Genomic DNA, 72,089 nt, shown 5'->3' on the forward strand with positions numbered 1-72,089 from the left:
TCATTCCCAGTCTAAGATCGGACAGGAACGAGGGTTGCGGCAGCACATGCTGGGCTCGGGCATATGCTGGTGCTGCATTTTTCTCCGTCGAGGCACCATCGCCGGAGCATCACCGGAGAACCTGACCGGCGGCATTGGGGTTCCGACGATTAGGGTGTGTGCGCATGATGTGCGATGGGTGCTGGTACTTGGCCCTTATATTGGCCGCTTATTCCTCATCAAACCTCAAGAACTCACACCCCCTTAAAGAGCATTTGAGATTTTACAGGTTTGCTACCAGTAGCCATTAAAATGTCTGAAATAGGGACACTTTTTTCAAATGGTCGCAAAATCTTGTACACTTCGAGTTTTTAGCTGAATTTATTTGTGCATGCCAACAAAAATACAAGGATCACGTCAACCAAGTTTGGGGCCAAAACTCCTTCCGAAAAAATTTTAAAATATCCCTAACCGTAAAAAGTTTCGTAAATCATGAAAAATAAAAAATGAGTCGTCTTGCCATGAAACTTCACGTGAAGGCTTAAGGGGCCATTGTATGAATTTACAAGCCATAAAAATGGCATTGGCACACAGAAATATGAAGATGTGCCTAAACCCACCTACCACCCTATTGATGCACGGCTTGTGCATCCCGTCTCTCTGCCCGACGTAGTGGCCGCCCACCCGCCAACACGTTTCGTCGGTTGGCTTAGGCATACGGAGCTCATTACCAGTCTAAGATCAGCTCGGACTGAGGGTTGCGGTAGCAGGATCGGCAGCACACAGAGGCGGACCCGGTCGATCCCTAGCTTGCGCATCCCGCCCCTCTGGCCAGCTGAGCGCCCGCACGCTCGTTTCGTGGGTTGACTTAGGCATACGGAGTTCATTCCCAGTCTAAGCATACGGAGTTCTTTCCCAGTCTAAGATCGGACCAGACCGAGGGTTGTGCCAGCACATGCTGGGCTCGGGCAAGTGCTGGTGCTGCATTTTTCTTTGCAGGGGCACCATCGCCGGAGCATCGCTAAAAAACCTGACCGGCGGCATTGGGGTCCGGCGATCGGGGGGACCGGGGGGGTGTGCGCACATGATGTTAGATGGGTGCTGGTACTTGGCCCTTATATTGGCCCCCTATCCCTCATCAAACCTCGAGAACTCACACCCCCTTAAAGAGCATTTGAGATTTTACAGGTTTGCTGCCAGTACCCATTAAAGTGTCTGAAATGGGGACACTTTTTTCAAATGGTCACAAAATCTTGTACACTTCAAGTTTTTTGCTGAATTTTTTTGTGCATGCCAAAAAAAATAGAAGGATCATGTCTGCCAAGTTTGGGGCCAAAACTCCTTCGGAGAAAATTTTAAAAAATCCCAAACCGTAAAAAGTTTCAAAAATCCTAAAAAATAGAAAACGAGTCGTCTTGCCTTGAAACTTCACGTGAAGGCTTAAAGGACCATTGTAAGAATTTATAAGCCATAAAAATGGCATTGGCACGCAAAAATATGAAGATGTGCCTAAACCCACCTACCACCCTATCGATCCACGGCTTGCGCATCCCGTCTCTCTGGCCGGCGTAGTGCCCGCCCGCCCGTTCGCTCGTTTCATCGGTTGGCTTAGGCATACAGAGTTCATTCCCAGTCTAAGATCAGACCAGACTGAGGGCTGCAGTAGCAAGATCGGCAGCACGTAGAGGCAGACCCGATCGATCCCTGGCTTGCGCATCCTACCCCTTTGGCCGGCTGAGCTCCCGCACGCTCGTTTCATTGGTTGACTTAGGCATACAGAGTACATTCCCAGTCTAAGCATACGGAGTTCATTCCTAGTCTAAGATCGGATCGGACCGAGGGTTGTGGCAGCACATGCTGGGCTCGGGCATGTGCTGGTGCTGCATTATTCTTTATCGGGGCACCATCGTCGGAGCATCGTCGGAGAACCTGACCAGCGGCATTGGGGTTCCGACGATCGGAGGGGCCGGGGGGGTGTGCGCACATGATGTGGGATGGGTGCTGGTACTTGGCCCTTATATTGGCCCCCTATCCCTCATCAAACCTCAAGAACTCACACCCCCTTAAAGAGCATTTGAGATTTTACAGGTTTGCTACCAGTAGCCACTAAAGTTTCTGAAATGGGGACACTTTTTTCAAATGGTCACAAAATCTTGTACACTTTGAGTTTTTAGCTGAATTTTTTTGGTGCATGCCAACAAAAATACAGGGATCCCATCTAGCAAGTTTGGGGCCAAAACTCCTTCCAAAAAAATTAAAAAAAAATCTCGAACCGCAAAAAGTTTCAAAAATCGTGAAAAATAAAAAATGAGTCGTCTTGACATGAAACTTCACGTGAAGGCTTAAGGGGCCATTGTATGAATTTACAAGCCATAAAAATGGCATTGGCATGCAGAAATGTGAAGATGTGCCTAAACCCACCTACCACCCTATCGATCCACGACTTGCGCATCCCGTCTCTCGGGTCGGTATAGTGCCCGCCCGTCCGCCTGCCCGCCCGCCCGCTCGTTAGTTGGCTTAGGCATACGGAGTTCATTCCCAGTCTAAGATCAGACCAGACCGAGGGTTGCAGAAGGCTCGGCAGCACGTAGAGGGGGACCCGACCGATCCCCAGCTTTCTCATCTCGCCCCTTTGGCCGACGGAGCACTCGCACGCTCATTTCGTGGGTTGACCTAGGCATACGGAGTTCATTCCTAGTCTAGGCATACAGAGTTCATTCCCAGTCTAAGATCTGGTCGGAGCATCACCGGAGAACCTGACCGGCGACATTGGGGTTCCAGCGATCGGGGGGCCGGGAGGGGTGTGCGCACATGATGTGCAATGGGTGCTGGTACTTGGCCCTTATATTGGCCCCCTATCCCTCATCAAACCTCAAGAACTCACACCCCCTTAAAGAGCATTTGAGATTTTACAGGTTTGCTGCCAGTAGCCATTAAAGTGTCTAAAATGGGGACACTTTTTTCAAATGGTCACAAAATCTTGTACACTTCAAGTTTTTAGCTGAATTTTTTTATGCATGCCAACAAAAATACGAGGATCATGTCTACCAAGTTTGGGACCAAAACTCCTTTCGAAAAAATTTTAAAAAATCCCAAACCGTAAAATGTTTGGAAAATGGTGAAAAATAGAAGACGAGTCGTCTTGCCATGAAACTTCACGTGAAGGCTTAAGGGACCATTGTATGAATTTACATGCCATAAAAAAGGCATTGGCACATAGAAATATGAAGATGTGCCTAACCTACCACCCTATCGATCCACGGCTTGCGTATCCCGTCTCTCTGGCCAGCGTAGTGCCCGCCCGCCTGCCCGCCTGCTTGTTTCGTAGGTTGGCTTAGGCATACGGAGTTCATACCCAGTCTAAGATTGGACCGGACCGAGGGTTGCGATAGCAAGATTGGCAGCACATAGTAGGGGACCCGGTCAATCTCTGAGTTGCACATCCCGCCCCTCTAGCCGGTTGAGTGCCCACACGCTCGTTTCGTGCACTGACTTAGGCATACAGAGTTCATTCCCAGTCTAAGCATACAGAGTTCATTCCCAGTCTAAGCATATGAAGTTCATTCCTAGTCTAAGATCGAACCGGACCGAGGGTTGCGACAACACATGCTGGGCTTGGGCATGTGCTGGTGCAGCATTTTTCTTCGTCGGGGCAACATCGCCGGAGCATCGCAGGAGAACCTGACCGACGGCATTGGGGTTCCGACGATCGGGGGGTTGGGGGTGTGTGCACATGATGTGCTATGGGTGCTGGTACTTGGCCCTTATATTGGCCCCCTATCTCTCATCAAACCTCGAGAACTCACACCCCCTTAAAGAGTATTTTAGATTTTACAGGTATGCTGCCAGTAGCCATTAAAGTTTCTGAAATGGGGACATTTTTTTCAAATGGCCACAAAATCTTGTACACTTCGAGTTTTTAGCTGACTTTTTTTGTGCATGCCAACAAAAATAGAAGGATCACGTCTACCAAGTTTGGGGCCAAAACTCCTTCCGAAAAAAATTTAAAAAATCTCGAACCCCAAAAAGTTTGGAAAATTATGAAAAATAGAAAACGAGTCGTCTTGCCTTGAAACTTCACGTGAAGGCTTAGGGGAACATTGTATGAATTTATAAGCCATAAAAATGGCATTGGCACGCAGAAATATAAAGATGTGCCTAAACCCACCAACCACCCTATCAATCCATGGCCTACGCATCCCGTCTCTCTGGCCGACGAAAAGCCCGCCCGCCCGCTCGTTTCGTCGATTGGCTTAGACATACGGAGTTCATTCCCAGTCTCAGATCAGACCGAATCGAGGGTTACGGTAGTAGGATCGACAGCACATAGAGGGGGACCTGGTCGATCCCCGGCTTGCGCATCCCACCCCTCTGGCCGGCTGAGCGCCTGCACGCTCATTTCGTGGTTTGACTTAGGCATACGAAGTTCGTTCCCAGTCTAAGCATACAAAGTTCATTCCCAGTCTAAGATCAGACCAGACCGAGGGTTGCGGTAGCACATGCTGGGCTCGGGCATGTGCTAGTGCTGCATTTTTCTTCGTCGGGGCACCATCGTCGGAGCATCGCCGGAGCATCGTCGGAGAACCTAACCGACAGCATTGGGGTTTCGGTGATCGAGGGGGCCGGGGGGGTTGTGCACACGATGTGTGATGGGTGCTGGTAGTTGGCCCTTATATTGGTGCTCTATCCCTCATCAAACCTCAAGAACTCACACCCCCTTAAAGAGCATTTGAGATTTTATAGGTTTGCTGCCAGTAGCCATTAAAGTGTCTGAAATGGGGACACTTTTTTCAAATGGTCACAAAATCTTTTACACTTTGAGTTTTTAGCTGAATTTTTTTATGCATGCCAACAAAAATACAAGGATCACGTCTACCAAGTTTGGGGCCAAAAATCTTTCCAAAAAAATGTTAAAAAATTCCGAACCGTAAAAAGTTTTGAAAATCGTGAAAAATAGAAAATGAGTCGTCTTGCCATGAAACTTCACGTGAAGCCTTAAGGGACCATTGTATGAATTTACAAGCCATAAAAATGGCATTGGCATGTAGAAATATGAAGATGTGCCTAAACCCACCTACCACCCTATCGATCCACGACTTGCGCATCCTGTCTGTCTGGCCGGCGTAGTGCACGCGCGCCCGCCTGCCAGCTCGTTTCGTCGGTTGGCTTAGGCATACTGAGTCCATTCCCAATCTAACACTAGATCAGACCGAGGGTTGCGGCAGCAAGATCGGCAGCATGCAGAGAGGGACCCGACCGATCCCCGGCTTGCACATCCCGCCTCTCTGGCCGGCTGAGCGCCCGTACGCTTCTTTCGTGGGTTGACTTAGGCATACGGAGTTCATTCCCAGTCAAACCATAAGGAGTTCATTCCCAGTCTAAGATCGGACCAGATCAAGGGTTGCGGCAGCACATGCTGGGCTCGGGCATGTGCTGGTGCTGCATTTTTCTTCATCGGGGCACCATCGCCGGAGCATCGTCGGAGAACCTGGTCGATGGCATTGGGGTTTCGGCGATCGGGGGGGCCAGGGGGGGTTGTCCACATGATGTGCGATTGGTGCTGGTACTTGGCCCTTATATTGACCGCCTATCCCTCATCAAACCTCAAGAACTTACACCCCCTTAAAGAGCACTTGATATTTTACAGGTTTGCTGCCAGTAGCCATTAAATTGTCTGAAATGGGGACACTTTTTCCAAATGGTCACAAAATCTTGTACACATTGAGTTTTTAGCTGAATTTTTTTATGGATGCGAAAAAAAATACAAGGATCACGTCTACCAAGTTTGGGGCCAAAACTCCTTCCAAAAAAATTTTAAAAAATCCTGAATTGCAAAAAGTTTTGAAAATCATGAAAAATAGAAAACGAGTCATCTTGCCATGAAACTTCACGTGAAGGCTTAAGGGACCATTGTATGAATCTACAAGCCATAAAAATGGCATTGGCACATAGAAATATGAAGATGTGCCTAAACCCACCTACCACCCTATCGATCCACGGCTTGCGCATCCTGTCTCTCTGGCCGACGTAGTGCATGCGCGCCCGCCCGCCCTCTCGTTTCGTCGATTGGCTTAGGCATACGGAGTTCATTCCCAATCTAAGACTAGACCGGGCCGAGGGTTGCGGCAGGAAGATCGACAGCACGCAGAGGGGGACTCGACCGATCCCCGGCTTGCACATCCCACCCCTCTGGTCGGCTGAATGCCCGTACGCTCGTTTCTTGGGTTGACTTAGGCATACGGAGTTCATTCCTAGTCTAAGCATAGGGAGTTCATTCCCAATCTAAGATCGGACCAGACCGAGGGTTGCGGCAGCACATGCTAGGCTCGGGCATGTGCTGGTGCTGCATTTTTCTTCGTCGGGGCACCATCACCGGAGCATCGTCGGAGAACCTGACCGACGGCATTGGGGTTTTGGCGATCGGGGGTGCCGGGGGGGTTGTGCACATGATGTGCGATGGGTGCTGGTAGTTGGCCCTTATATTGGCGCTCTATCCCTCATCAAACCTCGAGAACTCACACCCCCTTAAAGAGCATTTGAGATTTTATAGGTTTGCTGCCAGTAGCCATTAAAGTGTCTGAAATGGGGACACTTTTTTTAAATGGTCACAAAATCTTGTACACTTTGAGTTTTTAGCTGAATTTTTTTGTGCATGCCAACAAAAATACAAGGATCACGTCTGCCAAGTTTGGGGTAAAAATCCTTCCGAAAAAATTTTAAAGAATCTCAAACCGTAAAAGGTTTTAAAAATTGTGAAAAATAGAAAACGAGTCTTTGCCATGAAACTTCACGTGAAGCCTTAAAGGATCATTGTATGAATTTACAAGCCATAAAAATGGCATTGGCACGTAGAAATATGAAGATGCGCCTAAAACCACCTACCACCCTATCAATCCATGCCTTGCGCATCCCGTGTCTCTGGCCGACGTAGTTCCCGCCCGTCCGCTCGTTTTATCAGTCGGCTTAGGCATACGAAGTTCATTCCCAGTCTAAGATCTGACCGGACTAAGGGTTGTGGCAGCAGGATCGGCAGCACGCAGAGGGGGACCCGACCAATCCCCCGCTTGCGCATCCCGCCCCTCTGGCCTACTGAGCGCCCGCACGCTTATTTCGTGTGTTGACCTAGGCATACGGTGTTCATTCCCAGTCCAAGCATATAGAGTTCATTCCCAGTCTAAGATCAGACTAGACCGAGGGTTGTGGTGGCACATGCTGGGTTCGGGCATGTGCTGGGGTCGCATTTTTCTTCGTCGGGGCACCATCGCCGGAGAACCTGACAGGCGGCATTAGGGTTTCGATGATCGGGGGGGTGTGCGCACATGATGTGTGATGGGTGCTAGTACTTGGCCCTTATATTGGCCCCCTATCCCTCATCAAACCTCAAGAACTTACACCCCCATAAAGAGCATTTGAGATTTTACAGGTTTGCTGCTAGTAGCCATTAAAGGGTCAGAAATGGGGACACTTTTTTCAAATGGTCGCAAAATCTTGCACACTTCGAGTTTTTAGCTGAATTTTTTTGTGCATGCCTACAAAAGTAAAAGTATCACATCTACAAAGTTTAGGGCCAAAACACCTTCCAAAAAAATTTTAAAAAATCCCGAACCACAAAAAATTTTGAAAATCGTGAAAAATAGAAAATGAGTCGTCTTGCCATGAAACTTCACGTGAAGGCTTAAGGGACCATTGTATGAATTTACAAGCCATAAAAATGGCATTCACATGTAGAAATATGAAGATGTGCCTAAACCCACCTACCACCCTATCGATCCACGGCTTGCGCATCCCATCTCTTTGGCCGACGTAGTGCCTGCCCGCCCGCCCGCCTGCTTGTTTCGTCAGTTAGCTTAGGCATACGGAGTTCATTCAATGTCTAAGATTGGACCGGATCAGCAGCATGTAGAGTTGGACCGGGCCGATCCCCGGCTTGCTCATCCAGCCCCACTGGCCGGCTGAGCGCCCGCACGCTCGTTTCGTGGGTTGACTTAGGCATACGGAGTTCATTCCCAGTGTAAGCACAAGGAGTCCATTCCCAGTCTAAGATCAGACCGGACCGAGGGTTATGGCAGCACATGCTGGGCTCGGGCATGTGCTGGTGTCGTATTTTTCTTCATCGGGGCACCATCGCCGGAGCATCGTCAGATAACCTGACCGGCGAAATTGGGGTTCCGACGATCGGGGGGGCTAAGGGGGTGTGCGCACATGATGTGCGATGGGAGCTGGTACTTTGCCCTTATATTGGCCCCCTATCCCTCACCAAACCTCGAGAACTCACGCCCCCTTAAAGAGCATTTGAGATTTTACAGGTTTGCTGCTAGTAGCCATTAAAGTGTTTGAAATGGGGACACTTTTTTCAAATGGTCACAAAATCTTGTACACTTCGAGTTTTTAGCTAAATTTTTTTGTGCATGCCAACAAAAACACAAGGATCACGTCTACCAAGTTTGGGGCCAAAAAAGGATTTTTGAAAAAATTTAAAAAAATCTCGAACCGTAAAAAGTTTCAAAAATCATGAAAAATAGAAAACGAGTCGTCTTGCCATGAAACTTCACGTGAAGGCTTAAGGGACCATTGTATGAATTTACAAGCAATAAAAATGGCATTGGCACGTAGAAATATGAAGATGTGCCTAAACTCACCTACCACCCTATCGATCCACGGCTTGCGCATCCTATCTCTCTGGCCGGCGTAGTGCCCACGCGCCCGCCCGCCCGCCCGCTCATTTCGTCGGTTGGCTTAGGCATATGGAGTTCATTCCCAGTCTAAGATCAAACCTGACCAAGGGTTGCGGCAGCAGGATCGACAGCAAGCAGAGGGGGACCCGATCTATCCTCGGCTTGCGTATCCCACCCCTATGTCCGGCTAAGCGCCCGCACGCTTGTTTCGTGGGTTGACTTAGGCATACGGAGTTCATTCGTAGTCTAAGCATAGGAGTTCATTCCCAGTCTAAGATCAGACCGAACTGAGGGTTGCGAAAGTAGATGCTGGGCTCGAGCATGTGCTGGGGCTGCATTTTTCTTCGTCGGGGCACCATCGTCAGAGAACCTGACCGACGGCATTGGGGTTTCGACAATCGGGTGGGTCGGGGGGTGTGCGCACATGATGTGCGATGGGTGCTGGTACTTGGCCCTTAGATTGGCCCTCTATCCCTCATCAAACCTCGAGAACTCACACCCCCTTAAAGAGCATTTGAGATTTTATAGGTTTGCTGCCAGTAGCCATTAAAGTGTCTGAAATGGGGACACTTTTTTCAAATGGTCATAAAATCTTGTACACTTCGAGTTTTTAGCTGAATTGTTTTGTGCATGCCAAGAAAAATACAAGGATCACGTCTACCAAGTTTGGGGCAAAAAATGCTTTCAAAAAAATTTAAAAAAATCCCGAACCATAAAAAGTCTCAAAAAACATGAAAAATAGAAAACGAGCTGTCTTGCCATGAAACTTCACGTGAAGGCTTAAGGGACCATTGTATGAATTTACAAGCCATAAAAATGGCTTTGGCATGCAAAAATATGAAGATGTGCCTAAACCCACCTACCACCCTATCGATCCACGGCTTGCGCATCCCGTCTCTCTAGCCGACGTAGTGCCCGCCCGCCCGTCCGCCCGTTCATTTCATCAGTTGGCTTAGGCATACGGAGTTCATTCCCAGTCTAAGATCGGACTGGATTGACGGTTGTGGCAGCAGGATCGGTAGCACGTAGAGGGGGACCCGGTCGATCCTCGGCTTGTGCATCCCACCCCTCTGGCCGGCTGAGCGCCCGCACGCTCGTTTAGTGGGATGACTTAGGCATACGGAGTTCATTCCAGTCTAAGATCAAACCGGACTGAGGGTTGCGGCAGCGCATGCTAGGTCGGGCATGCGCTGGTGCCGCATTTTTCTTCGTCGGGGCACCATCACTGGACCATCGTCGGAGAACCTGACTGGCGGCATTGGGGTTCCGATGATCGGGGCGACCGGGGGGGGTGTGCGCACATGATGTGCGATGGGTGCTGGTACTTGGCCCTTATATTGGCCCCCTGGCCCTCATCAAGCCTCGAGAAGTCACACCCCCTTAGAGGGCATTTGAGATTTTATAAGTTTGCTGCCAGTAGCAATTATAGTGTCTAAAATGGGGACACTTTTTTCAAATGGTCACAAAATCTTGTACACTTCGAGTTTTTAGCTGAATTTTTTATGCATGCCAACAAAAATACAAGGATCACGGCTACCAAGTTTGGGGCCAAAACTCCTTCCGAAAAAATTTTAAAAAATCTCGAACTGTAAAAAGTTTCAAAAATCGTAAAAAATAGAAAACGAGTCGTCTTGCCATTAAACTTCACATGAAGTCTTAAGGGACCATTGTATGAATTTACAAGCCATAAAAATGGCATTGGCATGCAGAAATATGAAGATGCTCCTAAATGCACCTACCACCCTATCGATCCACGGCTTGCGCATCCTATCTCTCTGGCCGGCGTAGTGCCCGCCCGCCCGCCCGCCCGCTCGTTTCATCGGTTGAATTAGGCATACAGAGTTCATTCCTAGTCTAAGATCAGACCAGACCGAGGGTTACGGCAGCAAGATCGACAGCACGTAGAGGGGGACTCGGCCGATCTCCGGCTTGCGCATCCCTCTGGCCGGTTGAGCGCCCGCATGCTCGTTTCATGGGTTGACCTCGGCATACGAGTTCATTCCCAGTCTAAGCTACAGAGTTCATTCCCAGTCTAAGATCAGACTAGACCGAGGGTTGCGAAAGCACATGCTGGGCTCAGGCATGTGCTGGTGCTGCATTTTTCTTCACCGGGGCATCATTGTCAGAGAACCTAACCGGTGGCATTGGGGTTTCGGCGATCGGGGGGGCCTGGGGGTGTACGCACATGATGTGCGATGGGTGCTGGTACTTGGCCCATATATTGGCCCCCTATTCCTCATCAAACCTTGAGAACTCAAACCTCCTGAAAGAGCATTTGAGATTTTACAGGTTTGCTTCCAGTAGCCATTAAAGTGTCTGAAATGGGGACACTTTTTTCAAATGGTCACAAAATCGTGTACACTTCGAGTTTTTAGCTGAATTTTTTTGTGCATGCCAAAAAAAAATACAAGGATCACGTCTGCCAAGTTTGGGGCCAAAACTCCTTTCAAAAAAATTTTGAAAAATCTCGAACCTCAAAAAGTTTCAAAAATCACGTAAAATAAAAAATGAGTCGTCTTGCCATGAAACTTCACGTGAAGGCTTAAAGGACCATTGTATGAATTTACAAGCCATGTAAATGGCATTGGCATGCAGAAATATGAAGATGTGCCTAAACCCACCTACCACCCTATCGATGCACGATTTGCGCATCCCGTCTCTCTGGCTAGAGTAGTGCCCGCCCGCCCGCTCGTTTTGTCGGTTGGCTTAGGCATACGGAGTTCATTCCAGTCTAAGATGGGATCAGACTGAGGGTTGCGGTAGCAGGATCAGTAGCACGTAGAGGGGGACCCGATCGATCCTCGGCTTGCGCATCCTGCCCCTCTGGCCGGCTGAGCGCCCGCACTCTCATTTCATGGGTTGACTTAGGCATACGGAGTTCATTCCCAGGCTAAGCATACGGAGTTCATTCCCAGTCTAAGATCAGATCAGACCGAGGGTTGTAGCAGCACTTGCTAGGTTTGGGCATGTGCTGGTGCTGCATTTTTCTTCGTCGGGGCACCATCGCCGGAGCATCGTCGGAGAACCTGACCTGCGACATTGGGGTTCCGACGATCAAGGGGCCGAGGGGGGTGTGCGCACTGATGTGCGATGGGTGCTGGTACTTAGCCCGTATAATATCCCCCTATCCCTCATCAAACCTCGAGAACTCACGCCTCCTTAAAGAGCATTTGAGATTTTACAGGTTTGCTGCCAATAGCCATTAAAGTGTCTAAATTGAAGACAATTTTTTCAAATGGTCCCAAAATCTTGTACACTTCGAGTTTTAAGCTGAATGTTTTTGTGCATGCCAAAAAAAATACAGGAATCACATCTACCAAGTTTGGGGCTGAAACTCCTTCCGAAAAAATTTTAAAAAATCCAGAATCGTAAAAAGTTTCAAAAATCATGAAAAATAGAAAACGAGTCGTCTTGCCATGAAACTTCACGTGAAGGCTTAAAGGACCATTGTATGAATTTATAAGCCATAAAAATGGATTGGCACGTAGAAATATGAAGATGTGCCTAAACGCACCTACCACTCTACCGATCCACGGCTTGTGCATCCGTCTCTCTGGCCGACGTAGTGCCCGCCCGCCCGCTCGTTTCATCTATTGGCTTAGGCGTACGGAGTTCATTCCCAGTCTAAGATCAGATCAGACCAAGGGTTGCGGCAACAGGATCGGCAACACGCAAAGGGCGACCCGGTCGATCCTCGGCTTGTGCATCCCGTCCCTCTGGCCGGCTGAGCGCCTGCATGCTCGTTTCTTGAGTTGACTTAGGCATACGAGTTCATTCCTAGTTGAAGCATACGGATTTCATTCCCAGTCTAAGATCAGAATGAACCAAGGGTTGCGGCCGCACATGCTGGGCTCGGGGTTGGGGCACCATCGTCGGAGAACATAACCGGCGGGATTCGGGTTCCGGTGATCGGGGCGGCCGGAGGGGTGTGCGCAAATGATGTGCAATGGGTGGTGGTACTTGGCCCTTATACTGGCCCCCTGGCCCTCATCAAGCCTCGAGAAGTCACACCCCCTTAAAGAGCATTTGTGATTTTACAGGTTTGCTGCCAGTAGCCATTAAAGTGTCTGAAATGGGGACACTTTTTTCAAATGGTCCCAAAATCTTGTACACTTGGAGTTTTTAGCTGAATTTTTTTATGCATGCAAAAAAAAAATAAGGATCACGTCTACCAAGTTTGGGGCCAAAATTCCTTCCGAAAAAATTTTAAAAAATCTCGAACCTCAAAAAGTTTTGAAAATCATGAAAAATAGAAAACGAGTCAACTTGCCATGAAACTTCACGTGAAGGCTTAAGGGACCATTGTATGAATTTAGAAGCCAAAAAAATGGCATCGGCATGCAGAAATATGAAGATGTGCCCAAACCCACCTACCACCCTATCGATCCACGGCTTGCGCATCCTATCTCTCTGGCCGTTATAGTGCCCGCATGCTCGTTTCGTTGGTTGGCTTAGGCGTACGGAGTTCATTCCAGTCTAAGATCAGACCGGACCGAGGGTTGTGGTAGTAGGATCGGCAGCACGCAGAGGGGGACCCGGTCGATCCCCAGCTTGCGCATCCGGCCCTTCTTCCTGGCTGAGCGTCCGCACGCTCATTTCGTGTGTTGACTTAGTAATATGGAGTTCATTCCCAGTCTAGGCATACGGAGTTCATTCCCAGTCTAAGATCGGACTGGACCAAGGGTTGCAGCAGCACATTCTGGGCTCAGGCATGTGTTGCTGCCGTATTTTTCTTCACTGGGGCACCATCGCCGGAGCATCGCCGGAGAACCTGACCGGCGGCATTGGGGTTCCGGCGATCGGGGGGGCCGGTGGGGTGTGCGCACATGATGTGCAATGGGTTCTGGTACTTAACCTTTATATTGGCCCCCTATCCCTCATCAAACCTCGAGAACTCACACCCCATTAAAGAGCTTTCGAGATTTTACAGGTTTCCTGCCAGAAGCCATTAAAGTGTCTGAAATGGGGACACTTTTTTCAAATGGTTACAAAATCTTGTACACTTTGAGTTTTAAGCTGAATTTTTTTATGCATGCCAAAAAAAATACAAGGATCACGTCCACCAAGTTTGGGGCCAAAATTCCTTCCGAAAAAATTTTAAAAAATCCCGAACCGCAAAAAGTTTTGAAAATCGTGAAAAATAGAAAATGAGCCGTCTTGCCATGAAACTTCACGTGAAGGCTTAAGGGACCATTGTATGAATTTACAAGCCATAAAAATGGCATTGGCACATAGAAATATGAAGATGTGCCTAAACCCACCTACCACCCTATTGATCCACGGCTTGCGCATCCCGTCTCTCTGGCTGGCGTAGTGCCCGCCCGCCCGCCTGCTTATTTCATCGGTTGGCTTAGGCATACAGAGTTCATTCCCAGTCTAGGATTGGACCGGATCGAGGGTTGTGGCAGTAGGATCGACAGCACGCAGAGGGGGACCTGACCGATCCTCGGCTTGCACATCCCGCCCATCTGGTCGGCTGAGCGCCTGCACGCTTGTTTCATGTGTTGACTTAGGCATACGAAGTTCATTCCCAGTCAAAGCATACGGAGTTCATTCCCAGTCTAAGATTGGAGTGGACCGAGGATTGCAGCAGCACAAGCTGGGCTCGGGCATGTGTTGGTGTCGCATTTTTCTTCGTCGGGGCAACATCGTCGGAGCATCGTCGGAGAACCTGACCAGCGGCATTGGTGTTCCGGCGATCGGGGGGGTCGGGGGGTGTGCGCACATGATGTGCAATGGGTGCTAGTACTTGGCCCTTATATTGGCCCCCTATCCCTCATCAAACCTCAAGAAATCACACCCCCTTAAAGAGCATTTGAGATTTTACAGGTTTGCTACTAGTAGCCATTAAAGTGTTTGAAATGGGACACTTTTTTCAAATGGTCACAAAATCTTGTACACTTCGAGTTTTTAGCTGAATTTTTTTATGCATGCCAACAAAAATACAAGGATCACGTCTACCAAGTTTGGGGTCAAAAATCCTTCTGAAAAAATTTAAAAAAATCCCGTACCGTAAAAAGTTTTGAAAATCATGAAAAATAGAAAACAAGTTGTCTTGCCATGAAACTTCACGTGAAAGCTTATGGGACCATTGTATGAATTTACCAGCCATAAAAATGGCATTGGCACGTAGAAATATGAAGATGTGCCTAAACCCACCTACCACCCTATGGATCCACGGCTTGTGCATCCCGTCTCTCTGGCCGGCGTAGTGCCTGCCCGCCCGCCCGCCAGGTCGTTTCGTCGGTCGGTTTATTCATATGGAGTTCATTCCTAGTCTAAGATCAGACTGGACCGAGCATTGCGGCAGCAGGATTGGTAGCACGCAGTGGGGGACCCAATCGATCCCCAGCTTGCGCATCCCGCCCCTCCGGCCGGCTGAGCGCCCGCCCGCTCATTTCATGGGTTAAGTTAGGCATACGGAGTTCATTCCCAGTCTAAGCTTACAGAGTTCATTCCCAGTCTAAGATCAGACCAGACCGAGGGTTGCTGCAGCACATGCTAGGCTTAGGCATGTGCTGGTGCTGCATTTTTCTTCGCAAGGGCACCATCGCTGGAGCATCGCCGAAGAACCTGACCGACGGCATTGGGGTTTCAGCGATCGGGGCAACCGGGGGGTGTTCGCACGTGATGTGTGATGGGTGCTGGTACTTGGCCCTTATATTAGCCCCCTATCCCTCATCAAACCTCAAGAACCCACACCCCCTTAAAGAGCATGTGAGATTTTACAGGTTTGCTGCCAGTAGCCATTAAAGTGTTTAAAATGGGGACACTTTTTTCAAATGGTCACAAAATCTTGTACACTTTGAGTTTTTAGCTAAATTTTTTTGTGCATGCCAAAAAAAATACAAGGATCACGTCTACCAAGTTTGCGGCCAAAACCCCTTCTGAAAAAATTTAAAAAAATCTCGAACCACAAAAAGTTTTAAAAATCGTGAAAAATAGAAAATGAGTCATCTTGCCATGAAACTTCATCTGAAGGATTAAGGGACCATTGTATGAATTTATAAGCCATTAAAATGGCATTGGCATGCAAAAATATGAAGATGTGCCTAGACACACCAACCACCTTATCGATCCACGGCTTGCGCATCCCGTCTCCCTGACCGGCGTAGTGGCCGCCCGCCCGCCCTCTCGTTTTGTCAGTTGGCTTAGGCATATGGAGTTCATTCCCAGTCTAAGATCAGACCAGACTGAGGGTTGCGGCAGCAGGATCGGTAACACGTAAAAGAGGACCCAGCCGATCCCCGGCTTATGTATCCGCCCCTCTGGCCGGTTGAGCGCCCGCACATTCATTTCGTGGGTTGACTTAGGCATACAGAGTTCATTCATAGTCTAAGCATACGGAGTTCATTGCCAGTCTAAGATCGAACTGGACCGAGGGTTGTGGCAGCACATGCTGGGCTCGGGCATGTGCTGTTGCCGCATTTTTCTTCGTCGGGGCACCATCGTAGGAGCATCGTCGGAGAACCTGACCGGCTGCATTGGGGTTCCGATGATCAAGGGGGCCGGGGGGTGTGCACACATGACGTGCGATGGGTGGTGGTACTTGGCCCTTATATTGGCCCCGTATCCCTCATCAAACCTCAAGAACTCACACCCCCTTAAAGAGCATTTGAGATTTTACAGGTTTGCTGCCAGTTGCCATTAAAGTGTCTGAAATGGGGACACTTTTTTCAATTGGTCACAAAATCTTGTACACTTCACGTTTTTAGCTGAATTTTTTTGTTCATGCCAAAAAAAATACAAGGATCACGTCTACCAAGTTTGGGGCCACAACTCCTTCCGAAAAAATTTTAAAAAATCTCGAACCACAAAAAGTTTCAAAAATCATGAAAAATAGAAAATGAGTCGTCTTGCCATGAAACTTCATGTGAAGGATTAAGGGACCATTGTATGAATTTACAAGCCATAAAAATGGCATTGGCAGGCAAAAATATCAAGATGTGCCTAAACACACCTACCACCCTATCGATCCATGGCTTGCGCATCCTGTCTCTCTGGCCGGCGTAGTGGCCGCCTGCCCGCCCGCTCGTTTTGTCGATTGGCTTGGCATATGGAGTTCATTCCCAGTCTAAGATCAGATCGGACTGAGGGTTGCGACAGCAGGATCGGTAGCACGTAGAAGCGGACCCGGTCGATCCCCGGCTTATGCATCTCGCCCCTCTGGCCGGCTGAGCACCCGCATGCTCGTTTCATGGGTTGACTTAGGCATACAGAGTTCATTCATAGTCTAAGCATACGGAGTTCATTCCCAGTCTAAGATCAGACCGGACCGAGGGTTATGGCAGCACATGCTGGGCTCCAGCATGTGCTAGTGTCGTATTTTTCTTCGCCGAGGCACCATCGTCGGAGAACCTAATTGACGACATTGGGGTTCCGACGATCGGGAGGGCCGGGGGGTGTACGCACATGATGTGCGTTGGGCGCTGGTACTTGGCCCTTATATTGGTCGCTTATCCCTCATCAAACCTCGAGAACTCACACCCCCTTAAAGAGCATTTGAGATTTTACAGGTTTGCTGCCAGTAGCCATTAAAGTGTTTGAAATGGGGACACATTTTTCAAATGGTCACAAAATCTTAAAAAATCCCGAACCACAAAAAGTTTCAAAAATCGTGAAAAATAGAAAATGAGTCGTTTTGCCATGAAACTTTACGTGAAGGCTTAAGGGACCATTGTATGAATTTACAAGCTATAAAAATGGCATTGGCATGCAAAAATATGAAGATGTGCCTAAACCCACCTCCCACCCTATCGATCAACGGCTTGCACATCCCATCTCTCTGGCCGGCGTAGTGCCGGCCCGCCCGCCTGCTCATTTCGTCGGTTGGCTTAGGCATACGGAGTTCATTCCCAATCTAAGATCAGATCGGACCGAGGGTTGTGGCAGCAGGATTGGCAGCACGCAGAGGGTGACCAGGCCGATCCCTGGTTTACGCATCCCGCCCTTCTGGCGACTGAGTGCCCACATGCTCGTTCTGTGGGTTGACTTACGCATACGGAGTTTATTCCTAGTCTAAGCATACGGGGTTCATTCTCAGTCTAAGATCGAACCAGACCGAGGGTTACGGTAGCACATGCTGGGCTCGGGCATGTGGTGGTGCCGCATTATTCTTCGTCAAGGCAACATCGTCGGAGCATCGTCGGAGAACCTGACCAGGCCGTTAGGGTTTCGGCGATCGAGGGGTTCGGGGGGGTTTGTGCACATGATGTGTGATGGGTGCTGGTACTTGGCCCTTATATTGGCCCCCTATCCCTCATCAAACCTCGAGAACTCACACCCCCTTAAAGATCATTTGAGATTTTATAGGTTTGCTGCCAGTAGCCACTAAAGTGTCTGAAATGGGGACACTTTTTTCAAATGGTCACAAAATCTTGTACACTTTGAGTTTTAGCTGAATGTTTTTATGCATGCCAACAAAAATACAAGGATCACGTCTACCAAGTTTGGGGCCAAAAATTTTTCTGAAAAAATTTTAAAAAATCCCGAACCGTAAAAAGTTTCAAAAATCGTGAAAAATAGAAAACGAGTCGTCTTGCCATGAAACTTCACGTGAAGGCTTAAGGGACCATTGTGTGATTTTACAAGCCATAAAAATGGCATTGGCAAACAGAAATACGAAGATGTCCCTAAACCCACCTACCACCCTATCGATCCACGGCTTGCGCATCCCGTCTCTCTAGCCGGCGTAGTGCCCGCCCGCCCACTCGCCCGTTCGTTTCGTCGGTTGGCTTAGGCATATGGAGTTCATTCCCAGTCTAAGATCGGATCAGACCGAGGGTTGTGGTAGCAAGATCGGCAGCACGCAGAGGGGGACCCGACCGATCCCTGGCTTGCGCATCTCACCCCTCTAGCCTGCTGAACACCCGCACGCTCGTTTCGTGGGTTGACTTAGGCATACGGAGTTCATTCCCAGTCTAAGCATACGGAGTTCATTCCCAGTCTAAGATTAGACCGGACCAAGGGTTGCGGCATCACATACTGGGCTCGGCCATGTGCTGGTGCCACATTTTTCTTCACTGGGGCACCATCGCCGGAGAACCTGACCGGCGACATTGGGGTTAAGGCGATCCGGGGGGCCGGGGGGTGTTCACACATGATGTGCGGTGGGTGCTGGTACTTGGCTCTTATATTGGCCCCCTATCCCTCATCAAACCTCGAGAACTCACACCCCCTTAAAGAGCATTGGAGATTTTACAGGTTTGCTGCCAGTAGCTATTAAAGTGTCTTAAACGAGGACACTTTTTTCAAGTGGTCACAAAATCTTGTACACTTCGAGTTTTTACCCGAATTTTTTTTTGCATGCCAAAAAAAATGCAAGAATCACGTCTACCAAGGTTATAGCCAAAACTCCTTCTGAAAAAATTTTAAAAAATCCCGAACCGCAAAAAGTTTCAAAAATCATTAAAAATAGAAAACGAGTCGTCTTGCCATGAAACTTCACGTGAAGGCTGAAGGGACCATTGTATGAATTTACAAGCCATAAAAATAGCATTGGCACACAAAAATATGAAGATGTGCCTAAACCCACCTACCACCCTATCGATCAACGACTTGCGCATACCGTCTCTCTGGCCGACGTAGTGCCTGCCCGCCTGCCCGTCGGCTCGTTTCGTCAGTTGGCTTAAGCATACAGAGTTCATTCCCAGTCTAAGATCAGACCGGACCAAGGGTTGCAGCAGTAGGATCGGCAACACGCAGAAGGGGACCCGGTCGATCCTCAGCTCGTGCATCCCGCCCCTCTGGTCGGCTGAGCACCCGCAGGCTCGTTTTGTGGGTTAACTTAGGCATACGGAGTTCATTCCCAGTCTAAGCTTACGGAATTCATTCCCAGTCTAAGATCGGACCAGACCGAGGGTTGCTGCAGCACATACTGGGCTCGGGCATCTGCTGGTGCTGCATTTTTCTTCACCAGGGCACCATCGCCGGAGCATCGTCGAAGAACCTAACCGAAGGCAATGGGGTTCCGACGATCGGGGGGCGGGGGGGTGTTTGCACGTGATGTGCGATGGGTGCTGGTACTTGGCCCTTATATTGGCCCCCTATCCCTCATCAAACCTCGAGAACCCACCCCCCTTAAAGAGCATTTGAGATTTTACAGGTTTGCTGCCAGTAGCAATTAAAGTGTTTGAAATGGGGACACTTTTTTCAAATGGTCACAAAATCTTGTACACTTCGAGTTTGTAGCTAAATTTTTTTTTGCGTGCCAAAAAAAATACAAAGATCACGTCTACCAAGCTTGGCGCCAAAACTCTTTCCGAAAAAATTTTAAAAAATCCCGAACCACAAAAAGTTTTGAAAATCGTGAAAAATAGAAAACGAGTAGTCTTGCCATGAAACTTCATGTGAAGGATTAAGGGACCATTGTATGAATTTACAAGCCATAAAAATGGCATTGGCATGCAAAAATATGAAGATGTGCCTAAACTGACCTACCACCCTATCGATCCACGGCTTGCGCATCTCGTCTCTCTGGCCGACGTAGTGCCCGCCTGCCCGCCCGCTCGTTTTGTCGGTTGGCTTAGGCATACAGAGTTCATTCCCAGTCTAAGATCGGACTAGACCAAGGGTTGTGGCAGCAGGATCGGCAGCACGCAAAGAGGGACCCGATCGATCCCCGGCTTGTGCATCCCGCCCCTCTGGCCGGCTGAGCGCCTGCACGCTCGTTTCATGGGTTGACTTAGGCATACAGAGTTCATTCCCAGTCTAAGATCGGACCGGACCGAGCGTTACGGCAGCACATGCTGGGCTCGAGCATGTGCTGGTGCCACATTTTTCTTCGTCGGGGCACCATCGCCAGAGCATCCTGGAGAACCTGACTGGCGGCATTAGGGTTCCGATGGTCAGGGGGGCTGGGAGGGGTGTGCGCACATGATGTGCAATGGGTGCTGGTACTTGGCCCTTATATTGGCCCCCTATCCCTCATCGAACCTCGAGAACTCACACCCCCTTAAAGATCATTTGAGATTTTACAAGTTTGCTGCCAGTAGCAATTAAAGTGTCTGAAATGGGGACACTTTTTTCAAACGATCACAAAATCTTGTACACTTCGAGTTTTTAGTTGAATTTTTTTGTGCATGCCAACAAAAATCATGCATTATGTCTAATAAGTGTAGGCCCAAAAATCCTTCTGAAAAAATTTAAAAAAATCCCGAACCGCAAAAAGTTTCAAATATCGTGAAAAATAGAAAACGAGTCGTCTTGCCATGAAACTTCACGTGAATGCTTAAGGGACCGTTGTATGAATTTGCAAGCCATAAAAATGGCATTGGCATGCAGAAATATGAAGATGTGCCTAAACACACCTACCACCCTATCGATCCACGGCTTGAGCATCCAGTCTCTCTAGCCGGCGTAGTATCGCCCGCCCGCCCGCCAGGTCGTTACGTCGGTCGGCATATTCATATGGAGTTCATTTCCAGTCTAAGATCAGACTGGACCGAGCGTTCCGACAGTAGGATCGATAGCACGTAGTGGGGGACCCGGTCGATCCTCAGCTCGCGCATCCCGCCCCTCTGGCCGGCTGAGCGCCCGCACGCTCGTTTCGTTGGTTGACTTAGGCATACGGAGTTCATTCCCAGTCTAAGCTTACGGAGTTCATTCCCAGTCTAAGATCGGACCAAACCAAGGGTTGCTGCAGCACATGCTGGGCTCGAGCATGTGCTGTGCTGCATTTTTCTTCGCCAGGGCACCATCGTCGGAGCATCGTCGGAGAACCTGACCAGTGGCATTGGGGTTCCAGCGATCGGTGGAGTCGGGGGTGTTCTTACGTGATGCGCGATGGGTGCTGGTACTTGGCCCTAATATTGGCCCCCTATCCCTCATCAAACCTTGAGAACCCACACCCCTTAAAGAGCATTTGAGATTTTACAGGTTTGCTGCCAGTAGCCATTAAAGTGTTTGAAATGGGGACACTTTTTTCAAATGGTCACAAAATCATGTACACTTCGAGTTTTTAGCTAAATTTTTTTTGCGTGCCAAAAAAAATACAAGGATCACCTCTACCGAGTTTGGTGCCAAAACTCCTTTTAAAAAATTTTTAAAAAATACCAAACCACAAAAAGTTTTGAAAATCGTGAAAAATAGAAAACGAGTCGTCTTGCCATGAAACTTCATGTGTAGGATTAAGGGACCATTGTATGAATTTACAAGCCATAAAAATGGTATTGGCATGCAAAAATATGAAGATGTGCCTAAACCCACCTACCACCCTATCGATCCACGGCTTGTGCATCCCGTCTCTCTGGCCGACATAATGCCCGCCCGCCTGCCCGCCCGCCCGCTCGTTTCATCGGTTCGCTTAGGCATATGGAGTTCATTCCCAGTCTAAGATCGAATCAGACTGAGGGTTGCGGCAGCAAGATCGATAGCATGTAGAAGGGGACTCGATCGATCCCTGACTTACGCATCCCGCCCTCTGTCCGGTTGAGCGCCCGCACGCTCATTTCATGGGTTGACTTAGGCATACGGAGTTCATTCCCAGTCTAAGCATACGGAGTTCATTCCCAATCTAAGATCGGATCAGACTGAGGGTTACGGCATCACATGCTAGCCTCGGGCATGTGCTAGTGCCGTATTTTTCTTCACCGAGGCACCATCGTCGGAGCATCGCCGGAGAACCTGACCGGCGGCATTGGGGTTCCGGCGATCGGAGGGGCCGAGGGGGGTGTGCGCAGATGATGTGCGATGGGTACTGGTACTTGGCCCTTATATTGGCCCTCTATCCCTTATCAAACCTCGAGAACTCACACCCCTTTAAAGAGCATTTGAGATTTTATAGGTTTGCTGCCAGTAGCCATTAAAGTGTCTAAAATGGGGACACTTTTTTCAAATGGTCACAAAATCTTGTACACTTCGAGTTTTTAGCTAACTTTTTTTGTGCATGCCAAAAAAAATACAAGGATCACGTCTACCATGTTTCGGGCCAAAACACCTTCAAAAAAATTTTAAAAAATCCCGAACCGTAAAAAGTTTGGAAAATCATGAAAAATAGAAAATGAGTCGTGTTGCCATGAAACTTCACGTGAAGGCTTAAGGGACCATTGTATGAATTTACAAGCCATAAAAATGGCATTGGCATGCAAAAATATGAAGATGTGCCTAAACCCACCTACCACCCTATCGATCGACGGCTTGCGCATCCTATCTCTCTGGCCGATATAATGCCCTCCAGCCTACCCGCTCATTTCATCGATTGGCTTAGGCTTACGAAGTTCATTCCTAGTCTAAGATTAGACCGAATAGAAGGTTGTAGGAACAGGATAGGCAGCACGCAGAGGGGGACCCGGTCGATCCTCGGCTTACGCATCTCGCCCCTCTTGGCAACTGAGCGCCTGCACGCTCGTTTCGTGGGTCGACTTAGGCATACAGAGTTCATTTCCAGTCTAACATCGGATCAGATTGAGGGTTGCGGCAGCACATGCTGGGCTCAGGCATGTGCTGGTGTCGTATTTTTCTTCGTTGGGGCACCATCGCCGGAGCATCGTCGGAGAACCTGACCGACGGCATTAGGGTTCCGACGGTCAGGGGGGTGGGAGGGGTGTACGCACATGATGTGCGATGGGTGCTCGTACTTGGCCCTTATATTGGCCCCCTATCCCTCATCGAACCTCGAGAACTCACACCCCCTTAAAGAGCATTTGAGATTTTACAGGTTTGCTGCCAGTAGCCATTAAAGTGTCTGAAATGGGGACACTTTTTTCAAACGGTCACAAAATCTTGTACACTTCGAGTTTTTAGTTGAATTTTTTTGTGCATGCTGAAAAAAATAAAAGTATCATGTCCACCAAGTTTTGGGCGAAAAATCCTTCCGAAAAAATTTAAAAAAAATCCCGAAACATAAAAAGTTTTAAAAATCATGAAAAATAGAAAACGAGTAGTCTTGCAATTAAAACTTCACGTGAAGGCTTAAGGGACTATTGTATGAATTTACAAGCCATAAAAATGGCATTGGCATGCAGAAATATGAAGATGTGCCTAAACCCACCTACCACCCTATCGATCCATGGCCTGCGCATCCCGTCTCTCTGGCCGGTGTAGTGCCCGCCCATTCGCTCGCCCGCCCGCTTGCTCGTTCCATCGGTTGCCTTAGGCATACAGAGTTCATTCCCAGTCTAAGATCAGACCGGATCGAGGGTTCTGGCAGCAGGATCAGTAGCACGTAGAGGTTGACCCGGTCGATCCCCGGCTTCCGCATCCCGCCCCTCTGGTCGGCTGAGCACCCGCACGCTCGTTTCGTGGGTTGACTTAGGCATACGGAATTCATTCCCAGTCTAAGCATATAGAGTTCATTCCCAGTCTAAGATCGGATCAGGCCGAGGGTTGCTGCAGCACATGCTGGGCTCAGGCATGTGCTGGTGCTGCATTTTTCTCTGCCGAGGCACCATCGTCGAAGCATCGCCGTAGAACCTGACCGGCAGCATTGGGGTTCCGGCGATCGGGGGGGCCGGGGGGGTGTGCGCACATGATGTTCGATGGGCGCTGGTTCTTGGCCCTTATATTGGCCCCCTATCCCTCATCAAACCTCGCAAACTCACAGCCCCTTAAAGAGCATTTGAGATTTTACAGGTTTGCTGCCAGTAGCCATTAAAGTGTCTGAAATGGGGACACATTTTTCAAATGGTCACAAAATCTTGTACACTCCGAGTTTTTAGCTGATTTTTTTTATGCATGCCAACAAAAGTACAAGGATCACGTCTGCCAAGTTTGGGCCCAAAACTCCTTTCGAAGAAATTTAAAAAAATCCCGAACCCAAAAAATTTTGAAAATCCTGAAAAATAGAAAATGAGTCATCTTGCCATGAAACTTCACGTGAAGGCTTAAGGGACCGTTGTATGAATTTACAAGCCGTAAAAATGTAATTGGCATGCAGAAATATGAAAATGTGCCTAAACCCACCTACCACCCTATCGATCCACGGCTTGCGCATCCCGTCTCTCTGGCCGGCATATTGCCCGCCTGTGCGACCGCCTGCCCGCTTGTTCTGTCGGTTGGCTTAGGCATATGGAGTTCATTCCCAGTGTAAGATCAGACCGGACTAAGGTTTATGGTAGCAGGATCGACAACATGCAGAGGGGGACCCGATCGATCCCCAGCTTGTGCATCCCGCCCTTCTGGCCGGCTGAGCGCCCGCCCGCTCGTTTCGTGGGTTGACTTAGGCATACGGAGTTCATTCATAGTCTAAGCATACGGAGTTCATTCCCAGTCTAAGATCAGACCAGAGTGAGGGTTGCAGTAGCACATGCTGGGCTCGGGCAAGTGCTGGTGCTGCATTTTTCTTCATCGAGGCACCATCACCGGAGCATCGTCGGAGAACCTGACCGACGGCATTGGGGTTCTGGCGATCGGGGGGCCGGGGGGTGTGCACATATGATGTGCTATGGGTGCTGGTACTCGGCCCTTATATTGGCCCCCTATCCCTCATCAAACCTCAAGAACTCACACCCCCTTAAAGAGCATTTGAGATTTTACAAGTTTGCTGCCAGTAGCCATTAAAGTGTCTAAAATGGGGACACTTTTTTCAAATGGTCACAAAATCTTGTACACTTCGAGTTTTTAGCTGAATTTTTTTATGCATGGCAAAAAAAATACAAGGATCACATCTACCAAGTTTAGGGCCAAAATGCTTTTGAAAAAATTTTAAAAAATCTTGAACTACCAAAAGTTTCAAAAATTGAGAAAAATAGAAAATGAGTCGTCTTGCCATGAAACTTCACGTGAAGGCTTAAGGGACCATTGTATGAATTTACAGGCCATAAAAATGGCATTGGCATGCAGAAATATGAAGATGTGCCTAAACTCACCTACCACCCTATCGATCAACGGCTTGCGCATCCCATCTCTTTGGCCGACGTAGTGCCCGCCTGCCCGCCCGCCCGCTCATTTCGTCGGTTGGCTTAGGCATACGGAGTTCATTCCCAGTGTAAGATCAGACCAAACCAAGGGTTGTGAAAGCAAGATTGGCAGCACACAGAGGGGGACCTGGGCGTTCCCCGACTTGCGCATCCTGCCCCTCTAGCCGGTTGAGTGCCCACACGCTCGTTTCGTGGGTTGACTTAGGCATACGGAGTTCATTCCCAGTCTAAGCATGCGAGGTTCATTCCCAGTCTAAGATCGGACCAGACTGAGGGTTGCGGTAGTACATGCTGGGCTCGGGCACGTGCTGGTGCTGCATTTTTCTTCGTCGGGGCACCATCACTGGAGCATCGTCGGAGAACCTGATCGACGGCATTGGGGTTCTGGCGATCGGGGGGCCAGGGGGTGTGCGCACATGATGTGCTATGGGTGCTGCTACTTGGCCCTTATATTGGCCCCCTGTCCCTTATGAAACCTTGAGAATTCACACCCCCTTAAAGATCATTTGAGATTTTACAGGTTTGCTGCCAGTAGCCATTAAAGTGTCTGAAATGGGGACACTTTTTTCAAATGGTCACAAAATCTTATACACTTCGAGTTTTTAGCTGAAATATTTTGTGCATGCCAACAAAAATACAAGGATCACGTCTACCAAGTTTGGGGCCAAAACTCCTTCCGAAAAAATTTTAAAAAATCCCGAACAGTAAAAAGTTATGAAAATCATGAAAAATAGAAAACGAGTCGTCTCGCCATGAAACATCACGTGAAGGCTTAAGGGACCATTGTATGAATTTACAAGCCATAAAAATGGCATTGGCATGCAGAAATATGAAGATGTGCCTAAACCGACCTACCACCCTATAGATCCACGGCTTGTGCATCCCGTCTCTCTGGCCGGCATAGTGCCTGCCCGCCCGCCCGCCCGCTTGTTTCATCGGTTGGCTTAGGCATACGGAGTTCATTCCCAGTCTAAGATCATACCAGACCGAGGGTTGCGGCAACAGGTTGGCAGCACACAGAGGGGGACCCGGCCGATCCCCGACTTGTGCATCCCACCTCTCTGGTCGGCTGAGCGCCCATACGCTCATTCTGTGGGTTGACTTAGGCAGACGGAGTTCATTCCTAGTCTAAGCATAAGGAGTTCATTCCCAGTCTAAGATCGGATCAGACCGAAGGTTGCGACAGCACATGCTGGGCTCGGGCATGTGCTGGTGCCGCATTTTTCTTCATCGGGGCACCATCACCGGAGAACCTGACCGACAGCATTGGGGTTCCGGCGATCGGGGGGCCGGGGGGTGTGCGCACATGATGTGTGATGGGTGCTGGTACTTGGCCCTTATAATGGCCCCCTATCCCTCATCAAACCTTGAGAACTCACACCCCCTTAAAGAGCTTTTGAGATTTTATAGGTTTGCTGCCAGTAGCCATTAAAGTGTCTGAAATAGAGACCCTTTTTTCAAATGGTCACAAAATCTTGTACACTTTGAATTTTTAGCTGAATTTTTTTGTGCATTCCAAAAAAAATAAAAGGATCATGTCTACCAAGTTTGGGGCCAAAAATCCTGTCGAGAAAATTTTAAAAAATCCCGAACAGCAAAAAGTTTTCAAAATCGTGAAAAATAGAAAATGAGTCCTCTTGCCATGAAACTTCACATGATGGCTTAAGGGACCATTGTATGAATTTACAAGCCATAAAAATGGTATTAGCACATAGAAATATGAAGATGTGCCTAAACCCGCCTACCACCCTATCGATCCACAGCTTGCGCATCCCGTCTCTCTGGCCGGCGTAGTGCCCGCCCGCCCGTCCGTCCGCTCGTTTCGTCAATTGGCTTAGGCATACGGAGTTCATTCCCAGTCTAAGATTAGACCGGACTGAGGGTTACGGCAGCAGGATCGGCAGCACGCAGAGGGGCACTCGGCCAATCCTCGACTTTCGTATCTCGCCCCTGTGGCTGGTTGAGCGCCCGCACGCTCGTTTCGTGGGTTAACTTAAGCATACGAAGCTCATTCGCAGTGTAAGATCAGACCGGACTGAGGGTTGCAGCAGCACATGCTACGCTCGGGCATGTGCTGGTGCGGCATTTTTCTTCACCGGGGCATTGTCGTCGGAGCATCGTCCGAGAACCTGATCGACGGTATTGGGGTTCCGACGATCGGGGGGGCCAGGGGGTGTGCGCACATGATGTGCGATGGGCGCTGGTACTTGGCCCTTATATTGGCCCCCTATCCCTCATCAAACCTTGAGAACTCACACACCCTTAAAGAGCATTTGAGATTTTACAGGTTTGCTGCCAGTAGCCATTAAAGTGTCTGAAATGGGGACACTTTTTTCAAATGGTCACAAATTCTTCTACACTTTGAGTTTTTAGCTGAATTTTTTTGTGCATGCCAAAAAAAATACAAGGATCACGTCTAACAAGTTTGGGGCAAAAAATCTTTCCGAAAAAATTTTAAAAAATCCCAAACCGCAAAAAGTTTTGAAAATCGTGAAAAATAGAAAAAGAGTCATCTTGCCATGAAACTTCACGTGAAGGCTTAAGGGACCATTGTATGAATTTACAAGCCATAAAAATGGCATTGCCACACAGAAATATGAAGATATGCCTAAACCCACCTACCACCCCATTGATCCACGACTTGCGCATCCCGTCTATCTGGCCGGCGTAGTGCCCGCCCGCCCGCCCGATCGTTTCGCCGGTTGGCTTAGGCATACGAAGTTCATTCCCAGTCTAAAATGGCACCAAACCGAGGGTTACGACAGTAGGATCGGTAGGACGCAGAGGGTGACTCAACCGATCCCCGGCTTGCACATCCCACCCCTCTGGCCGACTGAGCGCCCGCACGCTCGTTTCGTGGGTTGACTTAGGCATACGGAGTTCATTCCCAGTCTAAGCATACGGAGTTCATTCCCAGTCTAAGATCAGACAGGACCGAGGGTTGCGGCAGCACATACTGGGCTCGGTCATGTGCTGGTGCCGCATTTTTCTTCGTCGGAGCACCATCGTCGGAGCATCACTGGAGAACCTGACCAGCGGCATTGGGGTTTCGACGATCGGGGGGGCCAGGGGGTATGTGCACATGATGTGCGATGGGTACTGGTACTTGGCCATTATATTGGCCCCCTATCCCTCATCAAACCTCGAGCACTCACACCCCCTTAAAGAGCGTTTCAGATTTTACAGGTTTGCTGCTAGTAGCCATTAAAGTGTCTGAAATGGGGACACTTTTTTCAAATGGTCACAAAATCTTGTACGCTTCGAGTTTTTAGCTGAATTTTTTTGTGCATGCCAACAAAAATAGAAGGATCACGTCTAAAAAGTTTGGGACCCACACTCCTTTCGAAAAAATTTTAAAAAATCCTGAACCGCAAAAAGTTTCAAAAATCGTGAAAAATAGAAAACGAGTCGTCTTGCCATGAAACTTCACGTGAAGGCTTAATGGACCATTATATGAATTTACAAGCCATAAAAATGGCATTGGCACGTAGAAATATGAAGATGTCACTAAACCCACCTACCACCTTATCGATCAACGGCTTGCGCGTCCCGTCTTTCCGACCGGCGTAGTGCCCGCCAACCCGCTCGTTTCGTCGGTTGACTTAGGCATACGGAGTTCATTCCCAGTCTAGGATCAGACCGAACTGAGGGTTATGGCTGCAGGATCGACAGCACGTAGAGGGGGACCCGACCGATCCCCGGCTTGCGCATCCCGCCCCTCTGGCCGACTGAGCACCCGCACGCTCGTTCTGTGGGTTGACTTAGGCATACGGAGTTCATTCCCAGTCAAGCATATGGAGTTCATTCCTAGTCTAAGATCAGAACCAGACCGAGGGTTACGACAGCACATCCTGGGCTCGGGCATGTGTTGGTGCCACATTTTTCTTCGTCGGGGCACCATCGTCGGAGATCCTGATCGACGACATTGGGGTTCCGACGATTGGGGGGTCCGGGGCGTGTGTGCGCACGTGATGTGTAATGGGTGCTGGAACTTGGCGCTTAAATTGGCCCCCTATCCCTCATTAAACCTTGAGAACTCGCACCCCCTTAAAGAGCATTTGAGATTTTACAGGTTTGTTGCCAGTAGCCATTAAAGTGTCTGAAACGGGGACACTTTTTTCAAATGGTCACAAAATCTTGTACACTTCGAGTTTTTAGCTGAATTTCCTTGTGCATGCTAACAAAAATACAAGGATCACGTCTACCAAGTTTGATGCCATAACGCCTTCCGAAAAAATTTTAAAAAATCTCGAACCGTAAAAAGTTTCAAAAATCATGAAAAATAAAAAACGAGTCGTCTTACCATGAAACTTCACGTGAAGGCCTAATGAACAATTGTATGAATTTACAAGCCATAAAAATGGCATTGGCAGTAGGATTGGTAGCACACAGAGGGGGACCCGACTGATCCCCGGCTTGCGCATCCCGCCCCTCTGGTCGGCTGAGCGCCCGCACGCTCGTTCCGTGGGTTGACTTAGGCATACAGAGTTCATTCCCTGACTAAGCATACGGAGTTCATTCCCAATCTAAGATCGGACCGGACCGAGGTTTGCGGCAGCACATGTTGGGCTCGGGCATGTGCTGGTGCCGTATTTTTCTTCACCGGGGCACCATCACCGGAGAACCTGACCGACGGCATTGGGGTTCTGGCGATCGGGAGGGCCGGGGGGTGTGCGCACATGATGTGCGATGGGTGCTGGTACTTGGCCCTTATATTGGCCCCCTATCCCTCATCAAACCAAGAGAACTCAAACCCCCTTAAAGAGCATTTGAGATTTTACAGGTTTGCTGCCAGTAGCCATTAAAGTGTCTGAAATGGGGACACTTTTTTCCAATGGTCACAAAATCTTGTACACTTCAAGTTTTTAGCTGAATTTCCTTGTTCATGCTAACAAAAATACAAGGATCACATCTACCAAGTTTGATGCTAGAATGCCTTCTGAAAAAATTTTAAAAAATCTCGAACCGTAAAAAGTTTCGAAAATCATGAAAAATAGAAAACGAGTCGTCTTGCCATGAAACTTCATGTGAAGGCCTAGTGGACCATTGTATGAATTTACAAGCCATAAAAATGGCATTGGCACACAGAAATATGAAGATGTTCCTAAACCCACTTACCACCCTATCGATCCACGGCTTGCGCATCCCGTCTCTCTGGCCGGCGTAGTGCCCGCCCGCCCACCCGCTCATTTCATCGGTTGGGTTAGGCATACGGAGTTCATTCCCAGTCTAAGATCGGACCGAACCAAGGGTTGCGGTAGCAAGATTGGCAGCATGCAGAGGGGGACCCGACCGATCCCCGGCTTGTGCATCTCGCCCCTCTGGCCAGCTGAGCGCCCGTCCGCTCGTTTCATGGCTTGACTTAGGCATACAGAGTTCATTCGCAATCTAAGCATACAGAGTTCATTTCCAGTCTAAGATTAAACCAGACCGAGGGTTGTGATAGCACATACTGGGCTCGGGCATGTGCTGGTGCCACATTTTTCTTCATCGGGGCCCCATTGTCGGAGCATCGTCGGAGAACCTGACCTGCAGCAATGGGGTTTCGACGATCAAGGGGGCCGAGGGGGTGAGCGCACATGATGTGTGATGCGTGCTGGTACTTGGCCCTTATATTGGCCCCCTATCCCTCATCAAACCTCGAGAACTCACACCCCCTTAAAGAGCATTTGAGATTTTACAGGTTTGCTGCTAGTAGCTATTAAAGTGTCTGAAATGGGGACACTTTTTTCAAATTGTCACAAAATCTTGTACACTTCGAGTTTTTAGCTGAATTGTTTTGTGCATGCCAACAAAAATACAAGTATCATGTCTACCAAGTTTGGGGCCAAAAATCCTTCCGAAAAAATTTTAAAAAATCCTGAACCGTAAAAAGTTTCAAAAATCGTGAAAAATAGAAAACGAGTCATCTTGCCATGAAACTTCACGTGAAGGCTTAAGGGACCATTGTATGAATTTACAAGCCATAAAAATGGCATTGGCACGCAGAAATATGAAGATGTGCCTAAACCCACCTACCACCCTATCGATCCACGGCTTGCGCATCCCGACTCTCTGGTCGGTGCAGTGCTCATCCGCCCACCCGTCCGCCCGCTTGTTTCATCGGTTGGCTTAGGCATACAGGTTCATTGCCAGTCTAATATCAGATCGAACTGAGGGTTGCGGTAGCAGGATCGATAGCACGTAGAGGGGGACCCGATCGATCCCCGTCTTACGTATCCCGCCCCTCCGGCTGGCTGAGCGCTCGCACGCTCATTTCGTGGGTTGACTTAGGCATACGGAGTTCATTCCCAGTCTAAGATCGGACCAGACCGAGGGTTACAGCAGCACATGCTGGGCTTGGGCATGTGCTGGTGCCGTATTTTTCTTCACCGGGGCACCATCGTCGGCATTGGGGTTCCGACGATCGGGGGGCCAGGGGGTGTGCGCACATGATGTGCGATGGGTGCTGGTACTTGGCCCTTATATTGGCCCCCTATCCCCCATCAAACCTCTAGAACTCACACCCCCTTAAAGTGCATTTGAGATTTTACAGGTTTGCTGCCAGTAGCCATTAAAGTGTCTGAAATGGGGACACTTTTTTCAAATGGTCACAAAATCTTGTACACTAGAGTTTTTAGCTGAATTTTTTTATGCATGCCAACAAAGATACAAAGATCAAATCTACCAAGTTTAGGGCTAAAAAACTTTCCTAAAAAATTTTAAAATATCCCGAACCACAAAAGGTTTGAAAAATCATGAAAAATAAAAAATGAGTCATTTTGCCATGAAACTTCACGTAAAGGCTTAAAGGACCATTGTATGAATTCACATGCCATACAAATGGCATTCACACATAGAAATATGAAGATGTGCCTAAACCCACCAACCACCCTATCGATCCACGGCTACGCATCCCGTCTCTTTGGCCGACGTAGTGCCCGCCCGCCCGCCCGCCCGCCCGCTCGTTTCATCGGTTGGCTTAGGCATACGGAGTTCATTCCCAGTCTAAGATCAGACTCGACCTAGGGTTGCGGTAGCAAGATTGGCAACAAGCAGAGGGGGACCCGACCGATCCCCGACTTGCGCATCTCGCCCCTCTGGCCGACTAAGCGCCCTCACACTCATTTCGTGGGTTGACTTAGGGATACGTAGTTCATTCCAGTCTAAGCAAATGGAGTTCATTTCCAGTCTAAGATTGGACCAGACCGAGGTTTACGACAGTACATGCTGGGCTCGGGCATGTGCTGGTGCCGCATTTTTTTTCACCGGGGCAGCAGCACCGGGGCATCGTCGAAGAACCTGACCGGCGGCATTGGGGTTCCGACGATCGGGGGGGCTAGGGGGTGTGCGCACATGATGTGCGATGGGTGCTGGTACTTGGCCCTTATATTGGCCCCCTATCCCTCATCAAACCTCAAGAACTCACACCCCCTTAAAGTGCATTTGAGATTTTAGAGGTTTGCTGCCAGTAGCCATTAAAGTGTCTTAAATGGGGACACTTTTTTCAAATGGTCATAAAATCTTGTACTCTTCGAGTTTTTAGCTGAATTGTTTTATGCATGCCAACAAAAATACAAGGATCACGTCTACCAGGTTTAGGGCCAAAACACCTTCTGAAAAAATTTTAAAAAATCCCGAATCGCAAAAAGTTTCAAAAATCATGAAAAATAAAAAACGAGTCATCTTGCCATGAAACTTCACGTGAAGGCTTAAGGGACCATTGTATGAATTTACAAGCCATAAAAATGGCATTGGCACATAGAAATATGAAGATGTGCCTAAACCCACCTACTACCCTATCGATCCACGGCTTGCGCATCCTGTCTCTCTGGTCGACGTAGTGCCCGCCTGCTCGCCCGGCCACTTGTTTCATCGGTTAGCTTAGGCATATGGTGTTCATTCCCAGTCTAAGATCAGACCAGACAAAGGGTTGCGGTAGCAGGATCGGTAGCACATAGAAGGGGACCCAGTCGATCCCTGGCTTGCGCATCCTGCCCCTCTGGCCGGCTAAGCGCCCACACGCTCGTTTCATGGGTTGACTTAGGCATACGGAGGTCATTCCCAGTCTAAGCATACGGAGTTCATTCCCAATCTAAGATCAGCCTGGACTGAGGGTTACGGCAGCACATTATGGGCTCGGGCATGTGCTAGTGCCGCATTTTTGTTTGCCGGGGCACCATCGTCGGAGAACCTAATCGGCGGCATTGGGGTTCCGACGATCGGGGGTGCCAGGGGGCGGTGTGCGCACATTATGTGCAATGGGTGCTGGTACTTGGCCCTTATATTGGCCCCCTATCACTCATCAAACCTCGAGAACTCACACCCCCTTAAAGAGCATTTGAGATTTTACAAGTTTGCTGCCAGTAGCCATTAAAATGTCTAAAATGGAGACACTTTCTTCAAATGGTAAAAACAAAATCTTGTACATTTCGAGTTTTTAGCTGAATTTTTTTGTGCAAGCCAACAAAAATACAAGGATCAAGTCTACCAAGTTTGGGGCCAAAACTACTTTTGAAAAAATTTTAAAAAATCCCGAACCGCAAAAAGTTTCAAAAATCGTGAAAAATAAAAAATGAATTGTCTTGCCATGAAACTTCACGTGAAGGCTAAGGGGACCATTGTATGAATTTACAAGCCATAAAAATGGCATTGGCACGTAGAAATATGAAGATGTGCCTAAACCCACCTACCACCCTATCGATCCACGGCTTGCGCATCCCGTCTCTCTGGCCAGCGTAGTGCCCGCCTGTCCGCCTGTACGTTTCGTCAGTTGGTTTAGGCATACGGAGTTCATTCCCAGTCAAAGATTGGATCGGACCGAGGGTTGCGATAGCAGGATCGATAGCACGCAGAGGGGGACCTAGCCGATGCCTGGGTTGCGCATCCCGCCCCTCTGGTCGGCTCAGCGCCCGCACGCTCGTTTCATGGTTTGACTTAGGCATACGGAGTTCATTCCCAGTCTAAGATCAGACCGAACCAAGGGTTGCGATAGCACATGCTGGGGTTGGGCATGTGCTGGTGCCGCATTTTTCTTCATCGGGGCACCATCGTCGGAGCATCGCTGGAGAACGTGACCGACGGCATTGGGGTTCCGATGATTGGGGGGGCCAGGGGGGTGTGCGCACATGATATGTGATGGGTGCTGGTACTTGGCCCTTATATTGGCCCCCTATCCTGCATCGAACCTCGAGAACTCACACCCTCTTAAAGAGCATTTGAGATTTTATAGGTTTGCTGCCAGTAGCCATTAAAGTGTCTGAAATGGGGACACTTTTTTCAAATTGTCACAAAATCTTGTACACTTCGAGTTTTTAGCTGAATTGTTTTGTGCATGGAAACAAAAATACAAGGATCACGTCTTCTAAGTTTGGGGGTAAAACTCCTTTCGAAAAAATTTTAAAAAATACCGAACCGAAAAAAGTTTTAAAAATCGTGAAAAATAGGAAACGAGTCGTCTTGGCATGAAACTTCACGTGAAGGCTTAAGGGACCACTGTATGAATTTACAAGCCATAAGAATGGCATTGGCACACAGAAATATGAAGATGTGCCTAAACCCACCTACCACCCTATTGATCCACAGCTTGCGCATCCCGTCTCTCTGGCCGGTGTAGTGCCCGCCCGCTTGTTTCATCGGTTGGCTTAGGCATATGGAGTTCATTCCCAGTCTAAGATCAGACCAAACCGAGGGTTATGGTAGCAGGATCGGTAGCATGCAGAGGGGGACCCAACCGATCCCCAGCTTGATCATCCCGTCCCTCTGGCCGGCTGAGCGCCTGCACGCTCATTTCGTGAGTTGACTTAGGCATACAGAGTTCATTCCCAGTCTAAGCATGCAAAGTTCATTCCCACTCTAAGATCGGACCAGACCGAGGGTTGTGGCAGCACATGCTAGGCTCGAGCATGTGCTGGTGCCGCATTTTTCTTTGTCGGGGCACCATCACCGGAGCATCACCGGAGAACCTGACCGACGACATTAGGGTTCCGACGATCGGGGGGCCCGGGGGGGTGTGCGCACATGATGTGCGATGGGTGCTGGTACTTGGCCCTTATATTGGCCCCCTATCCCTCATCAGACCTCGAGAACTCACACCCCATTAAAGAGCATTTGAGATTTTACAGGTTTGCTGCCAGTAGCCATTAAAGTGTCTTAAATGGGGACACTTTTTTCAAATGGTCACAAAATCTTGTACATTTCTAGTTTTTAGCTGAATTTTTTTGTGGATGCCAAAAAAAATACAAGGATCATGTCTACGTACTTTGGGGGAAAAACTCCTTCCGAAAAAATTTAAAAAAATCCAAAACCGCAGAAAGTTTCAAAAATCGTGAAAAATACAAAACGAGTCGTCTTGCCATGAAACTTCACGTGAAGGCTTAAGGCACCATTGTATGAATTTACAAGCCATAAAAATGGCACTGGCATGTAGAAATATGAAGATGTACCTAAACTCGCCTACCACCCTATCGATCCATGGCTTACGCATCCCGTCTCTCTGGTCGGTGTAGTGCCCGCCCGCCCGCCCGCCTGCTCATTTCATCGATTGGCTGAGGCATACGGAGTTCATTCCCAGCCTAAGATCGGATCAGATCGAGGCTTGCCCGTCCCGCCCCTCTGGCCGGCTGAGCGCCCGTACGCTTGTTTCATGGGTTGACTTAGTCATACCAAGTTCATTCCCAGTCTAAGCATACGGAGTTCATTGCCAGTCTAAGATCGGATCAGACCGAGGGTTAAAGTAGCACATGCTGGGCTCGGGCATGTGCTGGTGTCGTATTTTTCTTCGTCGGGGCACCATCGCAAGAGCATCGCCGGTGAACCTGACCAGCGATATTGGGGTTTGGCGATCGGGGGGGCCCGGGGCGGTCTGCGCACATGATGTGCGATGGGGGCTGGTAATTGGCCCTTATATTGGCCCCCTATCCCTTATCAAACCTTGAGAACTCACACCCCCTTAAAGAGCATTTGAGATTTTACAGGTTTGCTGCCAGTAGCCATTAAAGTGTCTGAAATGGGGACACTTTTTTCAAATGGACACAAAATCTTGTACACTTTGAGTTTTTAGCTGAATATTTTTTTGCATGCCAACAAAAATACAAGAATCACGTCTACCAAGTTTGCGACCAAAACTCCTTCCGAAAAAATTTTAAAAAATCCCAAACCGTAAAAAGTTTTGAAAATCACGAAAAATAGAAAACGAGTCGTCTTGCCATGAAACTTCACGTGAAGGCTTAAGGGACCACTGTATGAATTTACAAGCCATAAAAATGGCATTGGCACTTAGAAATATGAAGATGTGCCTAAACGCACTTACCACCCTATTGATCCACGGCTTGCGCACCCCGTATCTCTGGCCGACGTAGTGCCCGCCCGCCCACTCGTTTCGTCGGTTGGCTTAGGCATACGGAGTTTATTCCCAGTGTAAGATCAGACCGAACCAAGGGTTGCGATAGCAAGATCGACAGCACATAGAGGGGGACCCGGCCGATCCTCGGCTTCTGCATCCCGCCCCTCTGGCTGGTTGAACGCCCGTACGCTCATTTCGTGGGTTGACTTAGGCATACGAAGTTCATTCCCAGTCTAAGCATGCTGAGTCATTCCCAGTCTAAGATCGGACCGGACCGAGGGTTGCAGCAACAAATGCTGGGCTCGGGCATGTGCTGGTGCCACATTTTTCTTCACCGGGGCACCATCGTCGGAGAACCTGACCGGCGGTATTGGGGTTCCCCCGATCGAGGGGGCCGGGGGGGTGTGCGCACATGATGTGCGATGGGAGCTGGTAATTGGCCCTTATATTGGCCCCCTATCCCTTATCAAACCTTGAGAACTCACACCCCCTTAAAGAGCATTAGTAGCCATTAAAGTGTCTGAAATGGGGACACTTTTTTCAAATGGACACAAAATCTTGTACACTTTGAGTTTTTAGCTGAATATTTTTGTGCATGCCAACAAAAATACAAGGATCACGTCTACCAAGTTTGCGACCAAAAATCCTTTCAAAAAAATTTTAAAAAATCCCGAACCGCAAAAAGTTTTGAAAATCGTGAAAAATAGAAAAGGAGTCATCTTGCCATGAAACTTAACGTGAAGGCTTAAGGGACCATTGTATGAATTTACAAGCCATAAAAATGGCATTGGCACACAGAAATATGAAGATGTGCCTAAACCCACCTACCACCTTATCGATACACGGCTTGTGCATCCTGTCTCTCTGGCCGGCATAGTGCCCGCCCGCCCGCTCATTTCGTCAGTAGGCTTAGGCATACGGAGTTCATTCCCAGTCTAAGATCGAACCAGATTGAAGGTTGCGGTAGTAGGATCGGCAGCATGCAGAGGGTGACCCGGCCAATCCCTGACTTACGGATCTCGCCCCTCTGGCCGGTTGAGTGCCCGCACGCTCGTTCCGTGGGTTGACTTAGGCATACGGAGTTCATTCCCAGTCTAAGCATACAGAGTTCATTCCCAGTCTAAGATCGGACTGGACCGAGGGTTGCGGCAGCACATGATGGGCTTGGGCATGTGCTGGTGCCATATTTTTCTTCATCGAAGCATCGCCGAAGAACCTGACCGGCGGCATTAGGGTTTTGGCGATCGGGGGGGCCGGGGGGGTGTGCGCACATGATGTGCGATGGGTGCTAGTACTTGGCCCTTATATTGGCCCCCTATCCCTCATCAAACCTCCAGAACTCACACCCCCTTAAAGAGCATTTGAGAATTTACAAGTTTGCTGCCAATAGCCATTAAAGTGTCTGAAATAGGGACACTTTTTTCAAATGGTCACAAAATCTTGTACACTTCGAGTTTTTACCTGAATTTTTTTATGCACGCCAAAAAAAATACAAGGATCACGTCTACCAAGTTTGGGGCCAAAACACCTTCCAAAAAAATTTTAACAAAAAACAAACCGTAAAAAGTTTTAAAAATCGTGAAAAATAGAAAACGAGTCGTCTTGCCATGAAACTTCACGTGAAGGCTTAAGGGACCATTGTATGAATTTATAAGCCATGAAAATGGCATTGGCATGTAGAAATTTGATGATGTGCCTAAACCCACCAGCCGCCCTATCGATCCATGGCTTGCGCATCCTGTCTCTTTGGCCTGTGTAGTGCCCGCACGCCCGTCCGCCCGCTCGTTTCGTCAGTTGGCTTAGGCATACAGAGTTCATTCCCAGACCAAGATCAGACCGGACCGAGGGCTGCTACAGCAGGATTGGAAGCATGCAGAGGTGGACCCGATCGATCCCCGGCTTGCGCATTCCGCCCCTCTGGCCGGCTGAGCGCCCGCACGCTCGTTCCGTGGGTTGACTTAAGCATACGGAGTTCATTCCCAGTCTAAGCATACGGAGTTCATTCCCAGTCTAAGATCGAACCGGACCAAGGGTTGCAGCAACAAATGCTAGGCTCGGGCATGTGCTGGTGCCGCATTTTTCTTCGCCGGAGCATCGCCGGAGAACCTGACTGGCGGCATTGGGGTTCCGGCGATCGGGGGGCCAGGGGGTGTGCGCACATGGTGTGCGATGGGTGCTGGTACTTGGCCCTTATATTGGCCCCCTGTCCCTCATCGAACCTCGAGAACTCATACCCCCTTAAGGAGCATTTGAGATTTTACAGGTTTACTGCCAGTAGCCATTAAAATGTCTGAAATTGGGACACTTTTTTCAAATGGTCAAAAAATCTTTTACACTTCGAGTTTTTAGCTGAATATTTTTATGCATGCCAAAAAAAATACAAGGATCACGTCTACCAAGTTTGGGGCCAAAACTCCTTTCAAAAAAATTTTAAAAAATCCCGAACCGCAAAAAGTTTTAAAAATCGTGAAAAATAGAAAAGGAGTCGTCTTGCCATGAAACTTAACGTGAAGGCTTAAAGGACCATTGTATGAATTTACAATCCATAAAAATTGCATTGGCACGCAAAAATATGAAGATGTGCCTAAACCCACCTACCACCCAATCGATACACGACTTGCGCATCTCGTCTCTCTGGCCGGTGTAGTGCCCGCCCGCCCGCTCTTTTCGTCGGTTGGCTTAGGCATACGGAGTTCATTCCTAGTCTAAGATCGGACCGGATTGATGGTTGTGGGAGCAGGATCGACAGCACGCAGAGGGGGACCCGGCCGATCCCCGGTTTGTGCATCCCGCCCCTCTGGCGGGTTGAGTTCCCACACACTCGTTTCGTGGGTTGACTTAGGCATACGGAGTTCATTCCCAGTCTAAGCATATAGAGTTCATTCCCAGTCTAAGATCAGACCGGACCGAGGGTTGCGGCAGCACATGCTGGGCTTGGGCATGTGCTGGTGCCATATTTTTCTTCGCCGGAGCATCGCCGAAGTACCTGACCGGCGGCATTGGGGTTCCGACGATCGGGGGGGCGGGGGGGGGGTGTGCGCACATGGTGGTCGATGGGTGCTGGTACTTGGCCCTTATATTGGCCCCCTATCCCTCATCAAACCTCTAGAACTCACACCCCCTTAAAGTGCGTTCGAGATTTTACAAGTTTGCTGCCAGTAGCCATTAAAGTGTCTGAAATGGGGACAGTTTTTTCAAATGGTCACAAAATCTTGTACACTTCCAGCTTTTAGCTGAATTTTTTTGTGCACGCCAAAAAAAATACAAGGATCACGTCTACCAAGTTTGGGGCCAAAACACCTTCGAAAAAAATTTTAAAAAATTTCAAACCGCAAAAAGTTTCAAAAATCGTGAAAAATAGAAAACGAGTCGTCTTGCCATGAAACTTCACGTGAAGGCTTAAGGGACCATTGTATGAATTTACAAGCCATGAAAATGGCATTGGCACGCAAAAATATGAAGATGTGCCTAAACCCACCTCACCCTATCGATCCACGGCTTGCGCATCCCATCTCTCCGGCTGGCGTAGTGCCCGTACACCCGCCCGCCCGCTCGTTTCATCGGTTGGCTTAGGCATACGGAGTTCATTCCCAGACCAAGATCAGACCGGACTGAGGGCTGCTGTAGCAGGATCGGCAACATGTCGAGGGGGACCCGACCGATCCCTGGCTTGCGCATCCCGCCCCTCTGGCCGGCTGAGCGCCCGCACGTTCGTTTCATGGGTTGACTTAAGCATACAGAGTTCATTCCCAGTCTAAGCATATGGAGTTCATTCCCAGTCTAAGATCGGGATGGACCAAGGGTTGCAGCAACACATGCTGGGCTCGAGCATATGTTGGTGGCTCATTTTTCTTCGTCGGGGCACCATCGCCAGAGCATCGCCGAAGAACCTGACCGGCGGCATTGAGGTTCCGACGATTGGGGGGCTGGGGGTGTGCGCACATGGTGTGCGATGGGTGCTGGTACTTGGCCCTTATATTGGCCCCCTATCCCTCATCGAACCTCGAGAACTCACACCCCCTTAAAGAGCATTTGAGATTTTAAAGGTTTGCTGTCAGTAGCCATTAAAGTGTCTGACATGGGGACACTTTTTTCAAATAGTCAAAAAATCTTGTACACTTCGAGTTCTTAGCTGAATTTTTTTATGCATGCCAACAAAAATACAAGGATCACATCTAACATGTTTGGGGCCAAAACTCTTTTCAAAAAAATTTTAAAAAATCTCGAACCGTAAAAAGTTTTGAAAATCGTGAAAAATAGAAAAGGAGTCGTCTTGCCATGAAACTTAATGTGAAGGCTTAAGGGACCATTGTATGAATTTACAAGCCATAAAAATGGCATTGGCACACAGAAATATGTAGATGTGCCTAAACCCACCTACCACTCTATCGATACACGGCCTGCGCATCCCGTCTCTCTGGCCGATGTAGTGCCCGTCGACCCGCTCGTTTCATCGGTTGGCTTAGGCATACAGAGTTCATTCCCAGTGTAAGATCAGATCGGATTGAGGGTTACCGCAGTAGGATCGGCAGCACGTAGAAGGGGACCCGATCGATCCCCGGCTTGCGCATCCCGCCCCTCTGGTCGGTTGAGTGCCCGCACGCTCATTTCATGGGTTGACTTAGGCATACGGAGTTCATTCCCAGTCTAAGCATACAGAGTTCATTCCCAGTCTAAGAGTGGACCAGACCGAGGGTTGCGACAGCACATGCTGGGCTCAGGCATGTGCTGGTGCCGTATTTTTCTTCATCGGGGCACCATCGCCGGAGCATCGTCGGAGAACTTGATCGACGGCATTGGGGTTTCGACGATCGAGGGGGCCGGGGGGGGTGTGCGCACATGATGTGTGATGGGTGCTGGTACTTTCCCTTATATTGGTCCCCTATCCCTCAACAAACCTCGAGAACTCACACCCCCTTAAAGAGCATTTGAGATTTTACAGGTTTGCTACCAGTAGCCATTAAAGTGTCCGAAATGGGGACACTTTTTTCAAATGGTCACAAAATCTTGTACACTTTAAGCTTTTAGCTGAATTTTTTTGTGCATGCCAACAAAAATACAAGGACCACGTCTACCAAACTTGGGGCCAAAACTCCTTCTGAAAAAATTTTAAAAAATCCCAAACCGTAAAAACTTTTGAAAATCGTGAAAAATAGAAAACGAGTCGTCTTGCCATGAAACTTCACGTGAAGGCTTAAGGGACCATTGTATGAATTTACAAGCCACAAAAATGGCATTGGCAGACAGAAATATGGAGATGTGCCTAAACCCACCTACCACCCTATCGATCCACGGCTTGCGCATCCCGTCTCTCTGGCTGGCGTAGTGCTCGCCCGCCTGCCCGATCGTTTTGTCGGTTGGCTTAGGCATACGGAGTTCATTCCTAGTCTAAGATCATACCGGATCGAGGGTTGCGGTAGCAGGATTGGCAGCACGTAGAGGGGGACCCCACCGACCCCCGGGTTGCGCATCCCGCCCCTCTGGCCGACTGAACGCCCGCACGCTCGTTTCGTGGGTTGACTTAGGCATACGGAGTTAATTCCCAGTCTAAGCATATGGAGTTCTTTCCCCGTCTAAGATCAGATAGGACCGAGGGTTGTGGCAGCACATGCTGGGCTCGGGCATGTGCTGGTGCCACATTTTTCTTCGTCGGGGCACCATCGCCAGAGCATCGTCGGAGAACCTGACAGGCGACATTGGGTTTCCGACGATCAGGTGGCCGGGGGGGTGTGCGCACATGATGTACGATGGGTACTGGTACTGGGCCCTTATATTGGCCCCCTATCCCTCATCAAACCTCAAGAACTCACACCCCCTTAAAAAGAATTTGAGATTTTCCAGGTTTCCTGCCAGTAGCCATTAAAGTGTCTGAAATGGGGACACTTTTTTCAAATGGTCACAAAATCTTGTACACTTCAAGTTTTTAGCTGAATTTTTTCGTGCATGCCAACAAAAATACAAGGATGACGTCTACCAAGTTTGGAGCCAAAAATCCTTCCAAAAAAATTTTAAAAATCCCGAACCGAAAAAAGTTTTGAAAATCATGAAAAATAGAAAACGAGTCGTCTTGCCATGAAACTTCACGTGAAGGCTTAAGGGACCATTGTACGAATTTACAAGCCATAAAAATGGCATTGGGATGCAGAAATATGAAGATGTGCCTAACTCCACCTACCACCCTATCGATCCACAGCTTGCGCATCCCGTGTCTCTGGCAGGCGTAGTGCCCTCCCGCCCGCCTGCCCGCTCGTTTCGTCGGTTTGCTTAGCCATACGGAGTTCATTCCCAGTCTAAGATAAGATCAGACTGAGGGTTGCGGCAGCTGGATCGGCAGAACATAGAGGGGGACCCGATCGATCCCTGGTTGCGCATCCCGCCCCTCTGGCCGACTGAGCGCCCGCACGCTCGTTTCGTGGGTTGACTTAGGCATACGGAGTTCATTCCCAGTCTAAGCATACGGAGTTTATTCCCAGTCTAAGATCGAAATGGACCGAGGGTTGCGGCAGCACATGCTGGGCTTGGGCATGTGCTGGTGCCGTATTTTTCTTTGCCAGGGCACCATCACCGGAGCATCGTCGGGGAACCTGACCGACGGCATTGGGGTTCCGACGATGGGTGCTCGTACTTGGCCCTTATATTGGCCCCCTATCCCTCATCAAACCTCAAGAACTCGTACCCCCTTAAAGAGCATTTGAGATTTTACAGGTTTGCTGCCAGCAGCCATTAAAGTGTCTGAAATGGGGACACTTTTTTCAAATGGTCACAAAATCTTGTACACTTCGAGTTTTTAGCTGAATTTTTTTGTGCATACCAAAAAAAATACAAGGATCACGTCTACCAAGTTTGGGGCCAAAAATCTTTCCGAAAAAATTTTAAAAAATCCCAAACCGTAAAAAGTTTCAAAAATCATGAAAAATAAAAAATGAGTCGTCTTGCCCTGAAACTTCACGTGAAGGCTTAAGAGACCATTGTATGAATTTACAAGCCATAAAAATTTCATTGGCATGTAGAACTATGAAGATGTGCCTAAATCCACCTACCACCCTATCGATCCACGGCTTGCGCATCCCGTCTCTCTGGCCGGCGTAGTGCCCGTCCACCCGCTCGCCTGCTCGATTCGCCCGTTGGCCTAGGCATACGGAGTTCATTCCCAGTCTAAGATTGGACTGGACTGAGGGTTGTGGCAGTAGGATTGACAGCACGCAGAGGAGGTCTTGGCCGATCCCTGGCTTGCGCATCCAGCCCCTCTGTCCTGCTGAGCGCCCGCACACTCGTTTCATGGGTTGACTTAGGCAGACGGAGTACATTCCCAGTCTAAGCACACGGAGTTCATTCCTAGTCTAAGATCAGACCGGACCGAGGGTTGCGACAGCATATGCTGGGCTCGAGCATTTGCTGGTGCCGTATTTTTCTTCGTCGGGGTACCATTGCCAGAGCATCGTCGAAGAACCTGATCGACGGCATTGGGGTTCCGATGATCGGAGGGGTCGGGGGTGTGCGCACATGATGTGCGATGGGTGCCGGTACTTGGCCCTTATATTGGCCTCCTCTCCATCATCAAACCTCGAGAACTCACACCCCCTTAAAGAGCATTTGAGATTTTACTGGTTTGCTGCAAGTAGCCATTAAAGTGTCTAAATGGGGACACTTTTTTCAAATGGTCACAAAATCTTGTACACTTTGAGTTTTTAGCTGAATGTTTTTGTGCACGCCAAAAAAAATACAAGGATGACGTCTACCAAGTTTGGGGCCAAAACCCCATCCAAAAAAATTTTAAAAAATCCTGAACCGTAAAAAGTTTCAAAAATTATGAAAAATAAAAAACGAGTCGTCTAGCCATGAAACTTCATGTGAAGGCTTAAGGGACCATTGTATGAATTTACAAGCCATAAAAATTGCATTGGCATGCAGAAATATGAAGATGTGCCTAAACCCACCAACCACCCTATCGATCCACGGCTTGCACCTCCTGTCTCTCGGGTCGGCGTAGTGCTCGCCCGCCCGTCTGCGCGCTCGTTTCGTCGGATGGCTTAGGCATACGGAGTTCATTCCCAGTCTAAGATTGGACCAGACCTAGGGTTACGACAGCAAAATCGGTAGCACGTAGAGGGGAACCCGATCGATCCCCGACTTGCGCATCCCGCCCCTCTGGCCGGCAGAGTGCCCGCACGCTCATTTTGTGGGTTGACTTAGGCATATGGAGTTCATTCCCAGTCTAAGCTTAGGGAGTTCATTCTCAGTTTAAGATTTGACTGGCTTGAGGGTTACGGTAGCACATGCTGGGCTCAGGCATGTGCTGGTGCCGCATTTTTCTTCATCGGGGCACCATCACCAGAGCATCGTCGGAGAACCTGACCGGCGACATTAGGGTTCCAGCAATCGAAGGTGTCGGGTGGGGGTGTCCGCACATGATGTGCGATGGGTGCTGGTAGTTGGCCCCTATATTAGCCCTCTATCCCTCATCAAACTCGAGAACTCACACCTCCTTAGAGAGCATTTGAGATTTTACAGCTTTGCTGCCAGTAGCCAGTAAAGTGTCCGAAATGGGGACACTTTTTTCAAATGGTCACAAAATCTTGTACACTTTGAGTTTTTAGCTGAAGTTTTTTATGCATGCCAACAGAATATACAAGGATCACGTCTACCAAGTTTGGGGCCAAAACTCCTTCTGAAAAAATTTTAAAAAATCCTGAACCGTAAAAAGTTTTAAAAATCGTGAAAATTAGAAAACGAGTTGTCTTGCCATGAAACTTCACGTGAAGGCTTAAGGGACCATTGTATGAATTTACAAGCCATAAAAATGGCATTGGCATGCAGAAATATGAAGATGCACTGAAACCCACCTACCACCCTATCGATCCACGACTTACGCATCCCGTCGGTTGGCTTAGGCATACGGAGTTCATTCCCAGTATAAGATTGGAGTGGATAGAGGGTTACGATAGCAGGATCGACAGCACGAAGAGGGGGAACCGGCCGATCCCCGACTTGCGCATCCCGCCCCTTTGGCTGGCTGAGCGCCCGCACGCTCGTTTCGTGGGTTGACTTAGGCATACGGAGTTCATTCCCAGTCCAAGCATACGGAGTTCATTCAAAGTATAAGATCAGATGGGACCAAGGGTTACGGTAGCAAATGCTGGGCTCGAGCATGCGCTGGTGCCGCATTTTTCTTCGCCAGGGCACCATCGCCGGAGAACCTGACTGGCGGTATTGGGGTTTTGGCGATCGGGGGGTCGGGGGGGCTGTGCGCACATGATGTGCGATGGGTGCTGGTACTTTGCCCTTATGTTGGCCCACTATCCCTCATCAAACCTCGAGAACTAACACCCCCTTAAAGAGCTTTTGAGATTTTACAGCTTGGTTGCCAGTAGCCATTAAAGTGTCTAAAATGGGGACACTTTTGTCAAATGGTCACAAAATCTTGTACACTTTGGGTTTTTAGCTGAATTTTTTTGTGCATGCCAACAAAAATACAAGGATCATGTCTACCAAGTTTGGGGCCAAAAAGCCTTTTTGAAAAAATTGAAAAAAATCCCGAACCACAAAAAGTTTCGAAAATCGTGAAAAATAGAAAACGAGTCGTCTTGCCATGAAACTTCACGTGAAGGCTTAAGGGACCATTGTATGAATTTACAAGCCATAAAAATGGCATTGGCATGCAGAAATATGAAGATGTGCCTAAACCCACCTGCCACCCTATCGATCCACGGCTTACGCATCCCGTCTCTTTGGTCGGCGTAGTGCCCGCCCGCCAGCCTGCCCGCTCGTTTCGTCGGTTGGCTTAGGCATATGGAGTTCAGTCCTAGTCTAAGATTGGACCGGACCAAGGGTTGCGGCAGCAGGATCAGCAGCACGCAGAGGGCGACCCGACCGATCCTCGGCTTGTGCATCCCGTCCCTTTGGTTGGCTGAGCGCCCGGACGCTCGTTTCGTGGGTTGACTTAGGCATACAGAGTTCATTCCCAGTCTGAGCAGACGGAGTTCATTCCCAGTCTAAGATTGAACTAGACCGAGGGTTGCAGCAGCACATGCTGGGCTTGGGCATGTGCTGGTGTCGCATTTTTCTTCGTCGGGGCACCATCATCGTAGAACTTGACTGGCGACATTGGGGTTCCGACGATCGGGGTGGCCGGGCGGGTGTGCGCACAGGATGTGCGATGGGTGCTGGCACTTGGCCCTTATATTGGCCCCCTATCCCTCATCAAACCTTGAAAACTCACACCCCCATAAAAAGCATTTGAGATTTTACAGGTTTGCTGCCAGTAGCCATTAAAGTGTCTGAAATGGTGACACTTTTTTCAAATGGTCACAAAATCTTGTACACTTCAAGTTTTTAGCTGAATTTTTTGTGCATGCCAAAAAAAATACAAGGATCACGTCTACCAAGTTTTTGGCCAAAACTCCTTTCAAAAAAATTTTAAAAAATCCTGAACCGCAAAAAGTTTCGAAATCATGAAAAATAGAAAACGAGTCGTCTTGCCATGAAACTTGACGTGAAGGCTTAAAGGACCATTGTATGAATTTACAAGCCATAAAAATGGCATTGGCATGCAGAAATGTGATGATGTGCCTAAACCCACGTACCGCCCTATCGATCCACGGCTTGCGCATCCCGTCTTTCTAGCCGGTGTAGTACCCGCCCGCCCGCCCGCCCGCTCGTTTCATCAGTTGGCTTAGGCATACGAGTTCATTCCCAATCTAAGATCAAATCAGAAAGAGGGTTGCGGTAGTAGGATCGACAGCACACAGAGGGGGACCCGGTTGATCCCCGGCCTGTGCATCCCGCCCCTCTGGCCGGTTGAGCGCTCACACGCTCGTTTCATGGGTTGACTTAGGCATACGGAGTTCATTCCCAGTCTAAGCATATTGAGTTCATTCCCAGTCTAAGATCGGACTGGATCGAGGGTTGCAACTGCACATGCTACGCTTGGGCATGTGTTGGTGTCGCATTTTTCTTCGTTGGGGCACTATCGTCGGAGCATCGTCGGAGCACCTGACCGGTAGCATTGGGGTTCCGGAGATTGGGGGGCCGGGGGGTGTGCGTACATGATGTGCGATGGGTGCTGCTACTTGGCCCTTATATTGGCCCCCTATCCCTCATGAAACCTCGAGAACTCACACCCCCTTAAAGAGCATTTGAGATTTTACAGGTTTGTTTCCAGTAGCAATTAAAATGTCTGAAATGGGGACACTTTTTTCAAATGGTCACAAAATCTTGTACACTTGGAGTTTTTAGCTGAATTTTTTTATGCATGCCAAAAAAAATACAAGGATCACGTCTAACAAGTTTGGGGCCAAAACTCCTTCCGAAAAAATTTCAAAAAATCCTGAACCGTAAAAATTTTTGAAAATCATGAAAAAAAGAAAACGAGTCGTCTTGCCATGAAACTTCACGTGAAGGCTTAAGGGACCATTGTATGAATTTACAAGCCATAAAATGGAATTGGCACGCAAAAATATGAATATGTGCCTAAACCCACCGACCACCCTATCGATCCACGGCTTGCGTATCCCGTCTCTCTGGCCGACTTAGTGCCCGCGTGCCCGCCCGTTCGTTTCGTCGGTTGGCTTAGGCATACGGAGTTCATTCCTAGTCTAAGATCGGACTGGATCAAGGGTTACGGAAGTAGGATTGGCAACACGCAGAGGGGGACCTGGTCGATCCCCGGCTTGCGCATCCTGCCCCTCTGGCCGACTGAGCGCCCGCACGCTCGTTTCGTGGGTTGACTTAGGCATACGAAGTTCATTCCCACTCAAACCATACAGAGTTCATTCCCAGTCTAACATCAAACCGGACCGAGGGTTGCGGCAGCATATGCTGGGCTTGGGCATGTGCTGGTGCCACATTTTTCTTCATAGGGGCACCATCGTCGGAGCATCGTCGGAGAACCTGACCGGCGATATTGGGGTTTCGGCGATCGGGGGGGTCAGGAGGGGGGTGTGCGCACATGATGTGCGATGGGTGCTGGTACTTTGCCCTTATATTAGCCCCTATCCCTCATCAAACCTCGAGAACTCACACCCCCTTAAAGATCATTTGAGATTTTACAGGTTTGCTGCTAGTTGCCATTAAAGTGTTTGAAATGGGGACACTTTTTTCAAATGGTCACAAAATCTTGTACACTTCGAGTTTTTAGCTGAATTTTTTTGTGCATGCCAAAAAAAATAAAAGGATCACGTCTACCAAGTTTGGGGCCAAAACTCCTTCCGAAAAAGTTTCAAAAATCCCGAACCTTAAAAAGTTTCAAAAATCGTGAACAATAGAAAACGAGTCGTCTTGCCATGAAACTTCACGTGAAGGCTTAAGGGACCATTGTATGAATTTACAAGCCATAAAAATGGCATTGGCACACAGAAATATGAAGATGTACCTAAACCCACCTACCACCCTATCGATCCATGGCTTGCGCATCCCGTCTCTCTGACCAACGTAGGGCCTGCCCGCCCACCTGCCCGCTCCTTTCGTCGATTCGCTTAGGCACACAGAGTTCATTCCTAGTCTAAGATCAGAGTGAACCGAGGGTTGCGGTAGTAAGATTGGTAGCACGTAGAGGGGGACCTGGCTGATCCCCGACTTGCACATCCCGCCCTTCTGGCCGACTGAACACCCGCACGCTCATTTCGTGGGTTGGCTTAGACATACGGAGTTCATTCCCAGTCTAAGATCGAACCAGACCAAGGGTTACGGTAGCACATGCTGGGCTCGAGCATGTGCTGGTGCCGTATTTTTCTTCATCCGGGCACCATCGTCGGAGCATCGCCGGAGAACCTAATTGGCGGCATTGGGGTTCCGGCGATTGGGGGGCCTGGGGGGGGCGTGCCCACAATATGTGCAATGGGTGCTGGTACTTGGCCCTTATATTGGCCCCCTATCCCTCATCAAACCTCGAGAACTCACACCCCCTTAAAGAGCATTTGAGATTTTACAGGTTTGCTGCCAGTAGCCATTAAAGTGCTGGAATGGGGACACTTTTTTCAAATTTTCACAAAATCTTGTACACTTCGAGTTTTTAGCTGAATTTTTTTTTTGCATGTCAACAAAAATAAAAGGATCACGTCTACCAAGTTTGGGGCCAAAACACCTTCCAAAAAAATTTTAAAAAATTTTGAAAATCGTGAAAAATAGAAAACGAGTCGTCTTGCCATGAAACTTCACGTGAAGGCTTAAAAGACCATTGTATGAATTTACAAGCCATAAAAATATCATTGGCACGTAGAAATATGAAGATGTGCCTAAACCCACCAACCGCCTATCGATCCACGGCTTGCGCATCCCATCTCTCTGGCCGGTATAGTGCCTGCCCGCCTGCCCGACCACTTGTTTCATCGGTTGGCTTAGGCATACGAAGTTCATTCCCAGTCTAAGATCGAATTGGACTGAGGGTTGCGGCAGCACATGCTGGGCTCTGGCATGTGCTGGTGCTGCATTTTTCTTCGTCGGGGCACCATTGCCGGAGCATCGTCGGAGAACCTGATGGACGGCATTGGGGTTTTGACGATCGGGGGGCCGGGGGGTGTGCGCACATGATGTGCGATGGGTGCTGGTACTTGGCCCTTATATTGGCCCCCTATCCCTCAACAAACCTCGAGAACTCACACCCCCTTAAAGAGCATTTGAGATTTTACAGGTTTGCTGTCAGTAGCAATTAAAGTGTCTAAAATGGGGACACTTTTTTCAAATGGTCACAAAATGTTGTACAGTTCTAGTTTTTAGCTGAATATTTTTGTGGATGCCAACAAAAATACAAGGATCACGTCTACCAAGTTTGGGGCCAAAACTCCTTCCGAAAAAACTTTAAAAAATCTCGAACCGCAAAAAGTTTCAAAAATCTTGAAAAAAATAAAACGAGTCGTCTTGCCATGAAACTTCACGTGAAGGCTTAAGGGACCATTGTATGAATTTACAAGCCATAAAAATGGCATTGGCACGCAGAAATATAATATATGCCTAAATCCACCTACCACCCTATCGATCCTTGGCTTGCGCATCCCATCTCTCTGGCAGACGTAGTGCCCGCCCGCCAGCTCGCCCTCTCGTTTTGTCGGTTGGCTTAGGCATACGGAGTTCATTCCAGTCTAAGATCAGACCGGATTGAGGGTTGTAGCAGTCGGATCGGCAGCACGTAGAGGGGTACAAGGTCGATCCCCAGCTTGTGCATCCCGCCCCTCTGGCCGGCTGAGTGCCCGTACGCTCGTTTCGTGGGTTGACTTAGGCATACGTAGTTCATTCCAGTCTAAGATCAGACCGGACTGAGGGTTGTGGTAGCAGGATCGGTAGCACGCAGAGGGGGACCTAGTCAATCCCTGGCTTGCGCATCTCGCCCCTCTGGCAGGCTGAGCGCCCGCACGCTCGTTTCGTTGGTTGACTTAGGCATACAAAGTTCATTCCCAGTCTAAGATCGGACCAGACCGAGGGTTGCGGTAGCACATGCTGGGCTCGAGCATGTGCTGGTGCCACATTTTTCTTCGTCGGGGCACCATCGCCTGAGCATCGCCGGAGAACCTGACCGACGGCATTGGGGTTCCGACGATCGAGGGGGTTGGGGGGGTGTGCGCACATGATGTGCGATAATGTGCTGGTACTTGGCCCTTATATTGGCCAACTATCCCTTATCAAACCTCGAGAACTCACACCCCCTTAAAGAGCATTTGAGATTTTACAGGTTTGCTGCCAGTAGCCATTAAAGTGTCTGAAATGGAGACACTTTTTTCAAATGGTCACAAAATCTTGTACACTTCGATTTTTTAGCTAAATTTGTTTGTGCATGCCAATAAAAATACAAGGATCACGTCTACCAAGTTTAGGGCCAAAACTCCTTCCGAAAAAATTTTAAAAAATCTCGAACCATAAAAAGTTTCAAAAATCTTGAAAAATAGAAAATGAGTCATCTTGCCATGAAACTTCACGTGAAGGCTTAAGGGACCATAGTATGAATTTACAAGCCATAAAAATGGCATTGGCACATAGAAATATGAAGATGTGCCAAAACCCACCTACCACCCTATCGATCCAAGGCTTGCACATCCTGTCTCTCTGGCCGGCGTAGTGCCCGCCCGCCCGCCTGCTCGTTTCGTCGGTTGGCTTAGGCATACGGAGTTCATTCCTAGTCTAAGATCGGACCGGACCAAGGGTTATGGCAGTAGGATCGGCAGCACGTAGAGGGGGACCCGACCGATCCCTAACTTACGCATCCCACCTTTTGGCCGACTGAGCGCCCGCACGCTCGTTTCGTGGGGTTGTCTTAGGCATACAGAGTTCATTCCCAGTCTAAGCATACGGAGTTCATTCCCAGTCTAAGATCGAACCGGACCCAGGGTTATGGCAGCACATGCTGGGCTCGCGCATGTGCTGGTGCCGCATTTTTCTTCGTCGGGGCACCATCGTCGGAGCATCGCCAGAGAACCTGACCGGCGGCATTAGGGTTTCGATGATCGGGGGGGCCGGGGGGTGTGCGCACATGATGTACGATGGGTGCTGGTAGTTGGCCCTTATATTCGCCCCCTATCCCTCATCAAACCTCGAGAACTCACACCCCCTTAAAGAGAATTTGAGATTTTACAGGTTTGCTGCCAGTAGCCATTAAAGTGTTTGAAATGGAGACACTTTTTTCAAATAGCCACAAAATCTTGTACACTTCGAGTTTTTAGCTAAATTTTTTTGTGCATGCCAAAAAAAATACAAGGATCACGTCCACCAAGTTTGGGGCCAAAACTCCTTCCAAAAAAATTTGAAAAAATCCCGAACTGTAAAAAGTTTCAAAAATCGTGAAAAATAGAAAACGAGTTGTCTTGCCATGAAACTTCACGTGAAGGCTTAAGGGACCATTGTATGAATTTACAAGCCATAAAAATGGCATTGGCATGTAGAAATATGGAGATGTGCCTAAACCCACCTACCACCCATTGATCCACGGCTTGCGCATCCCGTCTCTCTGGTCGGCGTAATGCCTGCCCGCCCGCCCGTCCGCTCATTTCGTCAGTTGGCTTAGGCATATGGGGTTCATTCCCAGTCTAAGATCGGACCAGACTGAGGGTTGCAGCAGCAGGATCGGTAGCACGCAGGGGGGACCCGACCGATCCCCAGCTTCCGCATCCCGCCCCTCTGGCCGACTGAGCCCCGCACGCTCGTTTCATGGGTTGACTTAGGCATACAGAGTTCATTCCCAATCTAAGCGTACGGAGTTCATTTCCAGTCTAAGATCGGACCGGACCGAGGGTTACCGCAGCACATGCTGGGCCCGGGAATGTGCTGGTGCCACATTTTTCTTCGTCGGCACCATCGCCGGAGCATCGTCGGAAAACCTGACCGACGGCATTGGGGTTCCTACGATTGGGGGGGTCAGGGGGTGTGCGCACATGATGTCTGATGGGTGCTGGTACTTGGCCCGTATATTGGCCCCCTATCCCTCATCAAACCTTAAGACCTCACACCCCCTTAAAGAGCAATTGAGATTTTACAGGTTTGCTGCCAGTAGCCATTAAAGTGTTTGAAATGGGGATGCTTTTTTCAAATGGTCACAAAATCTTGTACTCTTTGAGTTTTTAGCTGAATTTTTTTGTGCATGCCAAAAAAAATAAAGGGATCACGTGTACCAAGTTTGGGGCAAAAACTCCTTTCAAAAAAATTTAAAAAAATCCTGAACCGCAAAAAGGTTTGAAAATCATGAAAAATAAAAAAACGAGTCATCTCGCCATTAAACTTCACGTGAAGGCTTAAGGGACCATTGTATGAATTTACGAGCCATAAAAATGGCATTTGCATGTAGAAATATGAAGATGTGCCTAAATCCACCTACCACCCCATCGATCCACGGCTTACGCATCCCGTTTCTCTGGCCGGTGTAGTGCCCGCTCGTCCACCCTCCCGCTCGTTTCGTCAGTTGGCTTAGGCATACAGAGTTCATTCCCAGTCTAAGATCAAACCAATCGAGGGTTGAGGCAGCACGCAGAGGGGGACCAGGCCGATCCCCGGCTTGCGCATCCCGCCCTTCTGGCCGATTGAACGGCCGAACGCTCGTTTCGTGGGTTGACTTAGGCATACGAAGTTCATTCCCAGTCTAAGCATACGGAGTTCATTCCCAGTCTAAGATCAGACCGGATCGAAGGTTGCGGCAGCACATGCTGGGCTTGGGCATGTGCTGGTGCTGCATTTTTCTAAGTCGAGACACCATCGCCGGAGCATCGTCAGAGAACCTGACTGGCGGCATTGGGGTTCCAGCGATCGGGGGGGCCGAGGGCAGGGTGTGCGCACATGATGTGCGATGGGTGCTGGTACTTGGCCTTTATATTGGCCCCCTATCCCTCATCAAACCTCGAGAACTCACACCCCCTTAAAGAGCATTTGAGATTTTACAGGTTTGCTGTCAGTAGCAATTAAAGTGTCTGAAATGGGGACACTTTTTTCAAATGGTCACAAAATGTTGTATAGTTTGAGTTTTTAGTTTAATATTTTTGTGCATGCCAACAAAAATACAAGGATCACATCTACCAAGTTTAGGGCCAAAACTCCTTCCGAAAAAATTTTAAAAAATCTCAAATCGCAAAAAGTTTCAAAAATCCTGAAAAAAATAAAACGAGTCGTCTTGCCATGAAACTTCACGTGAAGGCTTAAGGGACCATTGTATGAATTTACAAGCCACAAAAATGGCATTGGCACGTAGAAATATGAAGATATGCCTAAACCCACCTACCACCCTATCGATCCACAGCTTGCGCATCCCGTCTCTCTGGCCGACGTAGTGCCCACCCGCCAGCCCGTCCACTCGTTTCATCGGCTGTCTTAGGCATACGGAGTTCATTCTAGTCTAAGATCAGACCAAACCGAGGGTTGCGGCAGCAGGATTGGCAGCACGTAGAGGGGTACAAGGTCGATCCCCGGCTTGTGCATCCCACCCCTCTGGTCGGCTGAGCGCCCGCACGCTCGTTTCATGGGTTGACTTAGGCATACGGAGTTCATTCCCAGTCTAAGCATGCGGAGTTCATTCCCCATCTAAGATCAAACTGGATCGAGGGTTACGGTAGCAGATGTTGGGCTCGGGCATGTGCTAGTGCCACATTTTTCTTTGCCGGGGCACCATCGCCGGAGAACTTGACCGGTGGCATTGGCATTTCGACGATCAGGGGGGCCAAGGGGTTTATGCACATGATGTGCAATGGGTGCTTGTACTTGGCCCTTATATTGGCCCCCCATCCCTCATCAAACCTCGAGAACTCACACCCCCTTAAAGAGCATTTGAGATTTTACAGGTTTGCTGCCAGTAGCCATTAAAGTGTCTGAAATGGGGACACTTTTTTCAAATGGTCACAAAATCTTGTACACTTCGAGTTTTTAGCTAAATTTATTTGTGCATGCCAACAAAAATACAAGGATCACGTCTACCAATTATGGGGCCAAAACTCCTTCCGAAAAAATTTTAAAAAATCCGCAGCCATAAAAAGTTTCAAAAATCCTGAAAAATAGAAAACGAGTCATCTTGCCATGAAACTTCACGTGAAGGCTTAAAGGACCATAGTATGAATTTACAAGCCATAACAATGGCATTGGCATGCAGAAATATGAAGATGTGCCCAAACCCACCTACCACCCTATCGATCCAATGCTTGCGCATCCCGTCTCTCTGGTCGGCGTAGTGCCCGCCCGCCCGCTCGTTTCGTCGGTTGGCTTAGGCATATGGAGTTCATTCCCAGTCTAAGATTGGACCGGACCAAGGGTTTCGGCAGCAAGTAGAGGGGGACCCGACTGATCCTCGGCTTGTGCATCCTGCCCCTCTGGCCGACTGAGTGGCCGCACGTTCGTTTTTTAAGTTGACTTGGGCATACGGAGTTCATTCCCAATCTAAGATTGGACCGGACCGAGGGTTGTGGCAGCACATGCTGGGCTCGGCCATGTGCTGGTGCCGCATTTTTCTTCACCGGGGCACCATCACCGGAGCATCACCGGAGAACCTGACCGGCGGCATTAGGGTTCCGACGATCGGGGGGGCCGGGGGGGTCTGCGCACATGATGTGTGATGGGTGCTGGTACTTGGCCGTTATATTGGCCCCCTATCCCTCATCAAACCTTGGGAACTCACGCCCCCTTAAAGAGCATTTGAGATTTTACAGGTTTGCTGCCAGTAGCCATTAAAGTGTTTAAAATGGGGACACTTTTTTCAAATGGTCACAAAATCTTGTACACTTCGAGTTTTTAGCTGAATTTTTTTTTTGCATGCCAAAAAAAATACAAGGATCATGTCTACCAAGTTTGGGGCTAAAACTATTTCCAAAAAAATTTTAAAAAATCCTGAACCGCAAAAAGTTTCAAAAATCATGAAAAATAAAAAACGAGCCGTCTTGCCATGAAACTTCACGTGAAGGCTTAAGGGACCATTGTATGAATTTACAAGCCATAAAAATGGAATTGGCACGCAGAAATATGAAGATGTGCCTAAACCCACCTACCACCCTATCGATCCATGGCTTGCCATCCCGTCTCTCTGGCCGGCGTAGTGCCCGCCCACTCGTTTTGTCAGTTGGCTTAGGCATATGGAGTTCATTCCCAGTCTAAGATCAGACCGGAGTGAGGGTTGTGGCAGCAGGATCGACAGCACGTAAAGGGGGACCCGCCGATCCCCGACTTGCGCATCCGGCCCCTCTGGCCGCTAAGCGCCCGCAGGCTTGTTCTGTGGGTTAACTTAGGCATACGGAGTTCATTCCCAGCCTAAGCATACGGAGTTCATTCCTAGTCTAAGTTCAAATCGGACCGAGGGTTGCGGCAGCACATGCTGGGCTCGGGCATGTGGTGGTGCTGCATTTTTCTTCGCTAGGGCACCATCACCGGAGCATCACCGGAGAACCTGACCGACGACATTGGGGTTCCGGTGATCGGGGGGTCGGGGGGGTGTCCGCACATGATGTGCGAAGTGTGCTAGTACTTGGCCCTTATATTGGCCCCCTATCCCTCATCAAACCTCGGGAACTCACACCCCCTTAAGAAGCATTTGAGATTTTACAGGTTTGCTACTAGTAGCCATTAAAGTGTCTGAAATGGGGAGACTGTTTTCAAATGGTTACAAAATCTTGTACACTTTGAGTTTTTAGCTGAATTTTTTTGTGCATGCCAACAAAAATATAAAGATCACGTCTACCAAGTTTGGGGCCAAAGGTCCTTCCAAAAAATTTTAAAAAATCTCGAACCCCAAAAATTTTCAAAAATCGTAAAAAATAGAAAACGAGTCATCTTAAAATGAAACTTTACTTGAAGGCTTAAGGGACCATTGTATGAATTTACAAGCCATGAAAATGACATTGGCACGCAGAAATATGAATATGTGCCTAAACCCACCTACCACCCTATCGATTCACGGCTTGCGCATCCCATCTCTCTGGCAGTAGCATCGGCAGCGTGCAGAGGGGGACACGGCCGATCCCCGGCTTACGCATCTCACCCCACTGGCCGGTTGAACACTCGCACGCTCGTTTCGTAAGTTGACTTGGGCATACGGAGTTCATTCCCAATCTAAGATCAGACTAGACCGAGGGTTGCGGTAGCACATGCTGGGCTCGGGCATGTGTTGGTGTCGCATTTTTCTTCACCGGGGCACCATCACCGAAGCATCACCGGAGAACCTGACCGACGACATTAGGGTTCTGACGATCGGGGGGGCCGGGGGGTATGCGCACATGATGTGCGATGGGTGCTGGTACTTGGCCCTTATATTGGCCCCCTATCCCTCATCAAACCTCGAGAACTCACACCCCCTTAAAGAGCAATTGAGATTTTATAGGTTTGCTGCCAGGAGCCATTAAAGTTTCTGAAATGGGGACACTTTTTTCAAATGGTCACAAAATCTTGTACACTTCGAGTTTTTAGCTGAATGTTTTTGTGCATGCCAACAAAAATACAAGTATCACGTCTACCAAGTTTGGGGCCAAAACTACTTTCGAAAAAATTTTCAAAAATCCCGAACCGTAAAAAGTTTCGAAAATCATGAAAAATAGAAAACGAGTTGTCTTGCCATGAAGCTTCACGTGAAGGCTTAAGGGAGCATTGTATGAATTTACAAGCCATAAAAATGGCATTGGCATGCAGAAATATGAAGATGTACCTAAAGCCACCTACCACCCTATCGATGCATGGCTTGCGCATCTTGTCTCTCTGGCCGGTGTAGTGCCCGCCCGCTCGCCCGCATACTCATTTCGTGGGTTGACTTAGGCATATAGAGTTCATTCCCAGTCTAAGCATACAGAGTTCATTCCCAATCTAAGATCAGACCAGATCATGGGTTACGACAGCATATGCTAGGCTCGGCCATGTGCTGGTGCCACATTTCTCTTCGTCGGGGCACCATCGTCGGATCATCATCAGAGAACCTGACCGGCGGTATTTGGGTGCCGGCGATCGAGGGGGCTGGGGGGGTGCGCACATGATGTGCGATGGGTGCTGGTACTTGGCCCTTATATTGGCCCCCTATCCCTCATCAAACCTCAAGAACTCACACCTCCTTAAAGAGCATTTGAGATTTTATAGGTTTGCTTCTAGTAGCAATTAAAGTGTCTAAAATGGGGACACTTTTTCGAAATGGTCAGAAAATCTTGTACACTTCAAGTTTTTAGCTGAATTTTTTTGTGCATGCCAACAAAAATACAAGGATCACATCTACAAAGTTTGGGGCTAAAATGCTTCCAAAAAATTTTCAAAAATCTCGAACCGTAAAAAGTTTCAAAAATCTTGAAAAATAGAAAACGAGTCATCTTGCCATGAAACTTCATGTGAAGGCTTAAGGGACCATTGTATGAATTTACAAGCCATAAAAATGGCATTGGCATGCAGAAATATGAAGATGTGCCTAAACCCACCTACCACCCTATTGATCCACGGCTTGTGCATCCCGCCTCTCTGGCCGACGGAGTGCCCGCCCACCCGCCCACTTGCTCGTTTCGTCGGTTGGCTTAGGCATACGGAGTTCATTCCCAGTCTAAGATCAGATCGAACTGAGGGTTGAGGTAGCAGGATCAACAGCACGCAGAGGGGGACCCGACCAATCCCCGACTTGCGCATCCCACCCCCTGGCCGGCTGAGCGCCCACATGTTCGTTTCGTGGGTTGAATTAGGCATACGGAGTTCATTCCCAATCTAAGCATACGGAGTTCATTCCCAGTCTAGGCATACGGAGTTCATTCTCAGTCTAAGATCAGGCCGAATTGAGGGTTGCGATAGCACATGTTGGGCTCGAGCATGTGCTGGGGCCGTATTTTTCTTCACTGGGGCCCATCACCGGCGCATCGTCGGAGAACCTGACCGGCGGCATTGGGGTTCCCGTGATCGGGGGACGGGGGGGGGTGTGCGCACATGATGTGCGATGGGTACTGGTACTTGGCCTTTATATTGGCCCCATATCCCTCATCAAACCTCGAGAACTCACACCCCCTTAAAGAGCATTTGAGATTTTATAGGTTTGCTACCAGTAGCCATTAAAGTGTTTGGAATGGGGACACTTTTTTCAAATGGTCACAAAATCTTGTACACTTCTAGTTTTTAGATGAATTTTTTTGTGCATGCCAACAAAAATACAAGGATCACGTCTACCAAGTTTGGGGCCAAAACTCTTTCGGAAAAAATTTAAAAAAATCTCGAACCGTAAAAAGTTTTGAAAATCGTGAAAAATAGAAAACAAGTCGTCTTGCCATGAAACTTCACGTGAAGGCTTAAGGGACCATTGTATGAATTTTCAAGCCATAAAAATGGCATTGGCACACAGAAATATAAAGATGTGCCTAATCCCACCTACCACCCTATCGATCCACGGCTTGCGCATCCCGTCTCTCTGGCCGACGCAGAGCCCGCCCGCCCGCCCGCCCGCCTGCCCGCCCGCCCGCTCGTTTCTTCGGTTGGCTTTGGCATATGGAGCTCATTCCTAGTCTAAGATCAGATTGGACCGAGGGTTGAGGCAGCAGGATCGGCAGCTTGCAGAGGGGGACCCGACCGATCCCCAGCTTGCGCATCCTGGCCCTCGGCCGACTGAGCGCCCGTATGCTCGTTTCGTGGGTTGACTTAGGCATACGAAGTTCATTCCCAGTCTAAGATCGGACCAGACGAGGGTTACAACAGCGCATGCTAGGCTCGGGCATGTGCTGGTGCCGTATTTTTCTTCATTGAGCCACCATCGTCGGAGCATCGTCGGAGAACCTGACCGGCGGCATCAGGGTTCTGACGATTGGGGGGGCCGGGGGGGTGTGCGCACAAGATGTGTGATGGGTGCTGGTACTTGGCCCTTATATTGGCCCCCTATCCCTCATCAAACCTCAAAAACTCACACCCCCTAAAAGAGCATTTGAGATTTTACAGGTTTGCTGCCAGCAGCCATTAAAGTGTCTGAAATGGGGACACCTTTTTCAAATGGCCACAAAATCTTGTACACTTTGAGTTTTTGGCTGAGTTTTTTTGTGCATGCCACCAAAAATACACGCATCACCTCTACCAAGTTTGGGGCCAAAACTCCTTCCGAAAAAATTTTACAAAATCCCGAACCGCAAAAAGTTTCAAAAATTATGAAAAATAGAAAATGAGTTGTCTTGCCATGAAACTACACGTGAAGGCTTAAGGGACCATTGTATGAATTTACAAGCCATAAAAATGGCATTGGCATGCAGAAATATGAAGTTGTGCCTAAACCCACCTACCACCCTATCGATCCACGGCTTGCGCATCCCGTCTCTCTGGCCGGCGTAGTGCCCGCCCCCCTGCCCGCTCGCTTGTTTTGTCGGTTGGCTTAGGCATATGGAGTTCATTCCCAGTCTAAGATCAGACCAGATTGAGGGTTGCAGTAGCAAGATCGGTAGCACGCAGAGGGGGACCCAACCAATCCCCCGCTTATGCATCCCACCCCTCTGGTAGGCTGAGCGCCTGCACGCTCGTTTCATGGGTTGACTTAGGCATACAGAGTTCATTCCCGGTCTAAGCATACAGAGTTTATTCCCAGTCTAAGATCAGACCTACCGAGGGTTGCGGCAGCACATGCTAGACTCGGGCATGTGCTGGTGCCACATTTTTCTTCGTCGGGGCACCATCCCCGGAGAATGACCGAAGAACCTAACCGACAGCATTGGGGTTCTGGCGATCGGGGGGGCCGGGGGGTGTGCGCACATGATGTACGATGGGTGCTGGTACTTGGCCCTTATATTGGCCCCCTATCCCTCATGAAAGCTCAAGAACTCACACCCATTTGAGATTTTACAGGTTTGCTGCCAGTAGCCATTAAAGTGTCTGAAATGGGGACACTTTTTTCAAATGGTCACAAAATCTTGTACACTTCGAGTTTTTAGCTGAATTTTTTTTGCATGCCAACAGAAATACAAGCATCACGTCTACCAAGTGTGGGGCCAAAACTCCTTCCGAAAAAATTTTACGAAATCCCGAACCGTAAAAAGTTTCAAAAATTAAGAAAAATAGAAAACGAGTCGTCTTGCCATGAAACTTCACGTGAATGCTTAAGGGACCATTGTATGAATTTTCAAGTCATAAAAATGGCATTGTCATGAAGAAATATGAAGATGTACCTAAACCCACCTACCACCCTATCGATCCACGGCTTGCGCATCCCGTCTCTCTGGCCTGCGTAGTGCCCGCCCACCCGCCGGCTCGCTTGTTCCGTCGGTTGGCTTAGGCATACGGAGTTCATTCCCAGTCTAAGATCGGACCAGATCGAGGGTTGTAGTAGCAGGATCGACAGTACACAGAGGGGGACCCGACCGATCCCTGGCTTGTGCATCCCGCCCCTCTAGCCGGCTAAGCGCCCGCACGTTCGTTTCGTGGGTTGACTTAGGCATACAGAGTTCATTCCAGTCTAAGCATACGGAGTTCATTCCCATTCTAAGATCAGACTGGACTAAGGGTGGCTGCAGCACATGCTGGGCTCAGGCATGTGCTGGTGCCACATTTTTCTTCACCGGGGCACCATCGCCGGAGCATCGTCAGAGAACCTGACCAACGGCATTGGGGTTCCGGCGATCGGGGGGGCAGGGGAGTGCGCACATGATGTGCGATGGGTGCTGGTACTTGGCCCTTATATTGGCCCCCTTTCCCTCATCAAACCTCGAGAACTCACACCCCCTTAAAGAGCATTTGAGATTTTACAAGTTTGCTGCCAGTATCTATTAAAGTGTCTGAAATGGGGACACTTTTTTAAATGGTCACAAAATCTTGTACACTTTGAGTTTTTAGCTGAATTTTTTTGTGCAAGCCAACAAAAATAGATGGATCACGTCTACCAAGTTTGGGGCAAAAATTCCTTCCAAAAAAATTTTAAAAAATCCCGAACCGCAAAAAGTTTCAAAAATCATGAATAATAGAAAATGAGTCGTCTTGCCATGAAACTTCACATGAAGGCTTAAGGGACCATTGTATGAATTTACAAGACATAAAAATGGCATTGGAATGCAGAAATTTGAAGATGTGCCTAAACCCACCTACCAACCTATCGATCTACGGCTTGCGCATCCCGTCTCTCTAACCGATGTAGTGCCCGCCCGCCCGTCTGCCAGCTCATTTCGTCGGTTGGCTTAGGTATACGAAGTTCATTCCCAGTCTAAGATCAGATTGACTGAGGGTTGCGGTAGTAGGATTGGCAGCACGCAGAGGGGGACCCGGCCGATCCCCGACTTGCGCATCCCGCCCCTCTGGTCGGCTGAGTGCTCGTACTCTCATTTTATGGGTTGACTTAGGCATACGGACTTCATTCCAAGTCTAAGATCAGATCAGACCAACGATTGCGGCAGCAGGATCGGCAGCACCCAGAGGGGGACCCGACCGATCCCCGGCTTGCTCATCCCGCCCCTCTGGCCGGTTGAGCACTCCCATGCTTGTTTCGTGGGTTGACTTCGGTGTACAGAGTTCATTCCCAGTCTAAGATCAGACTAGACCGAGGGTTGAGGCAGCACATGCTAGGGTCAAGCATGTGCTGGTGCCACATTTTTCTTCGTCGGGGCACCATCGCTAGAGCATCGTCGGAGAACCTGACTGGCGGCATTGGGGTTTCGACGATCGGGGGGGCCGGGGGGTGTGCGCACAGGATGTGCGATGGGTGCTGGTACTTGGCCGTTATATTGGCCCCCTATCCCTCATCAAACCTCGAGGACTCACACCCCCTTAAAGAGCATTTGAGATTTTACAGGTTTGCTGCAAGTAGCCATTAAAGTGTCTGAAATGGGGACACTTTTTTCAAATGGTCACAAAATTTTGTGCACTTCAAGTTTTTAGCTGAATTGTTTTGTGCATGCCAAAAAAAATACAAGGATCATGTCTACCAAGTTTGGGGCCAAAACTCCTTCCGAAGAAATTTTAAAAAATCTCGAACCGTAAAAAGTTTCAAAAATCCTGGAAAATAGAAAAGGAGTCGTCTTGCCATGAAACTTCACGTGAAGGCTTAAGGGACAATTGTATGAATTTACAAGCCATAAAAATGGCATTGGCATGTAGAAATATGAAGATGTGCCTAAACCCACCTACCACCCTATCGATCCATAGCTTACGCATCTAGTCTCTCTGGTCGGCGTAGAGCCCGCCCGCCCGCCTGCCCGCTCGTTTCGTCAGTTCACTTAGGCATACAAAGTTCATTCCCAGTCTAAGATCGAACTGGACTGAGGGTGGCGGCAGCACATGCTGGGCTCGGGCATGTGCTGGTGCCGCATTTTTCTTCGTCGGGGCACCATCGCCGAAGCATCGTCAGAGAACCTGCCCAGTGGAATTTGGGTTCCGACAATCGGGGAGGCCGGGGGGGTGTGTGCGCACATGATGTGCGATGGGTGCTGGTACTTGGCCCTTATATTGGCCCCCTATCCCTCATCAAACCTCAAGAACTCACACCCCCTTAAAGAGCATTTGAGATTTTACAGGTTTGCTGCCAGTAGCCATTAAAGTGTCTGAAATGGGGACACTTTTTTCAAATGGTCACAAAATGCTGTACACTTCGAATTTTTAGCTGAAATTTTTTTATGCATGCCAACAAAAGTACAAGGATCACGTCTACCAAGTTTGGGGCCAAAACCCCTTTTAAAAAAATTAAAAAAATCCCGAATCGTAAAAAGTTTTGAAAATCGTGAAAAATAGAAAATGAGTCGTCTTGCCATGAAACTTCACGTGAAGGCTTAAGGGACCATTGTATAAATTTATAAGCCATAAAAATGGCATTGGCATGCACAAATGTGAAGATGTGCCTAAACTCACCTACCACCCTATCGATCCACGGCTTGCGCGTCCCATCTTTCTGGCCGACGTAGTGCCCGTCCGCCCGCCCGCCAGCTCGTTTCATCGGTTGGCTTAGGCATACGGAGTTCATTCCTAGTCTAAGATTAGACTAGACTACGGGTTCCAACAGCAGGATTGGCAGCACGTAAAGGGGGACTCGGTCGATCCCCGACTTGAGCATCCCACCCTGCTGGCTGACTGAGCGCCCGTACGCTTGTTTCGTGGGTTGACTTAGGCATACAGAGTTCATTTCCAATCTAAGCATACGGAGTTCATTCCCAGTCTAAGATCAGACCAAACCGAGGGTTACGGCAGCACATGTTGGGCTGGACCGATCCCCGACTTGCGCATCCTGCCCCTGTAGCCGGCTGAGCACTCGCACGCTAGTTTCATGGGTTGACTTAGGCATACGGAGTTCATTCCTAGTCTAAGCATATGGAGTTCATTCCCAATCTAAGATCGGACCGGACTGAGGGTTGCGGCAGCACATGTTGGGCTCGACCGATCCCCGGCTTGCATATCCCGCCCCTCTAGCCGGCTGAGCGCCCGCACGCTAGTTTCATGGGTTGACTTAGGCATACGGAGTTCATTCCCAGTCTAAGCATATGGAGTTCATTTCCAGTCTCAGATCGGACCGGACCCAGGGTTGTGGTAGCATATGCTGGGCTCGGGTATGTGCTGGTGCCGCATTTTTCTTTGCCGGGGTACCGTCGTCGAAACATCACCGGAGAACCTGACTGACGGCATTAGGGTTCCGACGATCGGGGGGCCAGGGGGTGTGCGCACATGATGTGCGATGGGTGCTGGTACTTGGCCCCTATATTGGCCCCCTATCCCTCATCAAACCTCGAGAACTCACACCCCCTTAAAGAGCATTTGAGATTTTATAGGTTTGCTGCCAGTAGCCATTAATGTGTCTGAAATGGGGACACTTTTTTCAAATGGTCACAAAATCTTGTACACTTCGAGTTTTTAGCTAAATTTTTTTACGCATGCCAAAAAAAATACAAGGATCACGTCTACCAAGTTTGGGGCCAAAACTCCTACCGAAAAAATTTTAAAAAATCCCAAACTGTAAAAAGTTTCAAAAATCGTGAAAAATAGAAAACGAGTCATCTTGCCATGAAACTTCACGTGAAGGCTTAAGGGACCATTGTATGAATTTACAAGCCATAAAAATGGCATTGGCATGTAGAAATATGAAGATGTGCCTAAACCCACCTACCACCATATCGATCTATGGCTTGCGCATCCCGTCTCTCTGGTCGGCGTAGTGCCTGCCCGTCCACCCTCCCGCTCGTTTCGTCGGTTGGCTTAGGCATACAAAGTTCAATCCCAGTGTAAGATCAGACCAGACCGACGGTTGTGGCAGCAGGATCGACAGCACGCAGTGGGGGACCCGATCGATCTCCGACTTGTGCATCCTGCCCCTCTGGCTGGCTGAACGCTCGCACGCTTGTTTCGTGGGTTGACTTAGGAATACGGAGTTCATTCCCATCTAAGCATATGGACTTCATTCCCAGTCTAAGATCAGACCGAACCGAGGGTTGCGGCCGCACATGTTGGGCTCGGCCATATGCTGACTGACGGCATTGGGGTTTCGACGATCGGAGGGGCCGAGGGGGTGTGTGCACATGATGCACGATGGGTGCTGGTACTTGGCCATTATATTGGCCCCCTATCCCTCATCAAACCTCGAGAACTCACACCCCCTTAAAGAGCATTTGAGATTTTACAAGTTTGCTGCCAATAGCCATTAAAGTGTCTGAAATGGGGACATTTATTTCAAATGGTCAAAAAAACTTGTACACTTCGAGTTTTTAGCTGAATTTTTTTGTTCATGCCAACAAAAATACAAGGATCACGTCTACCAAGTTTGGGGCCAAAACTCCTTTCGAAAAAATTTAAAAAATCTCCAACCGTAAAAAGTTTCGAAAATCGTGAAAAATAGAAAACGAGTCGTCTTCCCATCAAACTTCACGTGAGGTCTTATGGGACCATTGTATGAATTTACAAGCCATAAAAATGGCATTGGCACACATAAATATGAAGATGTGCCTAAACCCACCTGCCACCCTATCGATCCATGGCTTGCGCATCCCGTTTCTCTGGCCGGCGTTGTACCCACCCACCCGCCCGCCCGCTCGTTTCTTCTGTTGGCTCAGGCATACAGAGTTCATTCCTCGTCTAAGATGGGACCAGACCAAGGGTTGTGGCAGTAGGATTGGCAGCACGTAGAGGGGGACTCGACCTATCCCCGACTTGCGCATCCCAGCCCTCTGGCCAGCTGAGCGCCCGCACGCTCATTTCGTGGGTTGACTTAGGCATACGGAGTTCATTCCCAGTCTAAGCATATGGAGTTCATTCCCAGTCTAAGATCGGACCGGATTGAGGGTTGCGGTAGCACATGTTGGGCCCGGGAATGTGCTGGTGCTGCATTTTTCTTCACCGGGGCACCATCGTCGGAGCATCACCAGAGAACCTGACCGGCGACATTGGGTTTCTGACGATCGGGGGGGTCTGGGGGGTGTGCGCACATGATGTACGATGGGTGCTGGTACTTGGCACTTATATTAACCCCTATCCCTCATCAAACCTTGAGAACTCCCAACCCCTTAAAGAGCATTTGAGATTTTACACGTTTGCTGCCAGTAGCCATTAAAGTGTCAGAAATGGGGACATTTTTTTCAAATGGTCACAAAAACTTGTACACTTTGAGTTTATAGCTGATTTTTTTTGTGCACGCCAACAGAAATACAAGGATCACGTCTACCAAGTTGGGGCCAAAACTCCTTTCGAAAAAATTTAAAAAATCTCAAACCGTAAAAAGTTTCAAAAATTGTGAAAAATAGAAAACGAGTCGTCTTGCCATGAAACTTCACGTGAGGTCTTAAGGGACCATTGTATGAATTTACAAGCCATAAAAATGGCATTGGCATGCGGAAATATGAAGATGTGCCTAAACCCACCTACCACCCTATCGATTCACGACTTGTGCATCCCGTCTCTCTGGCCGGCATAGTGCCCGCCCGCCAGCCCGCTCGTTTCGTCGGTTGGCTTAGGTATACGGAGTTCATTCCAGTCTAAGATCAGACCAGACCAAGGGTTGTGGCAACAGGATCGACAACACACAGAGGGGGACCTGGCCGATCCCCGACTTCTGCATCCCACCCCTCTGGCCGGTTGAGCGCCCGCACGCTCGTTTCGTGGGTTGACTTAGGCATACGTAGTTCATTCCCAGTCTAAGATCGGATCGGACCGAGGGTTGCAGCAGCACATGCTGGGCTCGGGCATGTGCTGGTGTCGCATTTTTCTTCACCGGGGCACCATCGCTGGATCATCGTCGGAGAACCTGACCGACGACATTGAGGTTCCGACGATCGGCGGTCCGGGGGGGTGTCGCACATGATGTGCGATGGGTGCTGGTACTTGGCCCTTATATTGGCCCCCTATCCCTCATCAAACCTGGAGAACCCATACCCCCTTAAAGAGCATTTGAGATTTTACAGGTTTGCTACCAGTAGCCATTAAAGTGTTTGAAATGGGGACACTTTTTTCAAATGGTCACAAAAACTTGTACACTTTGAGTTTTTAGCTGAATTTTTTTGTGCGCGCCAACAAAAACACAAGGATCACGTCTACCAAGTTTGGGGCCAAAACTCCTTTCGAAAAAATTTAAAAAATCTCGAACCGTAAAAAGTTTCAAAAATCGTGAAAAATAGAAAACGAGTCGTCATCCCATGAAACTTCACGTGAGGTCTTAAGGGACCATTGTATGAATTTACCAGCCATAAAAATGGCATTGGCACATAGAAATATGAAGATGTGCCTAAACCCACCTGCCACCCTATCGATCCACGGCTTGCGCATCCCGTCTCTCTGGCAGGCGTAGTGCTCGCCCGCCCACCCGTTCGCTCGTTTCGTCGATTGGCTCAGGCATACGAAGTTCATTCCTCATCTAAGATCAAACCAGACTAAGGGTTGCGGCAGTAGGATCGACAGCACATAGAGGGGGACCCGAACGATCCCTGGCTTACGCATCCCAGCCCTCTGGCCGACTGAGCGCCCGCACGTTCGTTTCGTGGGTTGACTTAGGCATACAGAGTTCATTCCCAGTCTAAGCATACGGAGTTCATTCCCAGTCTAAGATCGAACCGGATCGAGGGTTACGGCAGCACTAGCTGGGCCTGAGAATGTACTAGTGCTGCATTTTTCTTCACCGGGGCACCATCATCGGAGCATCGCCAGAGAACCTGACTGGCGGCATTGGGGTTCTGACGATCGGAGGGGTCGGGGGGGTGTACGCACATGATGTGCAATGGATGCTGGTACTTGGCCCTTATATTTGCCCCTATCCCTCATCAAACCTCGAGAACTCACAACCCCTTAAAGAGCATTTGAGATTTTACAGGTTTGCTGCCAGTAGCCATTAAAGTGTTTGAAATGGGGACATTTTTTCAAATGGTCACAAAAACTTGTACACTTCGAGTTTTTAGCTGATTTTTTTTATGCACGCCAACAAAAATACAAGGATCACGTCTACCAAGTTGGGGCCAAAACTCCTTTCAAAAAAATTTAAAAAATCTCAAACCGTAAAAGGTTTCGAAAATCGTGAAAAATAGAAAACGAGTCGTCTTCCTATGAAACTTCACGTGAGGTCTTAAGGGACCATTGTATGAATTTACAAGCCATAAAAATGGCATTGGCATGCGGAAATATGAAGATGTGCCTAAACCTACCTACCACCCTATCGATTCACGACTTGTGCATCCCGTCTCTCTAGCCGGCATAGTGCCCTTCCACCCGCCCGCTCGTTTCGTCGGTTGGCTTAGGCATATGGAGTTCATTCAACTCTAAGATCAGACCAGATCGAGGGTTGCAGCAATAGGATCGACAACATGTAGAGGGGGACCCGGCCGATCCTCGGCTTGCGCATCCCGCCCCTCTGGCTTACTGAGTGCCCGCACGCTCATTTCGTGGGTTGACTTAGGCATACGGAGTTCATTCTCAGTCTAAGATCAGACCGGACCGATGGTTGCGGCAGCACATGCTGGGCTCGGGCATGTGCTGGTGCCGCATTTTTCTTCGTCGGGGCACCATCGCTGGATCATCATCGGAGAACCTGACCGACGATCGTGAGGTTTCGGCGATCGGGGGGGCCGGGGGGTGTGCGCACATGATGTGCGATGGGTGCTGGTACTTGGCCCTTATATTGGCCCCCTATCCCTCATCAAACCTGGAGAACCCACACCCCCTTAAAGAGCATTTGAGATTTTATAGGTTTGCTACCAGTAGCCATTAAAGTGTTTGAAATGGGGACACTTTTTTAAAATGGTCACAAAAACTTGTACACTTCGAGTTTTTAGCTGAATTTTTTTGTGCATGCCAAAAAAAATTCAAGGATCACGCCCATCAAGTTTGGGGCCCAAAATCCTTCTGAAAAAATTTTAAAAAATCTCGAACCGTAAAAAGTTTTAAAAATCTTGAAAAATAGAAAACGAGTCGTCTTGCCATGAAATTGCACGTGAAGGCTTAAGGGACCATTGTATAAATTTACAAGCCATAAAAATTGCATTGGTATGTAGAAATATGAAGATGTGCGTAAACCTACCTACCACCCTATCGATCCACGGCTTGCGCATCCTGTCTCTCTGGCCGGCGTAGTGCCCGCCTGCCCGCCTACCCACAGTCTTTACTAATCTGAAGACCACACCTTTTTGTTTCTTCTGGTGTGATGAAAGTGTCGGTTGCACCCGTATCCACCATGGCCTTGGTGGCTTTCCCATTGATCGTCAAGTTCACGTACATCAAGCCTCTACTTTGCTCTTTCTTTATAGTGTTCAATTGGGTGCGGAGGGCACTGAGGAACCTTATTGAGCCCATCCTGGCTGGCTCTTCTTCAGCTTCTTCAACGCTCTCTGGCGCTTTTACGGACTCTTGGGATGAGGTCCTTAAGGCATTAAGGGCTCTTCGGTGCAGGCATTTAGCCACTTGATGCGGCCCCTTGCAAAGAAAGCAAGCTAGCGGTTGTCTGGGCCTAAAAATCCCTGCGTTGTTTGTCTTGGGCTGGGTGCTATCTCGCCCAAAGGACCTCCTGTCTGATCCCCCACTGAAGGGTCGGTCCAACCTAGTCATCTTTCCTCCACTCCCAAGGTTAAAGTTACTGCCAATTGATGGAGGATTTTTCCATTTTAGGGAGCCATCATTGTAATCATGAAGACGTTTCGCTGTAGCCATGGCCGTGGCCACATCTTGCACTTTCTACCTTTGTAGCTCTGTCCTCGCCCACGGCTTGAGGCCCTCAAGAAAATAGAACATCTTGTCCTTTTCGGACATGTCCCGAATATCTAGCATCAGGGTAGAAAAGTTCTTTATGAACTCTCGCACCGTTCCGATTTGCACCAACTCTCGAAGTCTCTTTCGAGCCATATACTCCATATTCTCCGAAAAAAATTGGTTTTTCAGCTCTCGCTTTAGATCCGTCCAAGTCTTAATCAGGCACTCGTCATCGAAAAACTTGGAGTGCCACCACAACTTGGCATCCCCTGCGAGGTACATCGATGCCATTGTCACCTTATCTTCCTCTGAACTTGTGTGTACAGCTCGAAAGTATTGTTCCATGTCAAACAAGAAGTTCTCAAGTTCCTTAGCATCCCTTGTCCCCTCATAGCATCGAGGCTCCGGCACCTTGGGCCTTTGTCCCCTGTCCATCGAGCTCGAACCCGATCTGGCCACAGCCATTTGTAGGATGCTCACCTGGGCTCTAAGCTCCTCAAACTCCTTTTGGAGAATGTTCAAGGCATCTCTAGCCTCTTCGCTCACATTGTGGAGAGTATCGGACAACTCCCGCTGGGTTGTCTCGATCTCCCTCACTCGATCTTTTGTCACCATATGAGTTTTCATTGCGGCCACCGCGGCCTCTAGTTCCTCAATTCTCTACTGATGATCCGGTCTACCACTTGTGGCCATCTCATCCATTTCTGTAGCACTTCTCAACCATGCTCTGATACCACGTGTCACGGACTAAGCTTTCTTTCAACAAGCACTAGCCCGTGTGGCACTTGAATGGACGCTTCCACCCAAGTCAGCCTTCAATAGATCGAGATCTGAACAAATAACCATAAACCATGGTTAGTCTCAAGCATTCACAATAAGGCACAATATATCGAGGTCAATCTTAAGCATACACACAACAAGGCACATTCACATCGAGAAAGAAAGAAACACATCGAGGCAACAATCTGGCATTCAATCGAGGAATTATATTATAAATGGGAATCATACATCGGGACCTCCCACCATCACCAGGGCCAGGGGGCAGCCCTTGGTGGGTGGCCTAAGCTCGCATAGCACCCGGTGAGACAGCCCAACAATACGCTGCCGGCTCACCCCCCCTTAAGAGCCTTAGAACTTTTAGAGCTATGCTACCAGTAACCGTTACAATGTTTGAAATGGGGACACTTTTCCTAGCACAAGGGATCTACCCGGCCATGGCCCTATACATGGGTGGCTCATGGCAACCTAAGTCCGGGTCATGGCCCTATACAAGGGTGGCTCATGACACATGGCTTGCGCATCCCGTCTCTCTGGCCGACGTAGTGCCCACCCACCCGCCCTTCCGCTTGTTTCGTCAGTTGGCTTAGGCATATGGAGTTCATTCCCAGTCTAAGATCAGACTGGATCGAGGATTGTGGCAGCAGCATCGGCAGCTCGTAGAGGGGGCCCGGTCGATCCCCGGCTTGTGCATCTCGCCCCTCTGGCTGGTTGAGCGCCCGCACACTCGTTTTGTGGGTTGACTTAGGCATACGGAGTTCATTCCCTGTCTAAGCATACGGAGTTCATTCCCAGTCTAAGATCGGATCGGACCAAGGGTTGCGGCAGTACATGCTGGGCTCGAGCATGTGCTGGTACCGTATTTTTCTTCGTCGGGGCACCATCGCCAGAGCATCGCCGGAGAACCTGACCGACGGCATTGGGGTTCCGACGATCGGGGGGGCTGGGGGGGTGTGCGCTCATGATGTGCGATGGGTGGTG

This window comes from Durio zibethinus, chromosome 2, assembly GCF_047325235.1.
Source record: "Durio zibethinus cultivar Kanyao isolate XHJ-2024 chromosome 2, ASM4732523v1, whole genome shotgun sequence".
Classification (NCBI taxonomy): domain Eukaryota; kingdom Viridiplantae; phylum Streptophyta; class Magnoliopsida; order Malvales; family Malvaceae; genus Durio; species Durio zibethinus.